The sequence below is a fragment of the Pinus tabuliformis genome, chromosome 1_1 (assembly GCF_031772625.1).
Source record: "Pinus tabuliformis cultivar Carrire ecotype Pingquan chromosome 1_1, CPIR1, whole genome shotgun sequence".
NCBI lineage: Eukaryota > Viridiplantae > Streptophyta > Pinopsida > Pinales > Pinaceae > Pinus > Pinus tabuliformis.
This window is the reverse complement of record NC_142297.1, coordinates 869,212,571-869,284,659: the sequence shown is the minus strand read 5'-3', so window position 1 is coordinate 869,284,659 and position 72,089 is coordinate 869,212,571.

Below are 72,089 nucleotides of genomic sequence, written 5' to 3'. Positions count from 1 at the left end.
TGACTAACCAAATTCACTCTATTAACATAAAAATAATCAAAAAACATGCAATAAACCAATGAGAATGGTGGATTAAGTCAAATTAGAAGGTTGAATGAGCCCAAATAATTGTCCATTTTTGGGGCTCATCATCACCCCCCTACTGAAAGTGTTGCTCATCCTCTGAGCAACCAATCTCTCTCCTCCTCTTTGATGGCCCTGGTGGCTTCTCTTTGATGCCAAGCTTCTGAAGTGATGCCCTCTTCTCTGTCATGAAACCATGCTTCTTTGCTTCTTCCCACTGCCTGTTCCTTTTCCTAGTGAATTCTCAGCCTTGGTATGAGTGTGCAAGTATATTCAATCTGATGGCAGCAATGGTGGCGAAAGGAGATGAAACCAGTGGAGGATGGAAGAAAAGAGTGGTTGCATGTCTCCTCAACAGTCTTCAATCTTCAAATCCCTCTCCATAATTGATTCTAGCCTACCCAAAGGCTTCTACAGGATGTTTCTGGTAAAAATACAGAACTCCCTGTAGAAAGTTGAACCATGACTAAATTGTGTCCGAACCCTGAAAAGAATGAGTGTTCATATAGGGGATGGATGTGCTTAGGGTGGCCAACACAGGTGTTGCCTCCTTAGCTAAAATCTCGGCTGGTTTCTCCTTTTGCTGCCCTTTTTCCAAACTTCCTGTAGTGGCTGTTTTCTGTCTTCCTGTAGAAACAGTCTTCACTGTTTTGGGCTGCTTGGCTGAGGGTGCCTTCTCCTTGACTGTGTTGTGGTTGTCTTGGGTGTGTCCCTACTTGTTTTGACATTTTTAGTCCTCTCTGCCCGTGTTTGAAACCATTTCTCCCTTGGTGTTTGTGCCTTCATTCCTCCCACAGTTTTGGCCTCAGCAGCTTGGCATTTCACTCATTCTTCTTGTTCCTTCTGTGGTGGTCTGTCTTGTGTTCCTTTTCCATGTCCTTCCACTGCTCCTCCTATTCTGCTTGTTTGAATTCTTATGCTTTTCCTGGCCCTAAAATACATGGATGCCTGCCTTTTTCTTTTTTCCTTTTTGTTTTGTAGGTGTGGTTAATGCAGCATGCACAGCTGCTGCCTCCCTTGCCAACATTTCAGGGGATTTCTCTTTTTTTGTAGTTCTTTCCCTTCACTTCCTGTAGAAACCTCTATGCCTTCGTGTTGCTCTAACTGTTTTTTTCGTAGTGCATTTTCCTCCTGTAGCTGGGATTTTTTTAATGCTTCCAATGTGTTTCACCATGGCCAATTGTTCTCTTAATTCCTTTAGCTTGTCCTCCATGTGGTGTTGAGTGTTTTTTTTTTTCTAAATAAAATACTCAGGTGAGAAAGCAGGTAGAACTGAAAACAGAGGGATAGCTGAATTGTCATCTTTTTCTAAAACCAAATAAGGAATTTCCCATATGCTTCTCCTTACGAGATTACCTTGCAATATTTCCCTTTGTTTTAAACTGCTTTTATCCCGAATTTGACTCTCTGCTTTTTGAAAAAACAAATTTTTTTGACAGAACAATGGATAAATAACACAGGTTCTTTTCAGAGAGTAGGCAGGTATGCAAATTCATTTCTTTTCACACAGGCTGGTTTCTATGGTTGCATATATTTTCTTTACAGTGGAATTTGAGAAAGAAGGCGACAAACTTTGAGTGCAGAGAAGGAAACAGAGAACTGTGTAGAACTCAGGGAAAATGTGCATGCATAATTTCAAACTTGACTCTTTTTCAATCCACTGCTGTGTTTTTAATCATTCAAATAAGCCATATGCACATAGATTTCCCCAAGCCTACCTCATTTCAAGCTTGAATTTTGACAAAAATCTCAGGTTTTCATTCTGCAGAGCTGTTCTCTGCGTTTCCTGTAGACGACTTCTTGTAGGCGGCTCTCGTTTCCTGTAGAACGAAACAGTGCTCCCTGTAGAATGCCGATAAGCCGAAGGGTTCTGAAAAATGGCCGAGAAAGATTGGTGGAGGATGAAAAGTTAATAGATTGTGGAAACTTCAGTTGACGATGTGGCAAGTGCAGATGACCAGCAGTTCGTGAGTTTCAGCTGAGCGCTCAGATTTCTGCGTGATTTTTGGAGTGAGGTGGCCAAGATGTGTGCTGGCCCATGCAACTGTTGTCTCCACTGCAGTGTAATTATGAACTGTAGTCCCCTTCTATTTGTTAATCAACTGATGCCCTGTTCACTGGAGTTCAACACATCTACCATTGCCGGTACTTTTCAACTTCCACGTGAATCTCATCCACGCATGCTACGTGATTTTTCAGGAGTGCTAGAGAAGACAATCGGTTGAGCCTTACTAATCCGTGGCTTAATTCCACCATTCCATCAATTCATGCAGTTTTCAAATTAAATCTATGCAATAGAAGAATGAGATCAGTCACATACCTCGAAGTTGAATGGCTGCCGTGAGCTTTTTGCTACTGCCTGCTCTGATTCTGCTGTTGCATGCTTAGTTTTTCTGATTGCATGTGGCTTGGCTGCTAATCCTTGATTGCTTTTCCTTGTGCAGGTGTCCTCTGGCTGGATCTGAGCTGCATGCAATCGTTTCCACGTTCAACTCTGCCCGTTCAAGCTGCTGCTGCTGCATGGTCACAAAACCAGAACTTCTTTTTGCCATTTCTCCCAAACGGTAGATCGGATTGATCTGAAACTTGGTGAGCATGTTCCTACCATCATTATGCATCTCCCATAGCAAATTCGTGATCAATGGATGCACGTATTTCGAGAAAAATGGAAAATGGCTGAAGATTTCAGAGCTTGATTTCTCGGAAACCGTGCATCGGAATCGGCTCAAACTGCTTGGGTAGGCTACTATCACCCATGTGCATCTCCCCATGAAACAGGTTTTAAAACGGATGCACGGATATGGAGAAAATGCAAAAATGGCTGATGGTGATGGAGGCTGATTTCTTGGAAACCGTGCACCGGAATTGCATGAAACTTCTCAGGCATGTTTTCATCAACCTTGTACAATTCCCCATAAAACGGTTTGTCAAATGGATGCATGGTTTTCAAGTTATGGCATAAACAAATTCTGCTCTATGTGTTTTTGCTTCAAGGCACTTTGCATTTTGGTTGCATGGTATGACAAAATGAATTTTGGTTGTGATGCAGGTATGGAGATGATGGAGGAGGAGTTGGAAGATTGCAGGAGGACTTTTGAACCTTTGAGGAAGCTACCATGCTTGCCAAACCACTTTTTGAAATGCATGCCTAGTTTCCCACAATTTCTACAGGAAGTTCCTGTAGAAGCACAACGAGAAGCACAAGGAGGTGAAAAAATGATGGAGAAAGGCAAGGGATGGACACACAAGTGCTTGTAGGCCTAATCAACAGATTCCCACCATCAGATTCACTTTTGAAATTGGATTTGGCTCGTCCAAAGGTTCTACAGGATGTTTCCTGTAGAAATACAGAGCTTCCTGTAGAAGGCAAGAAAATTCCTTTGACCTTGATTTGAGTGCTCCTCCTGTCATGAAACGTCCTTCTTGCAACCTGCAATGTCACTGCTGCAACATGAAATCATTCAATGGAGATTAGCTTTTATTTTTCTTTTCCTTTTCTCTTTTTTTTGAAAAACAACTAGGGCGCCTCATGGAGGTTTTCACCCTAATTGCCTGTCTTGGGCGCCTCCAAGGGAGGTTTTCACCCAAAGATCTTATTCTCTTTTCTCTTTTTTTCCAACCCATTGACCGCCTCATGGAGGTTTTCAATCAATGAGCCAATCTAAGGCGCCTCCGAGGAGGTTTTCACCTTAGATTTCTATTTTCTTCTTTTTTTCATTTTTTTCTTTTTCTTTTTTCTCTTTTTTTTTTTTCTCTTTTCTACCCTACCCTACTTGAAGAACAAAATCATTTTCAAGTATAAGAATACTTCCAATGGAGCCATGTGCACATCAAGATTAGAGACAAGATGATGTGAAGGCTCGAAATACATGCTTTGACAACGATCCATATTTCAAAGACAAAATGATCTGACTTTGAATGGATCAAACATAGCTGAGGAAGAGAGTACTGCTGCAACTTAATGACTGTTTGGAACCATGTCTCAATATAGCTTTGATATCCTTGGTCCCTTTGCTGATCTGGATCATTCTTCATGTCACCTTCTAACATGACTTTCTCATCTTCCTCTTTTTGTTGATCTTTCTCTTGAATACATGGAAGATTTGATGGTAACCATGATGAAGCTTTCTCGATCTCTGATTCTGATCTCTTCTCTTCATCAAGTGCAGCCCATGGTTCTTTGATCTCTTCTTTTGAATCTTCTTTTGCTCGATGTGATCCTTCAATGCTTTCAAGATGATCTCTTCTTTGCAACACTCTTCCTGAGCTTTGGTGAAGATCATTGGGCTCAAGAGGAGTTGTTTGGATATGTTTTGCCTCAGATTTGCAATGGGGTTGAGCTGCTCCATTGTGTGGCTTTGGAAATGGTATGGGTAGTTGAGTGGAGGTGTGAAATTGAGATGGAGATGGATGGCATTGTGGTTGGGTAGGAACTTGGGGTTGCCTTGGTGGAGGAGGAGGTGATGGTTGTGGATGAGCAGGTGGTGGAGGGAAATAAGCGGGATGAGAGTTGTACTGGGGCCTCCACTCCTGATAAGGTGCATTCCACTGAGGCTGTGGCTGAGCATAAGAGTGAAATGAATGAGCAACTGGTTGGGTATAATATGGATCTGTGAAGGAACAAGGAGGAGGTGTGAACCAGGAAGGATGAGTAGGGGGACCCCAAGAAGGCATGAAAGTGGCTTGGTAGGGGTCATAATAGGTCTCAGGTGTCCCTTGCAGTTCCTGCTGATAAGATCTAGGTTCATGCGGCCAACTTTGGTTCATATAATAGAGTGATTCAGTGGCTCCCTTGGCTCTTTGATATGCAGCTTTGATTATGGGCAAGGAAGGGCACTGATCTGTAGGATGGTATTCTTCACAGATGAAACACACTTCTAGGGAGTGCATTGGACATTCGTTCCTAGGATGCTTTCTAGTGCACCTAGGACAAAAGATGACCAAAGCCCTCTTGGCTTCCTCTTGCTTCTTTTGGATCCGCAAGGTATCCAGTTGCATGGCAAGAAACTGCCTCATATCACTCTTGAAATCTTTGATCTGATTTTCAAATTCATCTTTGGACAAGATGTTGCTCCCAACATCTCTACTTGTAGCCATTTGCTCCAGAGGAATGTTTCTTCTTCTTCTCCCCTAGAGGTTCTTCAGATATGTCTTGATGTCCACCCAGGGTTCTTTCATCACAGCCATCGAATAAGAACATTGGCTTTGTGAAGCAGTGGGGGTGTTCTGCAATCATTTTTCTAACTTATCTCTACTCCTACAAAGCATGAAATGAAATCTTTTTGGTTGATTTTTTTGTTTTTTCTACTTCTACCTGCAAAACTAAAATAGATTGAACTGCAACTAACTATCTTGCTGAAATGAAAATGTGGAACTGAAATGAAAGCAGGAAAGGACTAATCTATTTTGCTCAAATGAAATTGCAGGAAAGAAATGCTAGGCTACGCTTGCGAAATTGAAATGCTAATCTACGCTTGCAGAAATGAAATTGCGGAATTGAAATGCTAATATATGAAAGCAGAAAATGCTAATCTATGAAAGCAGGAAATGCTAATCTATGAAAGCAGGAAATGTCTATGCTACTTTTGCAGAATGGAAATGAAATAAACTACTTAGCAGAAAGTTGTAGTAGAAAATAGAAGAATAGAAACAATCACCAATACTCTGTCGCTTCCTCGGCAACGACGCCAAAAATATGGTGGGCTCCAGTATTGTAGCAATAATGCTACAACTCCTGGAGCTTCCTATCTCTAATTTTATCAACCCGGTAGTTCGTACAAACTTGGAAGCGACGGTGTTGTATGCACAAGTACTAGCTCTTGTCGCAGCTATCACTTGGTCAGCTGGTATAAGTCCGCTAGGGCTCAAGCCAACTTCTATATGCTCTCAGAAGAAGCTTGCTAAATGATGGACGAAGGCTATCTTAAAGGAAATTAATCTACTTTGCAAAAATGAACTGGAAGCCAACCAAAACATGGAAACCCTAGTAAACCCTAATCTGACTAGCTTAACCTCTAGGATGCAATGGGTGGAGTGCAAGTGTCTGGAAATGATGCCATTACTTCTAATGATGTAAAATGCATGAAATTAAACTACTTTTATTGAAAAGAACATGTTTTTGTATTTTTGCTTAAATGGTTGGAGTGATGATGATTTTGTTTCTTATTAGGGTTTGGTTGTGCAGAGGTGGTGCGAAAGGAAGGAAAGCTTGGGAAAGGTCAGGGGGGGCTAGGAGAGGTTCCAGGGGATATCTAACATCATCCCACAGAAGTTCCACACGTTCAGATGCTCAGCAACCGAGTTTGCAGGCTTCTACAGGATGTCTGCAGGGGATCCTACAGGAAGTCTCGGGATTTCTACAGGAAGGTCTGTGGTTGGAGTTTTGGGTGATGGAGGAGTGGAGGAAGTGTATGGGTGAATAGGTAGGATGGAAATGAGGCTTGTGATGGCTCAAGAACAGAGAACTAAAGTGGAGAAAGAGTGCATGCATGGATCTATAATTAAAATAACTATGTGGCAGCTTGCATGAAAGCATAAGACTGCGTTTTTTGGTGTTTGGTACAGCCCACACCCCCAATCTCTAACCAGAGATGGCAGCGAGTGCACTATCAACCTTTTCTTGACTCTAATGAATTGCAATCCTCCTCCTCTAATCTAAACAACTAAAAGCACTTAAACCATAAGCTAATCCTACTTCAATCACACAAAACAAATCAAATCAGCAGACTGGAAATTCTAAATGCATGTCAAAACAAAGGAAATAAAGTGCTGCAAGGAAACAAGTAACGATACAAGGAAGAGGAGGTCTATTGCTCTCAGGTTGGGCCCTAACCTGAGAGCTATAGCTCCCTTAAAAACTCAGAATTGAATCCAAAGCTGCCTACCTTTATTAAATAATCATGAGTCTAACATCATGCCAAAATTGGCTTACAAAGAGCAAAAACAGAGATACAACATGACTAACCAAATTGACTAACTACTAGCTACAAAAATGACTACCAACTACCTAACCAAAATGAGGCCCTAAGCCTTCTTATTTATACAATTTGAGGACCCAACAGTCCTCCTAAAATTTAGGGACTTGGCTGCCCAAGACTTGTAGTTAACAGCAGTCCTACTTGACTTGCTTGGCTGCCCTTGTGCTCATTGATTTGGTGGCCTTTGAACTCCGAGCTGATGGTGGAGAATTCGAGGTAAGGGCCCATAAATGAGGGGGACACCTTCCTACAAATCCTCTAGCTTGTTCTCCCACGAATTTGGCTGCCAAGTGCTCATTAAGACTTTCAATTTTGTCTCCAAGTTGACCAAAAAGGCTACACAAAGCACCCATTAGACTTGTTGGCATAATGACTAACCAAATTCACTCTATTAACATAAAAATAATCAAAAACATGCAATAAACCAATGAGAATGGTGGATTAAGTCAAATTAGAAGGTTGAATGAGCCCAAATAATTGTCCATTTTTGGGGCTCATCAGAGAACTCAAGCATGGTGGCAAAAATTGATAACTATCACCATAGAAAATTTGGAGAAGCCATAGAAATAAACAAACACCCGAACAACCTCAATTGTGATGAAGGATGGAAAAAAGTGACAATTGGATTCCTACATTAACCTCCGAAATCACCCTCTCCTAACATATTCCCTCCCTCTTTTCAGTGGACCTTTCACCCTCATCTCTAACCTTACCCCTCTCTCTACACCTCACACTTAATTAATCACAACCCTAATTTTAATTTTTAATTATTTCAATCTCTAATTTTTAATTAAAAATAAAAAAAGTAAGATATTTATATATTCTTAAAAATTTCTATTTTTTTTAAGAATTAAAAAAATAAAATAACACTATTCTTAATAAAAATTCTATATTAAAATTAATCATAATTATTTTGTTTATTTTAATCTTAAATCCAAAATATATTTAATAATTTTAAGTAACATTAATATTAACATTAGCATTATTAAATTAATTTTTTTAATAATATTCATAATAAAATTATAATTTAATAAAATTAAATTTATATATATATATATATATATTTAATATATATATATATATATATATATATATATATATATATATATATATATATATATATATATATATATATCTTAAATTCTATTAATTCCATCGAAAAATGGATTAAATACTAATATGGTATGAATTTTAATAATATTCTTAATAAAACTCTTAATTATAATTAAATAAAATTAAAATTAATTATAATTATAACTAAAATCATTTCAATATGAAATTAAAAATTCGATTATTCTAATAAAATTATTAATTATTAAACTAATGCCAAAATTATTAATAATATTCCTAATAAAAATATTATAATTGAATAAAACCAATTATAATTATAATTAATTTTTTTTTTCAATCCTAAATTCAATTAATTCTATTAGAATTATATTTAAAAAAAAATTAAGAATTTTATATATTTATGAGAATTTTAATTATATTGTAAAATTAATAAAAAAATGGAACAAAAATTTTGGATTAAATATTAATATTATAAATTTTTTAATAAAATTCTATATTATAATTAAATAAAATTAAAATTAAAATTAATTATAATTAAAATCATTTCAATCTTAATTTAAAACTCGATTATTCTTATAAAATTACTAACTGTAATACTTATTAAGTTTTATTAATTATTAATTGACCTGACCTAAGACATGTTGGCTAACATCATTCCTATTCCATCACTATCTCACACCTCTATTTATCCATTCCGTCGAGATCTAGTTGATATACTTTTTTATCTATTCTAATGATGAGCCACGGTGGATGGCTCAAAATGTCGATACAAATAATTATGGATACGATAATCCCGGAAGAAAACTCTACACACTATGATATACTTGTGATTTCCTGTCGAAGGCAAATTATGAGTAGTACAATCAATGCCCCACTTCATGAAAGGACCGACAATGATAACAGGGAAAAGTGGAGCTAGATGTGTGCGCATTTTCCGAGTATAGACTTGAAAATGATGGCATCTTTTGACTGTTTCAATAAAATCTTTGAAGATCGAAGGCCAAAAGTAGCCTACTCGCAAAAATTTTTGGGCTGTTGCAAACCCAGATAGATGACCACCAAAAGCTCCACTGTGGAAATCATTAAGAACTGTCTCGACTTCTTCCAAGGTTAAACAATGTCTAAGGATTGAATCAATCCCGCGATAATACAATGTGTTACCTATAATAACATAATTCTTAGCGAGGTGACGCACCTTTCTACGCTCATCTTTGGAAAAAGCGAGCGGGACCTTCGAAGTCTGGAGATATATAATGATATCCCCATACCAAGGATCTTGTGAAGAAATAAGAAATAAGTGTTCATCACGAAAAATTTCCTAGTGAATAATTTCTTCCTCACAAGGCAACTCTGATATCAACTCTTCAAATACTAAAGATTTCTTAGATTTAGCTGACATTAATTCGAGATCAAATTCTTGCAAAATGAAAATTCATATATTATATTTGCCCCCAATCACTCGCCTACTGAGAAAAAACTGAAATGGATTGACGATTTCTAAGACGAACATTTTTCGAAGTAGAATGTAATGCCGAAGCTGCTGGGCAGCATGGACAGCTTCCAAAGCTAATTTCTTGATGGGAGAATAGCTTAGTTCAAGACCTACCAAGCCTTAACTTAGATAGTAGATTACATGCTCACATAAGGCATCATATTCCTGAACCAGAACCATACCAATGGTTGATTCTATTGCAGCAAGATACAAGAGGAGATCTTTTCTATAATCTGGTGGAATCAACAATGGAGCAAAGGTTTATGCTTTTTTCAAAGCATCAAAATATTGTTGGTGAAATCACCCCATAAAAATGGGACTCCGTTCTTAAGCAAATGCAGAAATCCTTTTGTGATCTTAGCGTAATTGGCTATAAATCTCCTCAAGAAATTTTCTTTTCCTTGGAGACATTGAAGTTGACATATGGAGGAAAGGGAGGCAACCGAAGTATTTCCTCAACCTTGAAGGGATCAACATGAATCCCCTCTATTGACACGATGAATCCTAACAATCGACCGGATGTGACTTCGAACATGTAGTTATTCGAATTCAACCGGATTTTATAAAAAGGACATTGCTCAAAGATCAATTGAAGGTGCTTAGGATGATAAATTCTCTTTCGAGAACGAGAAGTTAGATCATCCAGATATGCTTCGATAACGTGCTTGATGTCGTGAAAAGCATAAGACATGGCCCGCTGAAAAGTGGCTCCAACATTTTTTAGGCCAAAAGGCATATTTTTTTACGCAAACGTACCCCAAGGATAAATAAAGGTTGTCTTGTGTTGATCTTTTGGATGGATAGTAATTTGATTGTAACCAGAGAATCCATCCATGAACGAAAAAAATTTATTACCCACACATTCATCAATAATTTGACAATAAAAGGCACGGGGTAATTGTCTTTTGGACAAGCCTTATTTAGGTCCCTAAAGTCAATACATACTCGAATCGTTCCTTGCTTTTTGTCTACGAGGACTGGATTAGAGACCTACTCAGTTAGAGGAACGAGGTATATGAAACCTGCCTTTAGCAACTTTTCGACTTCAGCTTTGATAGCTGCTGCTTTTCTAGGGTTAACCGGTCGAAGTTTTTGACGAACAGGTTTAGAATTTTCATATGTCTTGATCTCATGTTGTACAATATATGGATCTATTATAGGCATTTCCTCATAAGACCAAGTGAACACATCACGAAACTATTTGAAGAGATCGGTATAAATTTGAATTTCTTCAGGGGAATAGTAAGCTCTGATGAAGACATTTTCAATTATGTCAGGATTCCTAGAGATGTTCACCAATACAGTTTGTGAGATAACAGACATGTTACCTTCGGCAAAAAACTGTGCTGGGGCCAAAGGGTTTAAAATTGTATGAACATCACTAGTAGAAGGACTGGAAAAAATTGACTCAATTTCTCACAAATGAGGGAGGAAATATGAACGATGATGTAAATCATCCCATGATCTATCAACACCCATCATTGATTCTAGGATTGCTGCCTCAGATGGTAAGATTGTATCTAAGAAATCCTGAGCTGAAGTTGAATAAAGGGTCCAGACCAGAGTCACATCTCCATCTAACTCCTCTAGCAAGAAAGGAGTAGGATGGGAGTCTACAAAGTTAACAATAGACTGATAAGCTCTTCTGTAGACATAGGACATGCCATTCCACCTACTTGACCTCCATCTAATGTGGTGTTAGATGAAGGTAAAGGCCAAGGGTCCTAAAAATAATGAGTTCGAAAGAACTCTCTTCGAGAAGGCCCCTTGGAGGATGAAATAGCATTGATTCTAGCTAGAGGAGAAGGAAGATAAAAAATACCCATTAAATAAGAGTACATCCCAACTCCTAAATTCTCAATAGGTTGCCTGGGATTGTCCACTAATGGAACCGTAGAATCAAAAGATGCATGGGAGTCACCCGGAGAATAGTCCATCTGATCAACTTTTACAATCCCCCCTCATGAGGAAAACAAAGGATGTGAAATAATGATGAAACTATAGCATCCATCTCGTAAATCCAATTTCTGCCTAAGAGGAGGTTGTAATCCATATTTGCATCAACTATTTCTACCTCAATATTTACCACCTTTCCGCCAACACAGATGGCAAAGGTTGGAATAATCCCGTGTGGCCTATGAGAATGTCCATCAAATGTCGTCAATAGAGTCGGAAAAGGAATAACTTGAGGCCATCCAATGGCATTCCAACATGACATGGACATCACACTTGTGAAAGGTCCCTCATCGATAATGGTTTGAAATATGTTGGTCTTTCGATATGTAGACATTATTTGGAAACCCATATGATGGGGGAGTCTCTTTCTGACGTTTGAAATATCAAAAGTGAGCATAAAAGAATTTTTTGGATCTACTGCTCCAATTGCCGAGAGTAATGCACTCCTCTGAGTGGGGCATGACTAGAGTACCTCTAACACTAACATAACACAAGGACTTTGAGCCAGATCTTCTATAATCGAGTAGTTCTGGGCTGCCCTAGCATTAGGGTTAATGGTCGAGCGCTTTGCAGAGCCTTTTGTCATCGTAGGTATAGACTCAACAGAGGGCCTATCAATATGGAGTAGCTCTGAGGCATCAGCAACAAAATTAGCCTTAGATGATTTTGATTCATCGCAATCATGCGATCGCGTAGCGACATCGATATGCGAGCTCATCATGAGACACTTGACGAATTATCCCCTTACTGGTTGCCCCCTGTGGGGGTAACAACATTAGAGTTTGCGTCAGCAAGTAATTGTTGCCCTTGGGGAAAAGGGTTAGTGAGGACAGCCTAGGAGCTAGAGGACCCGTACTGAACTAACAAGCGTTGAGCGTCTTGGATCCTAGGGAAAATATGAGTCAAATGATCCCCATTGCATAACTTGCATGGAAATTTTACCATTTTCTAGGGCTCTTTCCTACCCCCTCCAACATCATTTCTGGGTTTGTTTGCATTACCCCTCCCATCCTAGCCCTTTTTCCTACCTCGTCCTTTCTTCTTCCCATCAGATTGTTGGTTTCCTTTGGGAGTAGAAGTTTGGATGGCGTTTATAGATTTCAGTTGGGAAGGTGTAGATACAGACGATGATGCATGCATAGAAGAAGCAACTTGTAAAGATAACTACCGAAATTGACTCAGCAGGTTAGCCGTGTTGGCATCAATTGATCCGAATAGCCCATCGGCATGGGGACCTAGCTTCGGTTTGGATATATCCACCTTGGATCTGGGAGTGCCAGGTAGAATTTTTTGAAGAACCCTAGATTGATAATATATAAGTTCTAACTGTTGGGCTCTGAAAATAGCTTGCTCTTTGGTGAAAACACTGGAGAGGGACACGTCCTTAGAGATCTCAGGCTGTAATGATTTAAGAAACCATTCAAGAAGGAATTCTTGTGGAATATCGGCTTTAATGAGACTCTTCCTTCTGCTTCATTCCTAGATATGTTCCAAAGTGTGAATCGCCTGATCCTGTTGGAAATTAGCCAGAAGCTCAGTTCCAACATCATATCGAATAGGCAATTGAAAATGGTTCAAAAAGATAGTGACCAAATTGACAAAAGAAGTGAAGGTGCCCCTTGGAAATTCTATGTACCACTTAGCCGCATTTCCAGTTAGGGTACGTTGAAATAATCTCAACTTGATTGAATTGTCTATCAGGGAGTTGGACGAACACCATAAGTGGAAAGTGGTTACGTGGTCACCTAGATCTTCACCAGTCTTCCCCTTAAATTTTGGTATATCTGAGGGAAGTCTGGTTGGGACTAGATGCCAAAATGGGTTATACCTAATCGAATCATTAGTCAATTTAGAGAGATCTGACAAGTTGAACATTGCCAAAAAAGGGAGTTATGGCGGACCCTGAAGATTTCAACCTGTGTGGGCGAAACTCCCAACATTATGAAAAGAATGGCCTAGATTTGTGAAGGCACCAGGTTACCTGAAGTAACTTGTAGACCCAAATGAACCATAAGGACCCCCTTGTGGTCCAGAAAAGCCTAGAGTTTGACCAAGTCCTGTCGAAAAACCTCTGTAACTGTTAAATTTAGCCCATAGAGAAGTGTTAAAAGGAGTAGAGAGCCCTTGATAAGGGTTCCATGCATTAGCATATAGAGAAAAGTTCTAGAAATAATTGACATAAGAATACGGCATACTCCATTTTTAACCAAAATAAAATTGATTCCTGGCTCCTAACCCACTAACCAGAGGGGTTGTCCAACTTTGAAATGGATTATAACTTTGACCCATAGAGGAAAAAGGCATCGATCCCAAAGTTGGATTGGAATGTGGTATATGACCACCCCTAAACGGGAAACCCTGAAAAGAAGTTGATCCACTTGCCATGGATGTGGAGGCAACTGATTGGATACTTAAAGGAACCAAAGGAATTGTGCTAGTCGCTATTCCAAAAGGGAAAAAGCCAATGCTAGAGGCAACAGCTTGAGAACTTCCACTCGAAGATGGAATGGAAGTAGAACCAAATATAGTAGTGCTATGGGTAATAGAAGGTATAGAAATAGTTCCTCCTCCTTGTACGGATATAAGAGTTTTCATACTCGTAGCACTTATTATGGATGCCATGCTTCCAACAGTGGTCATCGAAGGAAAATATTGATATAGACCTGGGCTTGAAGGCCTGTTGGTTGGATTCCTGACGTATAATAAAACGTCTGGATAATCAAGAGGAAGAGGAGAATTAGGAGCCGCAATAGACTCAGAAAGCTCTTCAACCTCAATATTGTCTTTCGAATGGAAGAGGACTTGAGAAAGAACTGGAGTGTTCCTCTCTAACTCTCTACTTGTACCAAGTCTATCTTGCGGATCAATAACTCCAACCAGAGGATCAATCTTTGATGCACCTGTTGCCACCAGTTGAAAACCACTAGTAGGATTTCTCCTATGCCTTTAAGGAGAAGGCTCATGACTCATGGGTGATAGCCCATGAAGTCTCCTGGACCGACAAGTTGTTGATTAGCCACTTTGAATTATTTTAAAGAGATATACTTAAAGACTCAAAAAATTGTAAAGCTAAACCAACTAGGAGCAAAGAGCACCCTCTAAAAAGTCCCTAAAGGTACAAGCAATCAAACAACTTTCAAGTATTTCCGCTCCGAGTGATTAGGACCAGACACCAAAATACAAGGAAGTAAAAATCAAGGGCCTTCCAAAAATAGTCTAGGGTAATTATGCCCCAGGCCTACTAGCAAAGGTATCAGAAGTAGTTACCTTATGTTGGGCGCAGGATCCCCCAAGGAAAGTTTTAGGGGCTTAAAGCCCAGATTTTGGCTAAAAAGTGTAAATCCAATATAAATACTCTGCATTTTATGGGCGCGGAGTGCGTAGTTGTAAATGAGTCACAGGGTTGTACACCCTCAATTTTGTAATGTAATGTCAGCTTTAGAGATCTACCCATGGTCTGCGGACCATGGGATTGTATAAGTAGAGTGAGGCTCTAAGTAGTTGAGAGAAGAGAAGACAATAGAATAGAATTTAAGTGATCATGGAATAGAAGATAGCGAAAGATATAAGTGTAGAGTTGAGTCTTTGGGTTGCAGAGTAGGAGAAGGCTTTGAAATTGAGTGCATAGAGGCTTAGTAGTCCACAGCTGAGTGTGCGGACCCCTGCAGCTGAGTGCACAGGGTGAGTCGAGTCTATAACTTTTGAAGCATTAATAAAGAGAAGTTTTACAACAATTCGGTGTATTTATTTCCTGTTTCTTGTATCGAATATATTGGGTATAAATTGCATTTCTGTTGTCTATATGGTGCATGAACATATATATCTGTGTTGATTAAGTAAAGGTGAGATAAGGTATTTGTTTACATGAAGTTAACTAACAATTGTAAGAATATAATTAAGATACACGGTGTAACTTGGGGAAATAGCACAGATCGTTGCCCTAACAGTGCGAAATCATCTTAGCCCCTAGTTAGGGCTACGCAAAAGGCGATCCTAACAGATCGCGAAGGTCTCATAGGTCAGGATAGTGCACGAAGTGACCTCACGAAGGCAGGCATAGTTAGACTAAATCAACCCCTTAGACATCTCCAGGTTGTGGAAACTTGGTTCCAACATCCCCCCATACTGCTTCGGGTGAGACTTTAGTCCACGCACCGTGGGCTGATGTCGTATCATTGGAATCCAACTAAGAAGGAAATTAAAGGTTGGTTGGATAGGAGGATTTATGAGTTCGCGGCTTAAGAGAACCGGAACCCAGGACTGATAAAAGAAGAGTGGTTAGACTACTACTTGTACGTAGAGATCCATGAAATCTTCTTCACGTCTTTTGCTACTGAGTTGTACGAGTGGATCGTGAAGCTAGCAGATAGCCAAGGAAGGTGGAAACTCGACAATCCTATTGTGTGGACCCCAAAGTTAGTGTGAAGGTTGGAAGCATCAGAGGATAAGATCGTGTGGGGCGTTGATCACTCGCTCAATCAAATTATAGGAGGATTCATTACTGAGTTCGCGGTTAACACTTTAGTGAGCTATAGCGAGGCAGAGTGATGCTTTCTCAAGGGACCGCAAGGTAAGTACGTAAAGTCCCTGAATGCTTGGATTAAAATGTTATTGTGTGAAAAGAGGGTTATGTAATTACCTTGATGTTCGAGGCTATGCAAAGCGGAAAAATGTATAGGAATGAAGAAAATAAGGGACTAGAAACTAGCCCCTTGATTTCACCTCCATGAGGGGATCAGGAAGAACTTGCGAAGGTCTCACCATGAAGTGCGATCCATCTGATAAGGCAAAGAATTATGTGAATACCACCCCCACCTACACCACCACCAACATCACCGCCTTCACCTCCATCTTCACCCATCAATATAGCAAGAACGATAAAGTTGTATGTGTTCAAGGGATTGGGAAATGAGGATCCATACCAATTTTGGTTCGTGGTAAGAGCCGTATGGGAAGCACAGGAAGTTACAAATGACAATATAAAGAAAGTGACACTAGTCAGCACCCTGCAGGACGACGCTCTGACCTAGTATACTAAGCACTCCAATGATAATCCAAATGCAGGAATCATGGATATCTAAGTAGCGCTAAACAGAGAATTTAATAGGGTGAAGTTTGAAGCACAGTTGATCATTGGATTCAAAGAAATCATGATGCTACCAGGTGAGACTCCTTGGGAGTTGGATCAAAGGTTGAAGTGTACGATTTGTGAAGGTAATATGGATATGATGGATAGAAAACATCGCGACTGTTTTGTAGCATCACTAATGCCACATTTAAGGAGCGCGCTATCGCAACAGAAGTTAACAACTCAGGCAAAGGCCTTAGAGATCGTGATGAGGCTACATGAGACCCCGATGTAGGATCCTAACTTGGGAGTTCAGCAGATCCACGCGCAGTTGAAAAAATTATGCCTTGAGATGCAGAGTCTGAAACAGGACAGGACAGCTCGACCAGAAGTGCGCAAAGAGGTGTGGTGCGTAAAATGCAAGGGTCAGGGTCATGATAAGGACCACTGCCCAGTGTTCACAAATTACCTTCCAGGAGGAGGACCAATGCCGCTAAGACTATAAGTGCAAGCAGGACCTAGTGCAACACTTGCTTTGTGGTGCATGATTTTCAAATAGGTGGAAAACACACTATGGACAACTGTCATTTGTTACAAAAGTATACACAAAATTCGCAGCAATTGTTCTATAACTTTTGTAGGTCAGTGCGACATGATGAGTGCACTTGTAGGAGCTATGAGTTGATGATGGATAGAACTCCCACCTATAGAGTTCAGGCTGAATCACGGCCCCTAGACTAGAATGCAGGAGTGGTGCGAACGAGGGTGAGGTGGAGGAGGACTTGGAAGAGGTCGTGGTCAGTTGATTTTCTACAATTGTGAAGGGCAAGGATATTATGCCCGCGATTGTATGAATCTGATACAACCGTCATGTTTATATTGCACCTTGTTTGATCATGAGACAGAATATTTTCCTACATTGATAGCTAGGATATGTGACAAAGGAGTGCTACTGCCTCCCCCTACTCAAAACCTGCAAATGATGAGGTTTGAGTTGCTTCGAAGTGGAATTACGATGGGAGATGATAAAGGTAAACAACTAGAAGACAATACTTGGGTTTGCAAAGCTCCGGCGAAAGAATCAAAGTTTGATTTGGAGCGCACTCGGGAAACCTTCATGGAAGCTAAGAAGAGCTTCGCTAAAGCCTCCACTTCAGAAAGCAAGGATAAACCAAAGCCGGAGATGGACCCATCTATGATCATGACGTTCCTGGAAGCATGCATGAATTTATTGCGCGATAGTAAAGCTATAAAAGGATTACATGAACTCATTAACATATGTGTTGGGACCGCACCAGGGGAAACACGTGTAGTATGGAAGATTGGAAAGCATAATACAAGGACGAGAAGAGAAATGAGGTTGACCACGTAAATTGGAGAATATGAAATGTACCAAGTAATGCTAGATTTAGGGTTGGATGCAAATGTTTTGCCGAAGCAGACATGGGAGCGAATGGGGAGTCCTATGCTACAATGGTCTCCTATTTAGCTGTGAATGGTGAACCAGCAAAAGATAATACCCATGGGGAAATTGCAGGGACTCACTGTGGATATTGAGGGAGTGAGTTCGCTAGCAGACTTTAAAGTGATAGAGATTTTTGATGACAATAATCCCTATCCCATGTTCTTAGGAATTGGTTGGGCCACTGACATGAATGGGGTGATTAATCTAAAGAAGCACAAGATGATTTTTGAGAAGAAGTCACTACATGTAGTTATACCTCTGGACCCTACTAAAGGATCACACTATACAGAGCCAGTGCATGACTATGAAAGCCATGATGATTTGGACTACATCTATAAGATAATAGTGTGAAACTACGACTGGGTGAATCCCACTGCGGATGGATGGCTTACATGGGAGCACGAGAGCTCCTGTACTTCATATTTGGATGAGGAGACGGAGCAATAGTAGAACCGGTTACATGAGGCAACTACACTTAATTGTAATATGATGACAAGGTCGTTGTGTTGTGTATCGACATAAGTAAGGGACCTGCCTACTTACGATGGGTTAAGTGAGGTAAATAAATTCTTGGATATATTTGAAAGAAAAGTGCAAGAAAAGCAACGCTTCCAGGCCTTGGACTAGGTACTGTGCACTACTCCCGCGAGATGGTTGGGTATGCACAAAGGGAGCTTTGAGGACTGGCGCGAATGCAGGAGAATGATGCGCACATAGTTTGGGAAGCCTAAGATGCGACTAACTAAAAAGTATGATGGACAAGATGATCTGCGCACACACCTAGCCAAGGGGATGAAGGTCTATGGAGAAAAACCACAACCTGAGTGGGTGCACCTATTCTGTCATACCCTAGATGTTATACCCATGAGTTGGTATATAGAGACTGAGCTCTGCCACGGGACATGTGAATGGGATATCCTGCGCGAAGGGTGCATGATGACCTTCAGTTTTGAGGATGGATGGGGGGACAATATTGATGAAGCATTAAAATTTATAAGAGCAGCCATATTTAGGATACCGCAGGAGCCTTTAGACCTAAGTCATCTTGAATGGGTTACTCAGTTGAGTTGCACACTAGGATGTTATAATGTAATTTCTAAAGAGGAGAATGAGGATTCGAGGAATATTAACATTCCAGAAACAGAAGGCCATTGCGAGGTTCAAGGACCACAGATTGCGAACCCTGACATAACTGCGCCGGTAAAAACGAAGTAGGTGAACATTGGTATGGAGGCCGAACGTAAGTTTACAAATCTCGGTGACTACTGGGACGACGCGATGGTGGATAAGGTCGCTAAGTTACTCTGTGAGTACTAGGACTTATTCCCGATGAAGTTTATGGAGTTAAAGGGAATCATCAGGGATTTAGGAATGATGAAGATCATGTTAAAGCCCAATGCGAAGCCAGTTAAGCAGAGGCCTTACCGCTTAAATCCAAAATACAAGGAGAAGGTGAAACCTGGACGATTGAACCGGGACCAGATCACTTGTCGCGCATTGAGACAAGCGAGGAACCTACGAGTCTGGAGGAAGGATTACCCGAAATGTAGCTCTTTGTTGTGTGCATAGTAGATGAACATTTTGAAGATATAATTCACTTTCTCATGACTAGAACTACGCTGAAAGGATACTCTGTCCAGCAGAAGAAGAAAATAGTGGTGCGTGCGACAGATTTATCTGTCATTGCGGGGCACTTATATAAGATGGGGAATGATGAGATACTGCGAAGGTATGTACCTGAGTTTGAATGAAGAAACCTCCTCGCGGATGCTCATGGGGGCGGTGCGGGAGGACATTATGCGGGGGAGCGACCGCACATAATATTCTCTGCGTAGGTTTATGGTGTCCAACCCTTCATCAGGATTCAAAAGCGCATTGCAAGGCCTGTGATGTATGTCAAAGAACAGGTAAACCATCGCAGAGGGACGAGATGCCTTTGAATCTGCAAATGACGTTGTAACCCTTTGAAAAGTGGGCGATTGACTTTGTAGGACCAATCAAACCTCAAGGAAAGACGGGTGCGAGATATATTATCACTGTAACAGAGTACCTGACTCATTGGGTAGAAGCACAACTAGTAAAAGATTGCACGGCCACAAAGTTTCTATTTGAACACATCTTGACGAGATTCGAGTGTCTAAAGATCTTGATGAGAGATCATGGTTCGCATTTCCTGAACGAGACGATCAACGCATTAACGGAAGAATTTCAGGTGCATCATCAGAAAAACACACTGTATGACCCACATGCTAACGGGACAGTAGAAGCATTTAACAAAGTACTAGAGACTGCGGTGACCAAAGTATGCAACGCGCAATGAAGTGATTAGGACCTGCGCGTACATGCGGTATTATGGGCTTATCAGGCGACATGCAAGAAGCTGACAAGACAAATGCCTTTTAGGCTTGTCTATGGTGTGGAAGCTGTAATGCCAATGGAATACATCATGCCTAGTCTATGCATAGCAGCGATCACAGGTATGATGGACGTGGAGCTCTAGAGGAGAGGCTCGCGTAGTTGGATCAAACGAGGAAGAATGATTTTTGGCTGGCTTTCACCAAAAGGTACAAAAGCATCGCGAAAAGGCTTGACATGATCGACATATTAAGTTGCACACCTTCAAGGTGAACGATTTGGTGTTACTGTGTGATAGTAAGTTTGATAAATTCCTAGAAAAGCTCAAAATGCATTGGCTAGGATTGTATGTTATTAAGGAGTTCACAGACGGAGGCAAGGTGCAGTTGGTAAAGTTAAATGGAGAACCTTTCCCAAGAAAAGTGAATGGCATTCAGTTGAAACCATACACTGGTGCTCCGACTATCTGACTAGCCGACATAAGCACAATCTTAGTGCTCCAGGTTGCTGAAAGATGGTGCGGGACTATAAACAGGTTTAGGGAAGTAGTTTAGCTACAACGGTCTTTGAATAACGCGTCTAGGGAGTGCAGCAGATAGCTACTCAGTGCACTGCTAATCTTGCAGCAGTCCTGGCAGAGTTGGGAGGTCTTTGCATGAAGCTATCTGCATCGATAGAGTGACTCGAGGGTGAGTCACGATGTTTATGTTGGGGGCCTATTGGGCGTGGGATCCCCCAAGGAGATTTTTGGGGCTTAAAGCCAAGATTTTGGCTAAAAAGTGTAAATATGATACAAATACTGCATTTTGTGGGCGCGGAGTGCAGATTTGTAAATGCGTCATAGGGTTGTACTGTTATGCTCTTAACCTGTAAATAACACCCAAATACAGAATATGCGAATAAAAAGATACCTAGAACACAGAATAGCAATGATTTTAATATTTAGAGAGAAATGTTCACACGCCTCTGTAGAGCCTCTAACTTGCACTTGATTATCCATCATTACCTACAGTTTTCCCTCACTCATCTCTCTCTTTTGCCTTATTTTCCTTGTAAACCTACCCAGATCATTACATTTGATGTATTTAAGCATGATTAAGTGAACTTTGCTAATGTGTGACTGTTTTGTTTAGATTTTGACATATTTACAGAGATTCCGCAGCTGTCTGGCAATTCCGCAGCCATTCAGCGATTCCGCATCCATCTGATGATTCCGCAGCCTTTTTGTTAATCTCAAGGTTCCACGTGTCATTTTGAAAAACGAACCACATGGGCACGTAGCAATAAAGGTGCTCAAGGTTCCTGTGCTATTGGTTCGGTCAGCCACATCATCTACACCTCCGGTCAACGAGGGTCAAGCCACGGTCAACAAAGGTAGCTTAAACGGTGTTGCGTAAGCTGTTGGGTCACGTCAATGCAACTGGTGATTTGTCCGTGTTACGCAGGTTGTGGGAAACATAATCCAACCCTGGATTCAATTCCCATAACGACCAGAACCTCCAGCTCATCCACGAGGCTCATGACGTGTTGCTGAACCTTTATTACGCATGACAGATTAGTTAATTTTCAGTTTCTAGCTTTACGCATTAGGCAATCGTTTAGATGCCTATAAAAACTAGCGTCTGTGTATGCTTAATGTTACTTTTTAGTTGTTGTGTTTTATGAACTTCTTATAATTTTAGTGCATTTCAAGACTCTGTTTTGATAGTGTTGTTCTAGCACTCTTGACTGTAATTTTCTGCATATAGAGTAATAGAAGACAGTGCTGTTCTGACGTTTTCAAATCCTTGAGTCTTCTTTGGGTTTTATGAATGGAGGGCCCCCGTTCATGACAGCCCTTGTATAGTATTTTATGTTTATATTCTTGCTATTTCCTTATTTTCCATTCAGCATTTCCTTTTCTTTGAAACATGTACAACTTAATTCACTTTCATTGTCATTTCATTTGCAGCATTCACTTTGACTGATCAGATTTGTTTTTCTGCAGGTTTTTAAACCCGGGATTGTGTGTGTGTTTGTGTATTTGCTTTATATCTAGTGGTAGTTTCAGTTGTCTTATTCATAGTGCTGCCTTTTACTCTGTTTTCTAGTTTAGCTTTTAGTTTAGTTTCTCAAGTTGTATGCTAACTGATTAATGGTCTCTTTATCATAAACTGTTTATCTTTAAGAGAGCAGAATACTAATGAATTACAGCTTGTTTTGAAGTAGTCTTGGCTTATATCACTGACTCTCTTTTTCCACTTGTTACACATAACCATGTATGTTGGAAGCAGAATGATGGAGAAAGGCATAGTGGTGTTATAATTTGTCATTTAGAGCTTTATCATTTCTTAGACTTATCTTTAGCTACTTCCTAATCGTGTTTTACACAGTACTATGTGTTAGAAGCAGAGAGTTAGGAAGAGATAAACATTATCATTGGTATTTGAAGTGATTTTCTTATCTTTTTATTTGCAGCAACATGAGTAGTGACTAATGCCATTAGAAAGTGGTTCTTTGCTTTCAGCTCATTTCAAGTTATTTATTTCTTTCAAGTTTTTCCTTTTCAGCAAGTAGTTAGAAACCACCAATCACACACCCTCACTCATCTAGAATTCACCTTACACACACTATCACTCATCTGTTTATAGAATTATCACTCCATCTTAGGAAGATAAATTAACCACAAACAACACCCCAAACGACAAAAAGCTCTAAGAGGTTGCTTAAGTACATATAGTACACCTTCACTTCATCAACTTACGAGCCCCGGGTTGACAATTAATGACATCAATTTACAAACACTAAATTGACTAAACATTTTGGCGTCGTTGCCGGGGAAGTGAAATTAAGTAGCCATATTCTTAGAAAAAAAAAACATAAAAATTTCAAGGAAAGAAGTTGATAACCTATCAAAGTATGCTCTCCTCTTGCACTTCAAGGTGATCTGGAGGATCAGAAAAGAGAAAGTTATTGATTTGGTAGTTTCTTGAGTATGCTCTCTTCTTGCACCTAGAGTGAACTGGAAGATCAGAAAAAGAACTATTAACTTGACTTGAAGAAAATAATAAAAAAATGACATGCATAGAGCTAGAGATTCTAGAGGAAGGTTTTTAGCTAGAGCTCGAAGTTCAATTTTTACAAGTCCATCTGCTTCAAGGGATAGATAAGAGACACCTCCCTTATCCCCAACCGACACTCCTAGTCCTAGAATTCCTGGAATTCAAGAGCCAAGAGTTGACTCTCCTACACCTTCTATTGATTTTGAACCAGGAAGAGAATCTTCTCTTTCTCCTACAGAAAGACCAATTGTAATTGAGGAAGTTGAATCATCTGAAGAAGAAGGAGAAATATCTTCTAATTCACCTTTTGTAGAGGAACCAGAAGATTTTGAAATCCCTAGGAGAACCATCATGGCAGAGGAAGAAGGAGGTGGTAGGGGTAGAGGTAGAGGTAGAGGAGGAGGAGGAAACAACAACAATAATGGAGGTAGAGGTCCCCTTGGAGGAGGAAATAGAGATGGGGATAACTCATTTGGGTTTCCCATTGTTAATGAGGATTCCCGAGCTACTATGAAAAACATATCACCATCTGTCCTCCCAAATTTCCATGGGTTAAGGACTGAGGACCCTGAAACATTCTTATTTGAGTTTGAAGTGGTGTGTCGAACTTATGACTACCTGGATGACTCTCAGAAACTCAAATTGTTCCCTTCAACACTGAAGGATCAAGCCTTGAAATGGTTCATGGGGTTACTCACTCAATCCATTAGGCCTTGGGATGAAATGAAACAGACATTTTTGGATAGGTATTTGGACTATTGTATGCCTACTAATCACAAGGACGAGGTTTTTAAAATGATACAAAGAGAAGATGAGAGCTTAGAAGATTTACTTGAAAGATTTCAATATAACTTGAAAAGAGAAAAAATGAGTACCTTGGATGAAGAGACCTTAAAAGCCCTCTTATTAAAAGCCATTAGGGATGAATGGATAGATATCCTAAACATGATGGGGAAAGGGGATATTTCTCAACTTTCTCTCAATGATATAGCAGAACTTTGTATCCATCTCTCAAGAGGCAAATCAAAAACTCAAAAAGGGCCTAGAGATCCTTCTCTCCTAAGAGAAAATAAATCTGCAACAGGATCAGTGAGTAGGGCTGAAATCAACAATATGCTTGATGAATTTAAAACTGACATCTTAGGGAGTCTTAGTGAACAACTAGATACCCTTAAGATTCACAATAAACAAAAAGCAGAAGCTGAGGCTTTGGCTATTTTTTGCCCGAAATGTAGAAAGAAACATGCTTTAAGGGAATGTCCCTTAGATGCACACGTTGTAGAAACATGTGTAATTTGCTCAGAAACTCATGAGACCAAGGATTGTCCTTCAATTCCTGGCCTCAAAGCAGTCTTTCAAGAGGATCCAAACACACTTGAATCTCTCTGTTTTATTGCAAGGAGACCTTGGCAAGGGCAACAGAATCAAGGGTTTAACAACTCTATGAATTCTCAATCCCAACCAAATTGGAATCCTTGGCAACAACCTTGGCCTCAACCTCAAAATGCTTTTCAAGCATGGATGCAAAGCATGCAAAATCCTTATGGGAGATTTGCTCAATTCTATCAATATCCTCCATCATTTCAGAATCAGCAGGCTCCACAACTTCCAAATCAAGGTCAACAACTATCATTGCCATACCCTCAACAACAACAACCTCCTCCACAAAATCAAAATTCTCAACTATCGCTTCAATCCCAGCAGAAATCAAATCAACTTCCCTCTCAACCATTACCAAATCCAAATAATAGGAACCCTCAAAATGCTTACATGATGGAAGGTCAACCATTTCCTACCTATGGAAGTACAACTCAGATCAGGTAGAATCTTAGATCAACCTTCTACAAGTGTTCAACAACCAAGCATTTCTGAGGAAGAATCTCTCAAAGTCAATAAGGGTTCTGAAGTATCACTTCAAAACCAAAATATACAAAAACAAAAAGAAAAAGAATCAACCTCTACAACTCCCATAGTTGAGCAACCTACACCTTTAGCTACACCTCCTTTTCCTGAAAGATTACAAATCGACAAAGGAGTAGAAAAGCAGATATGGGTGCCTGACTATAGTTTTCTAGATGAATTGAAGAATGTCTGTATCAAGATCCCCTTGTTACAAGCCATTAAGGAAATTCCCATTCTAGCAAAGACAATAAAGGAGTTGAGTTTGAAGAAAACAAGAAAGAGGACCAGAGATACCAAAAGGATACATCTAGTTGGAAAAATTGCAGACATTATGATGGGTAAGATTACCATGCAAAAATATGTGGATCTCGGTAGCCCTATTGTCAAAACTCATATTAATGGGGTTGAAATCCCAAATACTTTGATTGACTTAGGAGCCGCTATCAACATCATGAGTAGACAGACCATGGATCAGTTAAAGCTTCCTAACCTTCTCTTTACACCTACTTTACTGCAACTTGCAGATAGATCAATCATTAAACCTGATGGTGTATTGGAAGATATTCCAGTCTCTCTAGATTCTTGGGAATATCCAGTTGATTTTATGATTTTAACTCCCAAGAATAATCTAGGAGGACATCCTCTTATTTTAGGAAGACCTTGGCTGGCCACAGCTGATGCTTTCATAAGTTGTAGGTCTGGGGACATGTATATATCAGATGGTAATTCCACCAAGAAATTCAACTTGTATCCTCCAGCAAAGGAAATAACAGAAATAGGAGAAGATGAGTGGGTTGATGATGAGGATACTATTCAACCTGTTCTAACCATCTCTGAAATCAGTGAGGATAGTCAAATTCTAAATACATTAGAAAATTTTGAAATACCTTTAGAATATGACTCTACACAGTTTCAGTTAGATGCAGACATTGAATATCTCTCCTCTAGACAGATGTCTCTCTTCTCAATGGAAGAGTTTGGTAGTTCTACAGTTGAAATCCTTCCAGGAAAAACATTGAACATTAACAAAAACTTGGAAAGACCACAACAAGAAGAATTAACCAAACTGTTGCAAAAACATTCCACTGCCTTTGCATGGGAATACACTGACCTGAAAGGAATCGATCCTAAGACTTGTATTCATCACATCTATATTGAAGAAAACAGCAGACCTATTAGGCAACCACAAAGAAGGATGAATCCAAACCTTAGGGAAATCGTGAAAGAAGAACTCCAGAAATTGCTCAAGGTAAACTTCATTTACCCCATTTCAGATAGCCAATGGGTTTCTCCCTTGGTTATAGTGCCCAAAAAGAATGGCAAATGGAGAGTTTGCATTGATTATCGAGAATTGAACAAGGCAACCTTAAAGGATCATTTCCCTCTACCTTTTATTGATCAGGTACTAGACACTTTAGCAGGTAAAAAGTATTTCTCATTCTTGGATGGTTTTAGTGGGTATAATCAAATTCAGGTAGCACCTGAAGATCAAGACAAAACCACATTCACTTGTCCTTGGGGAACTTTTTCCTACCGAGTACTCCCTTTTGGATTGTGCAATGCACCCGCTACATTTCAAAGGGCTGTACTAGGAATCTTTTCAGATCTGATTCATGATTGTGTAGAGGTATACATGGACGATTTCACAGTTTATGGTAATACATTTGAAGAAGCTTTGGAAAATTTGGAAAAAGTACTGGTAAGATGTAAGGAAACAAACCTTTCTTTAAGACATGAAAAGTGTTTTATGATGTTTACTGAAGGGATTGTTTTAGGACATCATATTTCAGGAGATGGGATTAAGGTTGATGGATCCAAAGTTGAAGTCATCTCTAAGTTACCTGTTCCAAATTGCCAGAAAGATGTTAGAAGTTTTCTTGGGTTTACTGGGTATTACAGAAGATTTATTGAAAACTTCACTAAGATAGCATCCCCTCTTTTCAAATTGCTTACCAAGGACTGTGAGTTCAAATGGGATCCTGAGTGTCAATCTGCTTTTGAAGCTTTAAAGACTAGAATATCTGAAGCACCCATCTTAAGGGGGCCAAATTGGAAACTCCCTTTCCACATTTCTACTGATGCTTCAGATACAGCTCTAGGAGCTGTTTTGGGACAAAAGGATTTGATCCCTTATGCCATTTATTACACAAGTAAGAATTTGACTCCCACTGAGTTAAATTATACTGTTACAGAAAAAGAGTTCTTAGCTGTGGTACATGCGATCAATAAGTTTAGACACTACATAACCGGTTATGAAACCTTTGTCCATACTGATCACTCTGCCATAAGATATTTAATGAACAAACCTGTCACTAATGGTAGAGTTACAAGATGGCTTTTACTTTTACAAGAATTCAACATTACTGTGTTAGATAGACCTGGAAAAAAAAACACAGTAGCTGATTTCTTGTCTAGAATCCAAAACACTAATGAAGATTCTCCAGTAGAAGATAAGTTTCCAGATGAATACTTGTTTGCAGTGACTACCAAGACTCCTTGGTATGCAGATATGGCTAATTATCTAGTTACAGGGAAGCTACCTCTACATTTATTTCCTAATGAGAAAAGGAAAATCATTCAGGAGAGTTCACATTTTTCTTGGATTTCTAATGAATTGTTCAAAACAGGGCCAGATTGTATAATCAGAAGGTGTGTTCGGGAAGATGAAATGCCTGACATCCTTAAGGCATGTCATGATGAACCATGCGGCGGGCACTTTGCTGACAAGAGGACAGCTTATAAAATCCTTTCTCTAGGATATTATTGGCCTTCTCTCTTCAAAGATGCAAATCAGTATGTTAGAAGGTGTGACAGCTGCCAAAGAGTTGGGAAACCAACTCCTTCAAATGAAATGCCTCTACAGCCTCACGTATGCATCGAACCCTTTGAGAAATGGGCTCTAGATTTCGTTGGACCAATTAATCCTCCATCAAAGCAAAAGAAGTATATACTGGTTTGTACTGATTATGTTACTAAATGGGTAGAAGCGAAAGCATTGCCTTCTGCCACTGAAAATTCAGTTGTTCAATTTCTTTTTGAGGATATTTTCACTCGTTTTGGTGTCCCAAGGGAAATTGTGACAGATCAGGGCAGCCAGTTTACATCTAAATTGATGGAGAAGCTGATGGAGGAATATAAGATCAAGCACAGAACATCTACTCCCTACCATCCGCAATCCAATGGCCAAGTGGAATCTACCAATAAAGTTCTTGAAGGCATTATCACCAAGACTGTTCATCTTCATAGAAGAGATTGGGCGGAAAGGCTCCCTGAAGCCTTATGGGCCTATAGAACTACATGGAAGAACACAACAGGACATTCTCCCTATGAACTTGTTTATGGGAAGGAAGTCCTGCTCCCCATTGAGTTCCAAATCAAGACCTTCAAGATGGCAGTCCAATTGGGAATGAGCCTCACAGAAGCCCAAAGACACAGAATGGACCAGCTAAATGAGCTAGATGAAATAAGACAAGATGAAATTCTAAGGACCGATCTAGTTCAGCACCAAAGATCTAAATGGCATGATCATCATATCAAAGAAAGAAAGTTTCAGAAAGGAGATTGGGCTCTATTGTTTGATTCAAAGTTCAAAGACTTCAAAGGAAAGTTTCAAACTCATTGGCTTGGGCCATATGAGATTGATGAAGTCTTTAGCAATGGAGCAGTTCGAGTGAAAACTATTGATGAATTTCATACTCCTCTTATTGTGAATGGCCATAGATTGAAAGTCTACCAGAGGCCACTCTCAAAAGAGGAATTTGTCAAGTTGTTTAAAGAAGATTCTGCAATCAGGTTGGTGGAGAAGGATTCTTCTCCTCCATCAGCCTAATCTTTGGTTTTTGAAAAAAAAAAAAAAAAAAAAAAAAAAAAAAATGTATAAGCCTGAAAACCAATCTCTTATTGGCAGTCTTATGCAGAAAACCTGAGGTGAAAATCAGGGTCACCTGACACCTCATGTTTTCCAAAAAAAAAAATCTCTCTCTTCCATCTCATTTCATCATTACAACCATTTCATTCACCATCTCATTCATTTAATCACTCTCACTCCACCTCATTTCTTTCCATCCATCCATCCATTCATTACATTTCATTCCATCAATAAAGTTTTTTTTAGATAACTAAAGTTGTTTTGTGCAGCCGGAGGGTACCACTGTAGTTTCCGTAGCTGTCTGGCAATTCTGCAGCCATTCAGCAATTCCGCAGCCCTCTGCACCTGCATAAAAGAAACACAGTCTGTTTGAAAAGAAATTTACAGTTCAGAAGTCATCAACAATAAGTGGAAAAGAGTCATGCAACAGCAATAAAACAATGAAGGGTTAGTGGCAAATGATCAAAGGCAATCCAAGCGCGGATATGAGGTATGATCTAAATCCTAAACTTACGGTTATCTCATTTTGCAAAGTTTCCGGGCTATGTTTTTTGCCATTTAATGTAATGATTACCAGTTTTTCCCATCATGCGACCAAAAATCCACGTATCCCCCACACTTATCGGTCTTGTTCATCACGATTTTGAAAATCAATTGCGGCTGCTCCTCCATTAAGGTTTTCGTACCTAAGTGACGTAGACTACTGTACTACGTCTCTCTACATCATAATCCCGCAGCCAAGTGTAAACCTATGACCGAAGCCTAAGGACCTAACCGTTTCTACCCATCATTTCATAACCCTCCTACGCTCGAATCATTCCATTCACGCTGTTTCATTTCCACAGTTCCCTTATTCCGTTGTGCTCACTACGCTGCTACCTTAGCCATACTCTGTTTTACTTCTTCCTCTCTGCTAATTCTGATTATCAGTGAAAGTATGTTACGACTGTTACATTAGAGCCGTAAATTTACTGTGTTAAGGCCACTGTTGAAGCCGTGTAACCTTTTTTCCAAAAGTTTTAGAACAGAGCCGTAGAGCCAATGGGTAAACTCTTAAGAGCAGAACCAGAGGGTTCAAAATTTCTGGAGGGATATCCTCAAGTTAAAGAGGCTTTGCAGAAAGCAAACTGGCTCCAATGCATCCAGAAATTCAGAGGTTACCACAAAGAGGTTACGAAGGCCTTTTCACGTTCCTTTAGAGACAAAGACAATCAAGTGGAGATAGGGGACCTAAAGTTTACAGTCACTGAGAGCAGTATAGCACAGGCCACTTCACTCCCACAAACTGGAGAAAGATGGTTTAAAAACAGATCAGTACAAGACCAACAGTGGAAGCAAATCTTAAAGAATCCAGGTATGGATACCAACATTTTTACAAAAGGGATTCCTGTTACTTATGTCAAGGAAGAATGGACAACTTTACTTTTATTAGTGAAAAAATTATTTACTTATGAGGGAAGGTTTGGAGTTTTATATGTTTACCATGCCAAAGTCATGATGCATTTCTTAGGAGATGATATTAACCTTCCATATTTTCTACTCTCAAGTCTTAGAAAAATGTGTTCAACTGTCCAAAGGAACCCAAGAAACATTGAACCACATCTGTATCATCATGGTCTTGTTAAGATGCTAATTGAGGAACAGTTGAAAGCAAAAAGAGATACCTGGGAGAGATTTCTTGTGAGAAACCATTTCGAAGAGGCAGGAGAAGCCTCTGTGCCTAGAAAGAGTAGAAGAAAAAGAGAAGAGGCTACCCCTGAAACTGTTGTCCAAGAAAAAATCGTCCAAGACCCTGTTGAAGAAGAAAATGTTGCCCATCATTCTGAACATGAAATTAACCCTGAACCTGCTGAAGACATTAATCAAACAGCTCAAGAAATCATTGAAGAAAGCCTGCAAGAAATTGTACAAGAAGCTGCTCAAAAGAAAAAGGAGAGTAGGAAGAAACAAAAGAAAGATAAAGGAAAATCCATAGCTCAAGAAACCTACCTTACTCCTGAAAATTCCAGTGAAGAAGACACTCAGCCCTTAGCACAAAGAATGGCCAAACTCCATGAGACCCTTTCCAAGAAGCTGGAAAAACAAAAGCAAAAGGCACAAAAAGAAAAACAGAACATCACCACCGTGAGAAGGAGCGGAAGGATACAAGACAAAGTGGGGGCCACAAAGGGTAAAAAATCACTCATCATTGACTTGAGCACACCTGAAAAGGTTGCTACAAGACTTGACTTTGAGAAAAGCCCTCCACACGCTGAGTATGTTGAGACTAGTCCTCCACGTGAGGAAAGTCCTTTTGAGCATGAACCTGAATATGAACATGGATCCGAATTTGAGTATGAGCCTAGTCCAAAGAAGTCACCAGAGATTGACCCAGATCAGCAGAAAGTTTATAATTACCTAGAGACGTTAGAACAAGCAGCTGCTGGTCCAAGCACTATTCAACCTTTGGAGCAGCAAGTTCAATCACTGAAGCAAGAAGTATTTGAGATGGAGGTACTAAATCGCCACATCAAACAAGAAAATGAAAGACTGAAGGAACAGAGCAATGTGGACAAGATGGTCCAAGATAATACCATGCTTCATATGGGCCTTTGGCAAAAGGAAAACAAAAAGCTCAAGAAGAGATGCAGGAAGTTAAACAGAGCTTTGATCAATTTAAAATTCAGATGTTTGATGAAAAGACCAAGAGTCAATGTGGCCACACAGAGGAAGAAGAGAAGACTAGATGTCTTAGCAGAGGCATCTCAGCAGGTGGATTGAACAATGTTTTCGTTGCATGAGGACATGCAACACCCTCGTAGTGGGGGTATGTAGAGCCTCTAACTTGCACTTGATTATCCATCATTACCTACAGTTTTCCCTCACTCATCTCTCTTTTTTGCCTTATTTTCCTTGTAAACCTACCCAGATCATTACATTTGATGTCTTTAAGCATGATTAAGTGAACTTTGCTAATGTGTGACTGTTTTGTTTAGATTTTGACATATTTACAGAGATTCTGCAGCTGTCTGGCAATTCCGCAGCCATTCAGCGATTCCGCAGCCATCTGATGATTCCACAGCCTTTTTGTTAATCTCAAGGTTCCACGTGTCATTTTGCAAAACGAACCACATGGGCACGTAGCAATAAAGGTGCTCAAGGTTCCTGTGCTATTGGTTCGGTCAGCCACATCATCTACACCTCCGGTCAACGAGGGTCAAGCCACGGTCAACAAAGGCAGCTTAAACGGTGTTGCGTAAGCTGTTGGGTCACGTCAATGCAACTGGTGATTTTTCCGTGTTACACAGGTTGTGGGAAACATAATCCAACCCTGGATTCAATTCCCATAACGACCAGAACCTCCAGCTCATCCACGAGGCTCATGACGTGTTGCTGAACCTTTATTACGCATGACAGATTAGTTAATTTTCAGTTTCTAGCTTTACGCATTAGGCAATCGTTTAGATGCCTATAAAAACTAGCGTCTGTGTACGCTTAATGTTACTTTTTAGTTGTTGTGTTTTATGAACTTGTTATAATTTTAGTGCATTTCAAGACTCTGTTTTGATAGTGCTGTTCTAGCACTCTTGACTGTAATTTTCTGCATATGGAGTAATAGAAGACAGTGTTGTTCTGACGTTTTCAAATCCTTGAGTCTTCTTTGGGTTTTATGAATGGAGGGCCCCCGTTCATGACAGCCCTTGTATAGTATTTTATGTTTATATTCTTGCTATTTCCTTATTTTCCATTCAGCATTTCCTTTTCTTTGAAACATGTACAGCTTAATTCACTTTCATTGTCATTTCATTTGCAGCATTCACTTTGACTGATCAGATTTGTTTTTCTGCAGGTTTTTAAACCCGGGATTGTGTGTGTGTTTGTGTATTTGCTTTATATCTAGTGGTAGTTTCAGTTGTCTTATTCATAGTGCTGCCTTTTACTCTGTTTTCTAGTTTAGCTTCTAGTTTAGTTTCTCAAGTTGTATGCTAACTGATTAATGGTCTCTTTATCATAAACTGTTTATCTTTAAGAGAGCATAATACTAATGAATTACAACTTGTTTTGAAGTAGCCTTGGCTTATATCACTGACTCTCTTTTTCCACTTGTTACACATAACCATGTATGTTGGAAGCAGAATGATGGAGAAAGGCATAGTGGTGTTATAATTTGTCATTTAGAGCTTTATCATTTCTTAGACTTATCTTTAGCTACTTCCTAATCGTGTTTTACACAGTACTATGTGTTAGAAGCAGAGAGTTAGGAAGAGATAAACATTATCATTGGTCTTTGAAGTGATTTTCTTATCTTTTTATTTGCAGCAACATGAGTAGTGACTAATGCCATTAGAAAGTGGTTCTTTGCTTTCAGCTCATTTCAAGTTATTTATTTCTTTCAAGTTTTTCCTTTTCAGCAAGTAGTTAGAAACCACCAATCACACACCCTCACTCATCTAGAATTCACCTTACACACACTATCACTCATCTGTTTATAGAATTATCACTCCATCTTAGGAAGATAAATTAACCACAAACAACACCCCAAATGACAAAAAGCTCTAAGAGGTTGCTTAAGTACATATAGTACACCTTCACTTCATCAGCTTACGAGCCCCGGGTTGAAAATTAATGACATCAATTTACAAACACTAAATTGACTAAACAGCCTCTTCGAGGGGGCAACCTCCAATAGAGCAGAGCTTGATTACAGAAATAAGACACAATGCTCCTCGCAGGGAGTCTCTATCCTTTATGTATGACTCATACATGTAATACCACAGGCCAATACCGTGGGTTTTATTAATACCATCTATCTAATACTACGGCCCATTTGCAACTAACTGTGGTCCCATCATTAATTGCGAGTTAACCACTTACAAATATTAATATGGGCTTTATTGACTCTTGACTATGACGTGATCCCATGACATAAATAAGGGGCTTAGGGTGGGACCCTAACATGCCTTCCCCCTTAAGACTAGCCTTGTCCTCAAGGCTGAAGCTGCGGAAACTGCTGAAGAATAGTGGCTGGTTCCCAAGTTGCATCTTCCGGAGAGGTGTCTTTCCATTTGACGAGGACTTCCTTAATCATGCAGCCGCGTAGGTGCTTGTCTCGTGTATCTAGAACCTATTCGGGTTGAAGCCAGATTGACCCTTCTTCGTCCAATTCAGGTAGACTGGTTTGAACTCGGCAATTGTTCCCAATCACTTTCTTGAGGCACGATACATGGAAAACTGGATGGATTTTTGCCGTAGGTGGCAAAGCCAACTTGTAAGCCACTTCTCCAATGCGCTGAATTACTTGGAATGGTCCGTAGAATTTTGGAGAGAGCTTTTGACAACCCTTATCTTTGAGTGATGTTTGCTTATATGGTTGCAGCCTTAAAAAGACCTGATCCCCTTCTTGAAATTGGCGCTCTGAGCGATGTTGGTCAGCCTATTGCTTCATGCGGTTCTGAGCTTGATGAAGATTCTCTTAAGATGGGCGAGCATGGTGGCACGGTGTTGTAGGAGTTGATCCACTGCTTGTACTTTGGAGAACCCCTTGAGATAAGAAGTAGGGGAAGGCGGAAGTTGACCATAGACTACTTCATAGGGAGTCATTTTGGTGGTGGCATGATAGTTGGTGTTATACCACCATTCAGCTAGAGGTAACCACTATACCCAAAGGTGTTGCTTTTCTGAAGTGAAACACCTAAGGTAGGTTTCTAGACATTTGTTGACAGCTTCAGTTTGACCATCTGTTTTTGGATGATATGAAGTACTGAGTTTGAGTTGAGTGCCTTGTATTCTGAAGAGTTCCTGCCAAAAATTACTGGTGAAGATCGGGTCGCGGTCGGACACAATAGAAGTGGGCATGCCATGCAATTTGAAGATCTAATCCATGAAAGATTGAGCAACCAAAGTTGGTGTAAACGGGTGGGTTAGTGCGCAGAAATGAGCATACTTCGACAGTCGATCCACAACCACCATGATGACTGACTTGTTCCCTGACTTTGGAAGACCTGTAATGAAATCCATAAAAACCTCCGTCCAAATTGATGCCGGAATGGGCAATGGTTGTAATGAGCCTGGTGTGTTGACTGTTTCCCCTTTGTGGCGTTGACAGACATCACTTTCTGCTATGAAAGTAAGGATGTCCTGTTTCATTCCTGTCCAAAAAAATGATCTTCTGGTGTGAGCATACGTCTTCTGAAAGCCCGAATGTCCTGCAATGGGAGATGAGTGCAATTCTGGCAAAATGCGACTTCTGAGGGTGGATGTTGGTGATATTACAACTATGTCCTTGTAGCGAAGAATATCATTCTGCCACGAGTAGCCCTTGCTGGAATTAGGATCTACCTGCAATTGAGAAATGAGTTGGGAGAGCCCGGGGTGTGAAAACCATTCCTTGCGAGCCTCTTCAATCCAGTCTGGAATGGGGAGGGAAATTGCGAGCAGAGTACTTTCCTCCTCAAATTGGCGAGATAATGCCTTTGCTACACTGTTGTATTTCCCTTTCTTGTAAATGATCTCATAATCATATCCCAACATTTTGGCTAACCATTTATTTTGTTGTGGGGAGGATAGGCGTTGCTCCAAAAAATATTTAAGACTATGATGATCTGTGCGGATTTGGAAACGTCGCCCCAATAAGTAAGGTCGCCAGGTCTCGACTACATGTAAGATGGCCATCATTTCCTTCTCGTAGGTAGATTGGCCCAGATTCCTCCCACTGAGTTGTTGGCTTGTGAAGGCCAATGGTCGCCCTTCCTGCATTAAGACCGCCCCAATACCTATACCCGAAGCATCACATTCAATGAAAAAGGATTTGGTGAAGTCAGGTAGTGCTAAGACTGGAGTGGAACACATGGCGTTTTTGAGAGCGGTAAATGCCTGTTGTGCTTCCTCATTCCAGAAGAAGGAATTTTTCTTTAGGAGTTGAGTGAGGGGCTTCGCTATGCGGCCATAGTTGCGGACAAATTTATGATAATAGCCTGTGAGACCCAAAAAGCCTCTCAAGCTCTTCAAGGTCTTAGGTTGAGGCCATTCTTGCATTGCCTGGATATTTTTGGGGTCCACCTTGACACCTTCACGCCCCACAATGTGCCCCAAATACTCAACTTCTTCCATGCCAAACGAACACTTAGACATCTTGACAAATAATTTATGCTTGCAGAACAGTTGCAAGAGTAGATCTACATGCTGAAGATGTGCCGCCCAAGTGCCACTATAGATGAGGATGTCATCGAAGAAGACAAGGACAAATTTTCTGAGATATGGTTTGAGAATGTGATTCATAAGGCTTTGAAAAGTAGAGGGGGTATTACAGAGACCAAATGGCATGACCAGAAACTCATAATGGCCTTCATGAGTTCTGAAAGCCGTCTTGGGAATGTCGACTTCCTTCATGCGAATTTGGTGGTAGCATGAGCGAAGATCCAACTTAGTGAAGAATTGAGCCCCATTGAGTTCGTCCAGCATGAGCTGATGATAGAGGGGGCTCCCGCCTGGAGTCCACGGAGGGTATGTGTGGATTTGTTCTGCTTAAAACTCATATATAACTCCTGGAAATTCATTGTGATTGGCCCAAGAGTGCGGAGCCATTCAGCGCCTAGGACAATGTCGCAACCCCCCATGTGTATGGCAAACATGTGGGTTTTCAACTGATAATCCCCCATTTGAAGTTTGACATTTTCACAGCGGCCTTCACATTTCATTGTGCCCCCATCTGCGATTTGGACTTGGAAGTTAGAGACTGCCCGTACAAAACAATGCACTGCTTCTGCGATTTTTTGATGGATGAAATTATGGGTACTTCCACTATCAATCAAGACGACTACTGGGCGATGTTTAAGAAAACCCCTGATTTTGAGAGTTTGAGGGGAAGAAATTCCTGCCAACGCATTTAGCGAAATAACTGGTTCGTCAGATACAACCTCCTTTTGGTTGTCTTCTTTGATCGCCTCTGGTTCCTCAAGTGGTGGATCTTCCTCGGTGGAGCTGTAGTCAGTGGCATCTATTTGAAAAAACTTGGGCTCCTTGCATTTATGACCCGGGGAATATTTTTCATCACAGTAGTAACATAGTCCTTGCTTCCTTCTTTCGGCTATTTCCGCAGGTGACACCTTTTGAATCTTAAGTGTCTGAGTCGTGTTGGGAGCCTGTGGGGGACGACCTTTAGCGGGGAAATTGGAGCGGCTGTATTGGGCTGCTAATGCTCGTTCCACCTTACGAGCTACCTGCCAAGCCTCTGTCCACGTGGGAGGGTGGTGGAGTAGAACTTGAGCTTTGATGGCTTCTTTAAGACCGCTGATAAAACATTCCGTGTAGAACTCATCTGTGAGACCCTTAGTGCGGAAGGCTAAGGCTTCAAAAGTGGTAATATATTCATCCACTGTACCCGTCTGTCGGAGCTTAGTGAGACGCCCCAAAAAAGAGTCTTCCTGTTCAAAGCGATTTCGAAGAGATTTGGTAAATTGGTCCCAATTCTGAAAAGGTCCATTGCAACGCTGATGCCATTCCCCTCATTGCCATCGTTCATTGTCCAAGTACATGGTCCCCACCATAAGCTTAGTCCAATCATCTAGGATATGATTCAATTTGAAATACTGATCCATTTGTGCTAGCCATGCGGACGTGTGAGAACCGTCAAATTTAGGCATATCCAACTTGGGAGGTCACTGACTGGGTGGTGGATGGGTGTGCCAGACGTGAGGAGAGTGGCTCGACTCACCCTCATGGTATTCATGGCCCTTATACGCCTCCTCATGGGCTGGTTCCTTGCCCTTCGAGAGTGCTTCCTGTACCTGGAGACTTAGTCCGTTAATCTCACGTTGGAGGGAGCTCATGTTTGCTTTAAGTTTGTCCAACCTTTCATTGGCCATTGCTTGAGCTCTAGTTTCTACCATACACCAACTTGATGAAAAAACTGGGACCGCCTAAAATTTTTTTACTAATAAATTGAATGGTACCACCTTGCTCAGCTCGTCGTCCTGATGTTGATGGGCTAGATCACCAATAAGCGCCTCGGAAGATCTCAGACTTTTTTTTTTTTTTTTTGGAAAACTCCTAACAGAGTTTTAATCCTTCTTGATCAATACTGCAGTTGCCAAATCATGAAAATGTCAATGCTGCCAAAATTCCTGTGAAAATTATACCCCGGTATAGGAACCCTTCACAACAAATCCGATCTGGTGGATCTGAGAGATCTGAATGGTGGAACAACTGCTGTTGCGGATCTGATGGAGCTGCGCGACTGATGTCTGCTGCTGCGACACGTCTTTGCACACACGGATCTGGAATAGATGATGTGTGATCCCCCTATAGAAAAGGGAACTATGGTCTAGAGGAGTGTCAGGTGCTATAGATCGCAATATACATAAGGGTCTGACAGTAGTACTCGGCCCAATGTTTCAGGGCTCTAACTAAGGAGGATAGACCGTACCCTTATCCGTACAACCCGACTACCCTATCGTACGGGCGAGTAATCTCTCCGAGTGCTGTTCTCGGTGTATTTTAGCCACAAGACGGCCGAAGGTTTATCTATGGCGAGGTTTCAAGGGAGCCTAGGGGGCTTCCTATATACCCAGAGGGTACGTGGAAGACAGTCCGTGCGCGGTTCTGCCTAATGCGCTACTACTCGAAGGGGTACCCACAGGGGTTACAAGGGAGTCCAACAGACGTGACCACCTCTTGTATTTCCTGCGTGCATGCCTCCCCAAATCCGCAGGTTTATGCGCTTAATGACAAATCCCGTGGTTTAAAGACGCCGGAACACGTCTCTAGCCAAAAAATTTTGCTAAAAATTGGAGATCCCACCGAGCCCTGGAAAGTGCTCTAATACCACTTGTTATGCTCTTAACCTGCAAATAATACCCAAATACAGAATATGCGAAGAAAAAGATACCCAGAACACAGAATAGCAATGTTCACATGCCTCTTCGAGGGGGCAACCTCCAATAGAGCAGAGCTTGATTACAGAAATAAGACACAATGCTCCTCGCAGGGAGTCTCTATCCTTTATATATGACTCATAGATGCAATACCACGGGCCAATACCGTGGGTTGTATTAATACCATCTATCTAATACTATGACCCATTTTCAACTAATTGTGGTCCCGTCATTAATTGCGGGGTAACCACTTACAAATATTAATATGGGCTTTATTGACTCTTGACTATGACGTGATCCCATGACATAAATAAGGGGGTTAGGGTGGGACCCTAACATGTACGCCCTCAATCTTTTAATGTAATGTCAGCTTTAGAGATCTAACCATGGTTCGCGGACCATGGGATTATATAAATAGAGCGGGGCTCTAAGTAGTTAAGAGAAGAGAAAACAATAGAATAGAATAGAAGTGATCATGGAATAGAAGATATAGAAATATAGAAAGATAGTGAAATAGAGAAATATTGTTTCCTACTATGTAATAGCCCATTCATTCAGCTTTATTCCTGTGTATTTTTTCTCGCCTTCTGGTCTACACTTGTTCTGATCTCGATCTTCAGCTCCGTTCTTCATTTCTTCACACCTTTATGCTTCCTTCGTAAATCCTTAGGTTTTAAGAAAACTTACAGCTCTACATTCGCTGTAACCATTAAGGATTTTCTCCTCTCTGCACTTCATCTCTGGTTCCACACACCTGCAAACCTATGTTACGTAGAATTACTAAAATCCACACACAATTCATTCAATTACTCCATTCACACCATACAAACTCAGAAATCGAGTTATCTGTATTAATAACAAATAATTACAAAAAGATTCCTTTCTGGTATGATCTTCACTATCAGTGGCCTTTTCCTTTCCTGCCTGTAGGCTTACAATCAACCCTACTAACTAACTGACTCTATAACTCCTAGACAGCTAACCCTTGAACTAACTCTGAGTAACTAACTCTCTATATGCCTTTTAGGCTTACGTTTATACAAAAGGTTCTAGTTCACTTTTGACTCCTCTAAGTACACTTTTGACTCAACTAATCCCTAAGAATCCTCTCTAGTTCCACAAAATCATTAAACCAATACCTAATCTAGGATTTAGAATATTTCAAAATCTCTCAATCTCTCAACTATCCTAATTCTTTCATGTTCTCTAACATTTGAGAACATTTACAATTATGCCTCACAATACTTAGTTAATCCCTATTCTAAATATCTCTCATTAAAATCACTCAAAACCTTAATAATTACATTAATTTTATTCTTTTCGAAACCAACTCCCTCAAAACACAAGACCCCATAAGTTAACTAGAATACAATGAAATTTTTGAGCTGAATGCTCCTCCATCAGAACTTCCACTTGACAAGACATTACAATACAATGCACATGTGCTTATGTGAGACAAAATGGCTTGAGAAAGCCATGCAAGACATCACTGACACTCGGACCATTGTGGTGAGACCAAATCTTTGACATGCATGTGATGTTCGAAGGTGATGAGCTGATGCCAAGCTTGGTTGTTTGTGATGGTGTCCGCGGGCTCAATGGTGACATCTTGCTGAAGCGAACTCTTGCCTTCGTTGCATTCAGGTGAACTAATATGGCTCCTCTATCCAAATCATCCGATAACATGCGCATGGTCGTCCTAGTCCGACCAGACTAACAACATGTTTATGCATAGTGTCTACGCTACTCTCCAAGCATGTGCTGGTGGCCATGCACATCAACTTGTCGAGGTACATGTTCAGCTCTAGTCAGACTTTCTTCTTGTCTTCACCTCGGTGAGTGTACCAAATGGGTGGGATCGCATGCGTGCACACAATGACATGCATGTTGTTTCATTCCCTTGCATGCGATCAACAACACTGCTCACTTTTTCTGCTCTATGACAGCTTCTAGGATGGATCTGTAACTTGTACGGGCATAGTTTCATCCGTGAGTGCATGTTGCACCCCCTGCTATACCTATTCCTGCTGCAACTCATTCTCTCATCTATGCAACTCCTGTTCTTTCTTGAGTTGCTGCTTTAGCACATGCAACTCCTTCTTTGTTCCGTTCTCTACCTTCGCGCGATCTTCATGTCTCTTTGTCACCTCATAGCCCAAGTCTCCAAAGTTCCTTTCATCATAAGAGGATCTGCTTGAGCTTGCAACTTTGTTCCACCTCTGTGTTGTCAACAACCTTCCTCTTGCGTTCGTTGCATCCGGTATGTTGCCTTCAGCTACTGTTGATGGTGCTGCTTTTTGTGGTGTTGCTACCATCATACCTTGATGTCCTTGTCTACGAACAACTTGATGTCTTCGTGGGTAGGAAAGTTCATAGACATTTGATTGACTGCATCCCCAAGTGTGCTCTGAACGATGCTTTCTACACTACTCTCCTAGAATCCATTGTACCTATGGTGCTGAGAGACATATTAACACCTGTGATACCTGGAGACATGGAAACACTCATGGAAAGCAATCTGCCATTCGTAAACCAAAACGAACTTGAGAACTGACTTGCAACATACTTGTGTGATTGATCATGAAGGTTGCACAATTTCCACCGGGAAGTCAGGAGACTGATTGCCAAAACTATGTAAGGCACAATCAAGGTTGTTTGGAGGCTAATTGGCTTCTGGAGCTATGTAATGCACATTCCAGCCTGGCCTACTAAGGACTGAAACTGCGCAATGCCCAATTTCAGTCAGTAGTGTGCATTGTGCAGTTTCTGGGGCCAACAGGACATTGCCTCCAGGAATTGCGTAATGCAAGACTGGAGGTTAGTGCTTGGCTAGATTTGCGCAATTTCTAGAGGGAAGGCAGAGCCTTCACTTTCAGAAATGTGCAGTGCTAGCTGGGCAACGCATGGTCCGAGCCAAGGCAGTCCAGCCGATGGGCAACTATAAATATGAGAAGTGTGAATGAATGAGGAGATGACTACAAACAAGAGTGAATGATCATTCATGCAAAAAACAAGTACAATATTCAAGAAATGGGAAAGCATGCAAGTGTGTGAAGCGTGTCGCCGCAACGACGACCGTCTGTGAAAAATAGTTCCACGCATGCGATAACAGTGAGATGAAAATGAAAACTAAAAAAATGCTAGTACATGCTAATATGAATGTAAATGACAACAAGAACTCACTGAAATCAAGCATACAACACACACAAAGAGAAACACAAAAAGCGACAGAAACGCAATGCAAGTCATGAACATCGAGCTTACCCCAAAACAACTAATCTGAATGTGTCGATGACTCCTAGATGCAACATGGGATGCCAGAGCTAAAAGGTTGATGTGAGGAATGAGCTCTGCAACATCCAGTTGATGAGTTTATATAAGATCAAGGTTGCGACGCGCATGCCACAAATCTAGGATAAGCGACACTTAGCAGGAGGTTTTTGAGATGATCCTTCCATGTAACATGCAGTTGCTAAAAATAGATCCTTGAATCGAGGGATTCTTTTGCGTGTTTCCTTGGGAGGAGAATACCATGCAAGAAAATTAGTTTTTCTTGGTCCCAAAGGGAACCAGTCAACTCAACTGCATATGAAAGAGTCTGCTCAATTGCTGTGAGAAAATTCGCATTCCTGGGAGGGATTTGCGCTGACTGCCCAGGATATTTGCGCAATTGTTGGTTAGAGAAGCTCACTGTTTCCCAGGATTGCACAATTCCTAGGCTGAGAAGCCCTGCTGGGAAGAATTGCACAATTTTCTCATTGAAGCTTGACTGGTAGATTTGCGTAATTCTGGAGCCCAGTAGGCTGCCAGACAGAATTGTGCAATTTCTGGAGGGAAGGTTGGTTTCCCTCCAGAATTGTGCAATTTCTTGAGGGAGCTACTTAGCTTGCAACTGGACCAAGTCCGGAAGAACAACCTATGAGGGGAATGAAACATGTTATGATGGATAGGCTATCATTCTACAAGAAAATCGTTGAAGCTTGTGTAATTGATGAAGCAAGACATGATGTTGTGAAAGGTTGGTAGGGAGGCTCCAGAACGAAGCAAAGGCAAAATTTTGGAGGGTGGTTGTAGCCATTACAACAGACCTACTAGCAAGAGCATTCTGGAAGGAGGGGTGACCGCCTCCTACCTTTAAATTCATGTTATAGATTTATATTTAACATGTTATTATAATTTTATTTAATTGAATATGTTATAGATTTATATTTATCAAATATCTAATTGAATAGGTTATAAATTTATATTTATTACGTATCTAATTGAATTCTTTATAAATTTATATTTATTGTAAATAAATTAATACACAACATTGCATTAAATAAAAATATTATATATTAACATTTTTTATCTTTTATTTTTAAACATTCAATTAAAAAAAAATCAATTACAGAAAATTAGAAATTATTTGAAAAAACTCGTTTTTAAATTATGTATAAAATAAATACCACATGTGAAAGGCCCATGAGCCAATTATCCCTTTTTGTAATGAAATGAAATGGTTAATAACGTAGTAGCCTTCGTCACGACGACTTCTATAGTTCATGCCAAAAGTGGAAGTATAAATTCCTTTATTTGGAATTAAATATATCATCTTCTAACTGATATTTAGTTAGTGTGATATGGACCCTTACTAACCCAAAGTAATGGCACGACTTATTAAATATCATAAATATTTAATCAAAAACCAAATATGAAATTTAAGAGAAACTAGTAACTATATCACCACCTCATATATCTGCAAATGCTTTAACATTTTAAAAAATCCTTAACACATTAATTTAAAATTATAAATTTTTGAATTTTGAAAAAAAAAATCCTCTTTAAACAATTGACATAGTATTTGGCAAAATAAATCCTTAGACTTGTGTAATGGAAAAAAATTTCAATTCACATAGCTCCAGACTTCATACTTGGGATTTGAATGTGTGACTTGACATTCTCAATAATAATAAAATCATGGATTGTTTTTAACGAAGATGGTGTTTTAATTTATTGGAAGTCGGTAATCGATTTCCACATATTATGTTGAAGTGAAGTGAACACATTCACATATTAGGATTGGAAAATAAGAGGGCGAGCAATATTTCCTGTAAGAGAAACTAGTAACTAGTAACAAAACAAGTAAGAGTAACTAGTAACGAATGTAAGAGAAACTAGTAATAAGATCGTGAACAATTTAATGTAAGAGAAACCAATAATGATTGCTTTTCATTTTTAAGAAATAATTATTTTTTTTTTAAAACACATGAAAGGGTAGTTTTCAAAAATATAATTTAAAAACATGAAAGCACATGAAAGCTCAGTTTAAATGGTAATTAAAAGATTAGTTTAATAAATGTTGATTCAAAGATTCATTTAATAATTTGAACACACCAGTCCAAAAACAAACTTAAAACCAAGGCCGACCTTCCTTTTCACGAATTCTTGAGTGATTATATAGTCACATTTGATGAATGAAGAATGATAGTAATTGGCAATTTAGGAGGTTTTGCATAGGAGGAGGAAATTCAAATGAGAGGGAAAGGCAACAGGCGATCGAGGTGATTTTCTACTTCTTTGATTTGTTTCTCTATTTAATACAGGGAATTTTGAGTAACCTAACAAATTAGGTTTCTCTATTCATTCAACAGGTTAGGTATAGAATATGTTAGCTCTTTCTTTCTCTCTTAAGCACTCTGATGTAAAGTTGTCTGTCTTATGGAGTGCTCCATAAATGTAGTGTTGTATGCATGAATGTACTTTGTAGTATTTTTGTATACTTGCAATGTGTTGTGTCGTGGAAATGTGTCGTGTGTGTGAAATTGTTTGTGTTATGTGTCTGTGGATTTGTGTCAATTGAAAGAGAAATTCATTGCTAAGGAGAATATGCACTAGTGGTTGAAGGGACAACTTGATCAACAAATAGTTCTTTCAGAGTGAGTTTGTATCTATGTCAATATTTTCTTCAATTATTTTTAAATTCATTCCTGCGCCTTTTTTTTGTTTGCTTTTCTGATGAGTTGGAATTTCATATACAGGAGCTAGAGCAGGGTTTCTAATGCTTTTGCAGTAGAGAATGAGGAATTTCTAGTGCTTTTACAACCACAAGTTTCTAGAGTTTCAACAACAAAAGAAAGATGGCTAAGAAGCAAGGTTAGTATTCTTTGTTGATTGTCATGTTCTTCTTATAGGCAAGGGTAAAGCTCTGTAGAGGTTTAGTCATTTGTTTTAGAAAGAGGAAACCATATATACTCTATAAATGGCCTGGCCTATTTATTTTCTAGGGTTTAAACAAATCAAACCCTGACCTATCTATGCCCTTACAAATATGTATTCCTTTCCTTTATTCCACGGTGGGAATGGTGGGCGATCCTTACCTTCCAACTAGGGATGGAGCACTTATCTATTCTTTCCTTAAACAAATAATCAGCTATGGAATGGTTTTGTGTTTTTTATGTAACAATCCTATAATAGGTTGGGAATAGGTTCCTTTACCATAATTTAGTAGGGAGATTGAATTTCTACTGGATATCCTCCCTGTACTATTTTCATGATATTCTACCAAAAAATACCTATGTAATATAGCTGTATATCCTTCCCCAGAGTAGTAGTAGGATATTCTTCAATTGCTTGGTCTTTCCATGACCAGAGAGGTAGGCTTAGGTTACTCGATTACAATTTTTGAATGTGACCTAGAGCAAGACCTAGAACTCAAGGTAACAACATAACTAGGATAGAATAGCTACAAATAGAGAAATACCTAGTTTACAAACAGAATAGATGTAGACATATATTTATTGAGATCCATGTTATGTGGCCTTGAGTTAACTATAAACCCCAAAAGAGTTAGACTCTTGAGAGCGAGATCTCGATACTTATGACATTATGAGTCTTTAGAGGGCTGAATTCTTTAGATGAAGATCGAGTAATTTCTCTGTATGAGAAATAGCTTTTATTTTCCCTGAATTACAACTTAATCTAAAGAAACTACAACCCAATATAATACATGGAATGGAATCAAATTTAGCTGACATCCAACTTATGATGCTTAATGGGTTGGTACTCTAAAGGCCTTCACAACACAAAATCTTAAAAATACCTACAAAACACAAAATCTTGAAAATAGAATGAAAATAACATGTATTGGAATGATAATAACATGCATTGGAAAAGAGGAACTTAGAAGAAGTTTCAACTATAATGCATCCTAAGAATAACCTCGTAATATCCGAACAACATTGTAAAATCCCATCATAATATGAATATATGAGGTTAACCCATAGAAAGAAAAAATGATGACTTTGAAGTTTTGAGTGCTTAAGACCAAAATAATAAAATACTTTCAATAGAGCAGTAGGAAAAGAATATCATGAGTATTTGAATTAACTTTGAAGTCAAATTTGTTTATAGTAGTATAGGATATTGTATAACCCAATGGGTTAGTGACATATTATATAAATCTTATGAATGGGAAACTATTTTTTTTTAACTTAGGTGTTAAGTATTATGTATTATTCTAATGAATTGTTTATTGTCTTTACATATTTGTAACGAGCCAATTATTGACCTCGTGATCAATTTTTTTCATAATTTTAATAACCTCAGACGCAATTCCAACTGCTAATACTATTACATATTAATCTTACATACATGTCAGTCTTACACCTTTTGTGAAACTACAAGCTAAAACCATCGAGCTTTGGTTGATTGGATTTTATAGTTTTTTGAATGACTTTGAACATTATATATATGTGTGTTAATGGGGTTACTTAATTAGATTGTCAGATTTTCCAAAATGTTCATGGATAGGAGCAAGTTGGTTTTTTGGGATAGTTATTTTCCTGCTAAGTCCTTTGTTTTCCAGTGTCCAGCCAATGTCTAGCCTCACATATTATATGTAGAGCACCTTTCCGTCCTTCAATATCTTGTGGTGTTGGAATGCCTTGGCAAATGGGCTTCCAGATAAAATAGGAGCCACTTTGTAAAGCAACAAGATGGCCCTCCCATGCACTTGGGACACGTAGTTGAGGCACTACAGCGAGGATGCATAGTCCGGGGAGAAAATATTGCATTCAATGGCGTGGTTTATAGTACTATTCATATCCTCTCAATTTATTAGTTGATAGGCATCATGGAACACGCAAATTTCTTTGGTAGTTGTGAGGGATCTGTAGAGATGATCTATGAAGTCTTTCCTAGCATTTAGGCCTTTGAAGCTCAGAAACACCTTATGTCTCCATGCTCTCCACATTACCACTACCATTAAGAAGAAACATATTAGTTTTTTTGCTCAGAAACACCTCATATCTCCATGCCCTCTGCATTCCCACTGTCATTCAGAAAGAAATAGATTAATCTGTTAGCTTGAGAAGGTGTGATTTAGGAAACCTTATATGGAGCTACCTAGTTTGGAAGCTAAGACTCAAGCATTATATGGAGAATTTGACTAAGTGCATCATGGAGTGCTTTATGTCAGAACCAAATTCTAAGTGCATCATGAAGTGTTTTACAAGGGAAACCAGACACTTTTGGGTTGGGCATCATTTGAATTAGTAAATCATATAGACAATGTGTAAATCCCTACCTAGCTGCATTCTACCATTGGGTTAGGACCAAGTTGCAAATCCAGGTGGAGAACCAATTGACCAAATCTTAGTTGAACGAATTGAATGAATCCCATAATCGCCAACAATAGGAAGGGCATATTAGGGAAATGACAGACCCAATTCCTGGTGTTGATTGTGCCCATTTTATATCTTTTAATATTTAAAAGTGATTATTAATTAAAATCATTTTATTAAAATATTATTGAATTTAAATAGATTTAAAAAAAAAAGTATAAGATATTTATCGAAATTTAAAATTAACATAAAATAATAATAATAATAAACATTTAAGAAAACTTAAATTTTAACATAAGACATTAATCATAACAATTTAAAAAAATAATATTTTTTTAAAACAAATTCCTGAAATGGTATATAAGATAAGCTTTCCAACATCTTCTCCCAAGTTGGGAAAAACAAACATCCATAAAATATTAAAATGTAACCAAGGGTTTAATTGTTTAAAAACTTTAACAATTCTATGACTCATTATTTGTTTAAAAACTTTAACAACTCTATGACTCATTGTCTATGTAGTTTACACTCAACCAAAAAGGCAAATGTTAGTAGTTATAAAAACATAATGAGCCGTTAAAATTATAAATTTAATACCATAAGTATAGGAAAGAAGTTTAATTTAATACCATAAGTATATATGGAAAGAAGTTTTTATTTTTTATTTTATTTAGAAAAAAATAACAACATTATTTACTCAAACTCTATATATTTTTCATACATCTCCCTTGGCAGTGTGTTTCCCTTTACCGCACAAGAACATCTACAAGCAGAGACCACACTTAGAAGCCCTCATATAATCCCCATTACAAAAAATCATCATAACTGATCGCCCATGCCAGCATAAGGAGCATGTCCCTGCGCCTAATAGGAAACATAGAAACAAAGAACAAAAAAACCAACAGGTCAAAAAAACTATAACAATATCATAAATTATAAAATAGAATACCCAAATATACTCACATAGAAACAGAGTGGTGAACTTATCTTGATTGCAGGTTACCCAATCTAGTTAATGTGGCCAACAGGGCCCATTCATCTATGTTGCCTGTTTCGTTAATGCTTTCAATTTTCTGGCAATTCCACAACCCTCCCGATTTCCATCACGCTAGACAATTGTGGCTCTCACAATCCAATTAAGATGTGAACTTAAGTGCATTCAATGCTACTTCCGCACCAAGGATTTCAAATACCTTCACGCCTGAGATTTTAAATTAAAAAATTGTGCATCGAGTTTTTGCCATAGGTTATTGAATAGGGACATTGGCTCCTTGTTTCATTTTGGTCATGGTATTGATGATCTCCACCTCTATCTCACCGGCATCGGCATTGTCCCCAATTGCAACAACATCAATGGAAACCCAAGTTCAATCCCTCTATATCCCAGGATCGATATCACTGCTCGCAATATTTCTCAATCATCCCTCCAATGGGGTTTTCTTGAAGAGGTAGCTTGAGATTGAGCACTCCTGACATGACACGAAACCCTCAGATTTTGAATGGTTGAAAAATCTTCTTCCCAGCCTCATCGTGTGAAAGTTGGTAGTAAATTCCAGTTCTATCCAAGTTCAGGAGAGTGGACACATAAAAGAAGCCATCGCGGGTGTGCATTGTACCTAACCACATGAAACAAATATTGTAAGTAAGTTTACTGCTCCGAAAATTAATTAAACAAGTTCATTGCTGTATCCAAATGGGCCTATTTAAATGGCCTTTCGCTTGGCCTCTAAACATCAACCTTGGAGTTTGAAGAGAAATTTCTTATAATTTCTCAGATTTATCTTCTTAATCATGGATGTCCTCATCACGAGATCCCTTTTCCATCTGAAGGATATGACTGTCGGTGCCCTTTCTTTATTTGGGGGGCATGGATATGATTTGGGATCAAATCTAGTCATTTAGGATATGTAAGATCCCTTCATAACGCCACTAAAATCCCTTCCAACAATGTTCTCCCCACATTTAAAATCAAATTCTATATCAGAAATAGAAAACTAATTTGTTTGGTTTTGTTCCCTTTTACTTGAAGTTGCCTTGCAGGCGAGGATACAACACAGAAGCATTGATAGCAGAAAGTAGAGGATTAATTAGGCTAGAGCCAAAACAAGCCATTGAAAAGTGTGATGTAGGTTATAAAAAGCGGTCTTGGGTGACGGATCTTGCAACGAGTTACTAGATCCCAGAAGATCACTTTAATGAGGCCGATGTAGCTGAACAGATAGAAAATATGCTTAGGGTCCATTCAAGTAATTCCAACAGAGTACTGAATTAACGTTGCACAATTTAATTTCAAATATAAAGCTTTATGTCCGGGGGATGATCTTGGTAGGAAAATATGTACTCTGGATGAGTTTACATATCAATTGTATCATTGTTTAGCTACAATATTGTTTTACCAACTATCAATCCAGGGAATGTTGTTAGAATTTCTGAGTTGGAAGTTGTTGTTTGACATAAACTACTTTGTCTGTATGACCATATTACATTTCATCTATAAAATTGGCCTTAATTCTAAGAAAAATCATTACATTTTGATTTGCCAATAAGTTGCCAATTAGACTCGTTGACTGTTATAATCCCAAAACATGAGCTTGTCCTGAATACAAGCAGGAAGGACTTTCTATATTCGGTTGTTGGAAGTGAATTTTTGATAATTAAAACTTCTACCCACATCTGGGTATAAAATAATTTTTCTTATATTTAAATTTCTTCCAGTCTTTGGATATAGATTAGTTGGCAATGCTCCTTTTGAAATTATTAGTTCAAATCCTCTGTTAACTCTTTTGATTGGATATAAAGTAGTTGGCAACATTCCTTTTGAAATTGTTAGTTCAAATCCTCTGTTAACTCTTTTGATCGAGAGAGACTAATTTATTATGCTAGATGTTATAGTGATTTTTATCAAAATTGATTAATGAGTCAGAACCCAACCTCGTTGATTCCAAAACTTCAAAATGAAAATATTTTGACAGATTAAATGTGCAGTAAAAAAATATTCTTTTACTAAAATAAATATAACTTTTAATCTGCATGCTCAGATAAGGTTGTCACTTTCATGAAAATGGTAAGATCATTGGGTGTGTAAATAAACAATATTTTCTTGATGAAAATATGGACAAAAACAAGAGAAAATATTTCCTCATAAAGATGTATTAAACATGGTTTTCCATTAAATAAGATAAATGGGAAAACCAATTTTGATTAAAGCAAGGTAAAGTATTTTTGGATTTTTAATATTAATATTCCAAGCCACTTTATAAAATAATCCATCTATGTTTCTCGATTCGACTTTAGTAAGAAGGCATATATTCGAGGAAATATTAAAGGAATATATAAAATATTCGGTTTAATTAGGAGGTCCTTTATTAATACATTGTTTTATGGTAAGGTTTTATGTGGTGATGGAATGAATTTTTTTCATTAATTACTTTACATTTTAATTGTCATTTAAAAAAGTGAATTATTTAAATCAGGTTTATTATATTGTTCAAAAATAAATAAAAAATGGACTGTGTATTATGATTGGATTTAAAATTTGTAAAAAACTTTGTATACTAATTCAAATTAGTATAAAAATTTTGTATGAAAACATATAATATTAAAAATAAAAGAATTAAGAATGAAAGAAAAATATATAAATTTCAAATAATTTAATAAAAGTTTTACAAAATAAAGATAATTTATTAATTAAGTTATAGGAATATAATATTTTATTTTGGCTTTTACGTACTCTTCTATATTTTTGTATGTATGGGGTCCTCGTCGTGAAAACCATTACATACATTATGTTATATTAATGACCCATATGATAGGATGTAGATTTCATCAACTTTGAGTTGTCATGTTGGTTCCTCATTGAGGGTCTTTTTGGTATGCACATCCCTTCCCTTATCAGATAATGGTGTTTCAAAGGAGTTGAATGAGTACTTATCCCTATCACCAGTGGCCTTACTGATTAATGTGTCTGAAAACATAAATGTATTCAAATTATTATCATATACCACTTAAAGGACTGGTTGATATGACATTTCAACCCACTGGTTCATTTTAGGTTTCTTGCCCATGTACAACATTCTTACATAGCTAGTAGAATGAATTGATTGTAACAAGGAGGAAAACTGGAGTTATGGTAGAATTTAGCAGTTTGGGGCTTATTTAGAACTATGAAACGGGACAATTATTGAAACTAAGGCTGGAATGAAGGATATTAACTGTAAAAAAGAAGTGGTTGTATGTAGGACGATACTGACATGGATGATGGATAAACTTAATTTAAGTTGAAATGACCTATATTTACTTATGGAGACGTTGTTATTAAACAAAATATTAAAGTTAAACATTTGATTAATCATTCATTAAGATTAACCCTAATATCATGGGAGTAAGGCCAGGTTTAGGTAATATGTTATAAGAAGACCACGATGAGACAAAGAATTGTCTATCGAGAATTTTAGCTTATATGTACAAAGAATATGGCTATTTGTTATATATTGACGTGGCGTAATGTGATAGATGGTAGCATCTGATAACAGCATGTCTAAAGAATTCCATGTAGAAACAATGGCCATGTCATCCCATGAAGGATTTCTCAAGTGGAAGTTAGGTTTCAACATTTAAAAAGGGCCTAGGTCTAAGAACTAACAGAGTCTAAGAGACAAAATGTTTTAAGAGATTAGTTAGAAAATTTTGTCATCCTACCATGAGGCTCTGTGTAAGGTAAAACACTTGACAAATAAATGGGCTAGAATGAGATTGACATAAACTTTTCTGAGAAAATATCACTAATATGTCGGGAAAATTTGTGTCTCGCCATGGAATGATCAAGAAGTAAATGTGGAAGGGTCAGCTCAAGAAAAAAGAGTCGGGATGAGAACAAATATTGTTAATTAAAAAACAAAGTTTTGTCACACCTCATGGTTTGGCCAAAAGTATTCAAATAAAAGAGAGTGTGTTTCGAGATATTCATGTCTTGGGAGACAAGAAGAATTATTTATTGATGGCACACTTAAGAACTTAGACATTTTTTTTTGAAAACTTTATAAGTATTTTGTCTATGAAATATGTACAAGGTGGAAAGCGATTGAATTATATATATAAGTAGGATATAAAAACTTAAAAAGATCCCCAATTTTTATGGATTAAGTATAAAATGGGGAGTTGTTGTCTTACTACAACAAAACCTTAAACTATTTAAAGTATTAATCTCTTAATCTATCTATGTATTGTGCTTACCCAATGACGACCACCACTAGTATACCAACATAATATGTATTTAATATATATTACTACTACATGAATGTTGGTATGTATACTACGATATATATAAACATAATATGTGAGTATATATTGGTATATATATGATGCAGGAGCAATCAGCTCAACAATATCATTGTATTTTAGTAAGGCATAGGGGGTCTTGTGTTTCCAAGGAGGTTGGTTTCCTAAGTGTGAATTAATGTAATTATTTAGGCTTTTGTGTTATTTTAATGAGAATAGGATTTAATTGAATATTGTGAGACATATTTGTAAATATTCTCGAATGTAGGAGAATATGAGAGATTTAGGATAGTTGAGAGATTGAGGGATTTGAGAATTAATTGTAAAACTCATATGAGGAGTTAGTTCATGATTTTGAGGATTGGAGAGGATCCTTAGGGATGAGGGAGAGATTTTAGGATTTTGTTGAGGAGTTTATGGATCTAAACCAGGAATTGGTTTGAGAATCCCTTTGTATAAATGTAAGCCTAAAAGGCATAATCAGAGGTTAGAGAGGTTGGATATGTTAGCTAGTTAGATAATAAAGCTACTTAGAGTGTGATTGTAAGCCTACCAGAAGATTGTAAAACAGAGGCCATTGACATTAGAAGATCAGGCCAAAGATAAAGAAATTGTATAACTGTGTGTTTATATATGCAAAGGATCAATTCAAAACTGTATAGATGTGTGATTTGAGTATGGCATTATGAATTATGAATGAATCAGAATTCAGTACAATATATGTATGCACACAGAGTTCAACAAAATACACAATGAAGAAGAATTAGAAAAAGGATCGTAATGGAGCGTGAACCGATTACAGGATCAAATTAATATCCAAGAATGACAGTGATTAAATAATATGTAGACTTAAGCTCAGGACGGATTCATGCAGCGGGACAGTGGAAGGACGAAGAACCATTGAAATAACAGAAACCACAGAGAAACGTTGGAGAAATGGCGTAAAAACCAATTGGAAATAAGAATGAAAGAATGAGGTGTTAATGCACAAGCACCGTTGGATCTATCAGATCAACGGATGGGATCAAATCACATGGAAGGATCGTTGTTAAAATCCCGCATCGCAACATTTAAATGGTAGGGAATTAATCTTTGCCCACAAGGATTTGCGACATGCGACATCATTGTGAACCGTTGGATCGTATGCCCTAATCAATAGTTGAGGAGCTTTAATAAATATTGCATCGCAATGTTTCATTGATTAGTGATTTAGCCTCGGCCACAAGAGATTGCGATGTCCGATGTGATGGGAGATTTGCTCGAATTGCAAATATCTATGGGAGATAGACCTTAGCCCTTAACCAATAATAAATGCGATATGTGAAGTGCGATAGAGCAGAACCAATAAGGAATAGACATAATTTTATAGTATTTGAAGTCTGACTGTGTTATTGCATCTCGGATGCGACAAAGAGTCATGTGTTAGTATGACCCATGAAGAATTGTGATTACGATAAAGGGAAATGTGGATAATTGTGCAAAGGCTGTGGAAAGCGCAAAAAAGGTATGGTTATGTATGCTTTGTGAATATTTATATTATAAAAGGATTATAATAGATATAGCACTGATAGAAGGTTGTGAGGTTTAAGTTTGTGAATAACCAAAGAGTAAGAGTGGGGATTGGATATATGTGCGGCATAAGAATTAATGGGAGTTCATGAGGGTTCATTAGATAATAACAAAAAGTTAATGAAAATGATGTGAATGAGTCTAATGAAAGGATGAATGAAGGGCAGATTGTGTTTAGTTAATAAATCGTTCTACAAAGATTGATAAAGGGGGCCTTAAACCATTAAGAATTGATGATTTGACTCAGAAGAGAGTTAAAATTTCTGGGGCAAAACAGATACATGCATTTTACATGGATACTCTGGGTATACGCAGGTTATCCTGTGTCAATATACAACCATAATATGTTGATATATAACAAACGATATCTATATGATATTATTTTGGTGTATATATACCAGTATATACATACTTTTACATATATTGGTATATATATGTTGGCATATATATGAACATAATATTGATATATCTATGTGTATATATACATACACATATCCTTAAATTTGACTATTGACCTAAGATTGCATGAGGACTTGCAAAGTCTCAAGCGTGAGGAAGACACTGGACTTTCATTTTTGAGGCCTTTAATACTATTAAAAGTGTGAGTTTTCCCTTTAGACTCCCTCTTGTAGCCAATGATCATTCCTATTTTTTCACAATTACTATTATGGTCATGACATCCTAATGTGTGATGTTGAATTCAAAGCTCTTCCCTTATTTTTAATTGAGTTATTTGAGCTAGAGCTTGCCTTTTCTAATATGAGTATCAGATCTTATAACCCTAGTAAATGCAGAAGGATTGAACTCGGGTTGCCATCGATGTTGTTGCAATTGGGGACAATGCCGATGCCGGTGGGACAGAGGTGGAGATCATCAATACCATGACCAAAATGAAACACAGAGCCATCGTCCATATTCAATAACCTATGGCAAAAACTCGATGCACAATTTTTTAATTTAAAATCTCAGGCGTGAAGGTATTTGAAATCCTTGGTGCGGAAGTAGCATTGAATGCACTTAAGTTCACATCTTAATTGGATTGTGAGAGTCACAATTGTCTAACGTGATGGAAATTAGGAGGGTTGTGGAATTGTCAGAAAATTGAAAGCATTAACGAAACAGGCAACATAGATGAATGGGCCCTGTTGGCCACATTAACTAGATTGGGCAATCTGCAATCAAGATAAGTTCAACACTCTGTTTCTATGTTTTTGGGTATTCTATTTTATAATTTATGATATTGTTATAGTTTTTTTGACCTGCTACGGTTTTTTGTTCTTTGTTTCTATGTTTACTATTAGGCGTGGGACATGCTCCTTATGCTGGCGTGGGCAATCAGTTATGATGATTTTTTGTAATGGGGATTATATGAGGGCTTCTAAGTGTGGTCTCTGCTTGTAGATGTTCTTGTGTAGTAAAGGGAAACACACTACCGAGGGAGATGTATGAAAAATATATAGAGTTTGAGTAAATAATGTTGTTATTCTTTTCTAAATAAAATAAAAAATAGAAACTTCTTTCCATATATACTTATGATATTAAATTAAACTTCTTTCCTATACTTATGGTATTAAATTTACAATTTTAACGACTCATTATGTTTTTATAACTGCTAACCTTTGCCTTTTTGGTTGAGTGTAAACTACATAGACAATAAGTCATAGAGTTGTTAAAGTTTTTAAACAAATAATGAGTCATAGAATTGTTGAATTTTTTAAACAATTAAACCCTTGGTTACATTTTAATATTTTATGGATGTTTGTTTTTCCCAACTTGGGAGAAGATGTTGGAAAGCTTATCTTATATACCATTTTAGGAATTTGTTTTAAAAAAATATTATTTTTTTAAATTGTTATGATTAATGTCTTATGTTAAAATTTAAGTTTTCTTAAATGTTTATTATTATTATTATTTTATGTTAATTTTAAATTTCGATAAATATCTTATACATTTTTTAAAATCTATTTAAATTCAATAATATTTTAATAAAATGATTTTAATTAATAATCACTTTTAAATATTAAAAGATATAAAATGGGCACAATCAACACCAGGAATTGGGTCTGTCATTTCCGTAATATGCCCTTCCTGTTGTTGGCGATTATGGGATTCATTCAATTGGTTCAACTGAGATTTGGTCAATTGGTTCTCCACTTGGATTTGCAACTTGGTCCTAACCCAATGGTGGAATGTGGCTAGGTATGGATTTACACATTGTCTATCTGGTTTACTAATTCGAATGATGCCCAACCAAAACGTGTCTGGTTTCCCTCGTAAAACACTTCATGATGCACTTACCATCTGGTTCTGACACAAAGCACTTCATGATGCACTTAGCATCTGGTTCTGACACAAAGCACTTCATGATGCACTTAGCATCTAGTTTCCTCATAAAGCACTCCATGATGCACTTAGTCAAATGCTCCATATAATGCTTGAGTCTTAGCCTCCAAAATGGGTAGCTCCATATAAGGTTTCCTAACTCACACCTTCTCAAGCTAACAGATTAATCTGTTTCTTTCTGAATGACAGTGGGAATGTAGAGGGCATGGAGATATGAGGTGTTTCTGAGCAAAAAAATTAATATGTTTCTTCTGAATGGAAGTGGGAATGTGGAGAGCATGGAGACATAAGGTGTTTCTGAGCTTCAAAGGCTCAAATGTTAGGAAAGGCTTCGTAGATCATCTCTACAGATCCCTCACAACTACCAAAGAAATTTGTGTGTTCCATGATGCCCATCAACTAAGAAAATGGGAGGATATGAATACGACCATAAACCACGCCATTGAATGCAATATTTTCTCCCCAGACTATGCATCCTCAGTGTAGTGCCTCAACTAAGTGTCCTAGGTGCAAGGGAGGGCCATCTCATTGTTTTACGAAGTGGCTCCTATTTTATTCAGAAGCCCATTTGCCAAGGCATTCCAACACCACAAGATATTGAAGGATGGAAAGGTGCTCTATGTCTAATCTGTGAGGCTAGACATTGGCTGGACACTGGAAAACAAAGGGCTTAGCAGGAAAACAACTATCCCAAAAAAACAACTTGCTCCTATCCATGAACATTCTGGAAAATCTGACAATCTAATTAAGTAACCCCATTAACACACATATATATAATGTTCAAATTCATTTAGAAAACTATAAAATCCAATCAATCAAAGCTTGATGATTTTAGCTTGTAGTTTCACAAAAGGTGTAAGATTGACATGTATGTAAGATTAATATGTAATAGTATTAGCAGTTGGAATTGCGTCTGAGGTTATTAAAATTACGAAAAAAATTGATCACGAGGTCAAGAATTGGCTCGTTACAAATATGTAAAGACAATAAACAATTCATTAGAATAATACATAATACTTAATACCTAAGTTAAAAAAAAAATAGTTTCCCATTCATAAGATTTATATAATATGTCACTAACCCATTGGGTTATACAATATCATATACTACTATAAATAAATCTGACTTCAAAGTTAATTCAAATACTCATGATATTCTCTTTCTACTGCTCTATTGAAAGTATTTTATTATTTTGGTCTTAAACACTCAGAACTTCAAAGTCATCAATTTTTCTTTCTATGGGTTAACCTCATATATTCATATTATGATGGGATTTTACGATGTCGTTCGGATATTACGAGGTTATTCTTAGGATGCATTATAGTTGAAACTTCTTCTAAGTTCCTCTTTTCCAATGCATGTTATATCATTCCAATACATGTTATTTTCATTCTATTTTCATGATTTTGTGTTTTGAAGGTATTTTTAAGATTTTGTGTTGTGAAGGCCTTTAGAGTACCAACTCATTACGCATCATAAGTTGGATGTCAGCTAAATTTGATTCCATTCCATGTATTATATTGGGTTGTAGTTTCTTTAGATTAAGTTGTAATTCAGGGAAAATAAAATTTATTTCTCATACAGAGAAATTAATCTATCTTCATCTAAAGAATTCAACCCTCTAAAGACTCATAATGTCATAAGTATCGAGATCTTGCTCTCAAGAGTCTAACTCTTTTGGGGTTTATAGATAACTCAAGGCCACATAACATGGATCTCAATAAATAGGTGTCTACAACTATTCTGTTTGTAACCTAGGTATTTCTCTATTTGTAGCTATTCTATCCTAGTTATGTTGTTACCTTGAGTTCTAGGTCTTGCTCTAGGTCACATTCAAAAATTGTAATCGAGTAACCTAAGCCTACCTCTCTAGTCATGGAAAGGCCAAGCAATTGAAGGAGCTCCTGCTACTACTCCGGGAAGGATATACCGCTATATTACATAGGTATTTTTCGGTAGAATATCATGAAAATAGTAGAGGAAGGATATCTAGTTGAAATTCAATCTCCCTGCTAAAGTATGGTAAAGGAACCTATTCCCAACCTATTATAAGATTGCTACATAAACAACACAAAACCATTCCATAGCTGATTATTAGTTTAAGGAAAGAATAGATAAGTGCTCCATCCCGAGTTGAAGGTAAGGATCACCCATCATTCCCACCGTGGAATAAAGGAAAGGAATATATATTTGTAAGGGCATAGATAAGCGAGGGTCTGATTTGTTTAAACCCTATAAAATAAATAGGCCAGACCATTTATAGAGTATATATGGTTTCCTCTTTCTAAAACAAATGAATAAAACTCTACAGAGCTTTACCCTTTCCTATAAGAAGAACATGACAATCAACAAAGGATACTAACCTTGCTTCTTAGCCATATTTCTTTTGTTGTTGAAACTATGGAAACTGGTGGTTGTAAAAGCACTAGAAATTCCTCTTTCTCTGATGCAAAAGAATTAGAAACCATGTTGTAGCTCATGTATATGAAATTCCAACTCATCAGAAAAGCAAACAAAAAAAGGGCACTAGAATGAATTTAAAAATAATTGAAGAAAATATTGACACAAACACAAACTCTGAAAGAACTATTTGTTGATAAAGTTGTCCCTTCAACCACTAGTGCATATTCTCCTTAGCAATGAATTTCTCTTTGAATTGACACAAATCCACAGACACATAACACAAGAATTTTCACACACACGACACATTTCCACAACACAACACATTGCAAGTATACAAAAACACTACATAGTACATTCATGCATACAACACTACATTTATGGAGCACTCCATAAGACAGACAACTTTACATCAGAGTGCTTAAGAGAGAAAGAAAGAGCTAACATATTCCATACTTAACCTGTTGAATGAATAGAGAAACATAATTTGTCAGGTTACTCAAAATTCCCTGTGGAATTAATTAAATAGAGAAACAAATTAAAGAAGTAGAAAATCACCTCGATCGCCTGTTGCCTTTCCCTCTCATTTGAATTTCCTCCTCCTGTGCAGAACCTCCTAAATTGCTAATTACTATCATTCTTCATTCATCAAATGTGACTATATAATCACTTAAGAATTCGTGAAAAGGAAGGTCGGCCTTGGTTTTAAGCTTGTTTTTGGACCGGTGTGTTCAAATTATTAAATGAATCTTTTAATAACCATTTCTTAAACTAATCTTTTAATTACCATTTAAACTGAGCTTTCATGTGCTTTCATGTTTTTAAATTATATTTTTTAAAACTACCCTTTCATGTGTTTAAAAAAATAATTATTTCTTAAAAATGAAAAGCAATCATTATTGGTTTCTCCTACATTAAATTGCTCACGATCTTATTACTAGTTTCTCTTACATTCGTTACTAGTTACTCTTACTTGTTTTGTTTCTAGTTACTAGTTTCTCTTACAGGAAATATTGCTTTCCCTCTTATTTTCCAATCCTAATATGTGAATGTGTTCACTTCAAAATAATATGTGGAAATCGATTACCGACTTCCAATAAATTAAAACACCCTCTTCGCTAAAAACAATCCATGATTTTATTATTATTAAGAATGTCAAGTCACACATTCACATCCCAAGTACGAAGTCTGGAGCTATGTGAATTGAAATTTTTTTCCGTTACACAAGTATAAGGATTTATTTTTCCAAATACCATGTCAATTGTTTAGAGAGGATTTTTTTTTTCAAAATTCAAAATTTTATAATTTTAAATTAATGTGTTAAGGATTTTTTAAAATGTTAAAGCATTTGCAAATATATGAGGTGGTGATATAGTTACTAGTTTCTCATAAATTTCATGTTTGGTTTTTGATTAAATATTTATGATATTTAATAAGTCTTGCCATTACTTTGGGTTAGTAAGGGTCCATATCACAGTAACCAAATATCAGTTAGAAGATGATATATTTAATTCCAAATAAAGGAATTTATACTTCCACTTTTGGCATGAACTATAGAAGTCGTCGTGACGAAGGCTACCACGCTATTAACCATTTCATTTCATTACAAAAAGGGATAATTGGCTCATGGGCCTTTCACATGTGGTATTTATTTATACATAATTTAAAAACGAGTTTTTTCAAATAATTTCTAATTTTCTGTAATTGATTTTTTTTAATTGAATGTTTAAAAATAAAAAATAAAAATGTTAATATATAATATTTTTATTTAATGCAATGTTGTGTATTAATTTATTTTTCAATAAATATAAATTTATAAAGAATTTAATTAGATACGTAATAAATATAAATTTATAACCTATTCAATTAGATATTTGATAAATATAAATCTATAACATATTCAATTAAATAAATTTATAATAACATGTTAAATATAAATCTATAACATGAATTTAAAGGTAGGAGGTGGTCACCCCTCCTTCCAGAATGCTCTTGATAGTAGGTCTGTTGTAATGGCTACAACCACCCTCCAAAATTTTGCCTTCGCTTCGTTTTGGAGCCTCCCTACCAACCTTTCACAACAGCATGTCTTGCTTCATCAAGTACACAAGCTTCAACAATTTTCTTGTAGAATGATAGCCTATCCATCATAACATGTTGCATTCCCCTCATAGGTTGTTCTTCCGGACTTGGTCCAGTTCCAAGCTAAGTAGCTCCCTCAAGAAATTGCGCAATTCTGGAGGGAAACCAACCTTCCCTCTAGAAATTGCAAAATTCTGTCTGGCAGCCTACTAGGCTCTAGAATTACGCAAATCTACCAATCAAGCTTCAATGAGAAAATTGTGCAATTCTTCCTAGCAGAGCTTCTCAGCCTAGGAATTATGAAATCCTGGGAAACAATGAGCTTCTCTAGCCAGCAATTGTGCAAATATCCTAGGTAGTCAGCGCAACTCCCTCCTAGAAATGCGCATTTTCTCACAGCAATTGAGCAAACTCTTGCATATGCAGTTGAGTTGACCGGTTCCCTGCGGGACCTGGGATTCTCCTACCAAGGAAACACGCAAAAGAATCCCTTGATTCAAGGATCTATTTTTAGCAACTACATGTTACATGGAAGGATCATGTCAAAAACCTCCTGCTAAGTGTCGCTTATCCTAGATTTGTGGCATGCGCATCGCAACCTTGATCTTATAAAAACTCATCAACTGGACGTTGCAGAGCTCATTCCTCACATCAACCTTGTAGCTCTGGCATCCCACGTTGCATCTAGGAGTCATCGACACATTTAGATTAGTTGTTTTGGGGTAAGCTCGATGTTCATGACTTGCATTTCGTTTCTATCGCCTTTTGTGTTTCTCTTTGTGTGTGTTGTATGCTTGATTTCAGTGAGTGCTTGTTGTCATTTACATTCATATTAGCATGTACTAGCACCGTTTCAGTTTTCGTTTGCATCTCACTGTTATCGCATGCATGGAACTGTTTTGCACGGACGGTCGTCGTTGCGGTGACACGCTTCACACACTTGCATGCTTTCCCATTTCTTGAATCTTGTACTTGTTGTTTGCATGAATGATCATTCACTCTTGTTTGTAGTCATCTCCTCATGCATTCACGCTTCTCATATTTACAGTTGCCCATTGACTGGACTGCCTTGGCCCAGACTGTGCATTGCCCAGCTAGCACTTCACATTTCCAAAAGTGAAGGCTCTGCCTTCCCTCTAGAAATTGCACAAATCTAGCCAGGCACTGACCTCCAGTCTTGCATTACGCAATTCTTGGAGGCAATGTCCTGTTGGCCCTAGAAACTGCACAATGAAATTTGCTGGTTGCATGTTACTGTTGACTGGAATTGGGCATTGCGCAGTTTCAGTCCTTAGTAGGCCAGGCTGAAATGTGCATTACGTAGTTATAGAAGCCAATCAGCCTCCAAACAACCCGGACTGTGCCTTACATAATTTTGGCAATCAGTCTCCCAACCTCCCGGTGGAAATTTTGCAACCTTCATGATCAATCACACAGGTATGTTGCAAGTCAGTTCTCAAGTTTGCTTTGGTTTACGAATGACAGATTGCTTTCCATGAGTGTTTCCATGTCTCTAGGTATCACAGGTGTTCATCTGTCTCTCAGCAGCATAGGTACAATGGATTCTAGGTGAGTAGTGTAGAAAACACCGTTCAGAGCACACTTGGGGATGCAGTCGATCAAATGTCTATGAACTTGCCTGTACCCACGAAGACATCAAGTTGTTCGTAGACAAGGACATCAAGATATGATGTCAACAACACCACAACAAGCAGCACCATCAACAGTAGCTGAAGGCAACATACCGGATGCAACGAACGCAAGAGGAAGGTTGTTGACAACACAGAGGCAGAACAAAGTTGCAAGCTCAAGCAGATCCTCTTGTGATGAAAAGAACTTTGGAGACTTGGGCTATGAGGTGACAAAGCGACATGAAGATCGTGTGAAGGCAGAGAACGAAACAAAGAAGGAGTTGCATGTGCTGAAGCAGAAACTCAAGAAATAACAAGAGTTGCATAGATGAGAGAATAAGTTGCAGCAGGAATAGGTATATCAGGGGGTGCAACATGCACTCACGGATGAAACTATGCTCGTACAAGTTATAGATCCATCCTAGAAGCTGGCACAGAGTAGATAAGGTGAGTAGTGTTATTGATCACATGCAAGGGAATGTAGAAACATGCATGTCATTGTGCGCACGCATGCGATCGCACTTGGTACACTCACCGAGGTGAAGACAAGAAGAAAGTACGACTGGAGCTAAACATGTACCTTGACAAGTTGATGTGCATGGCCACCAGCACATGCTTGGAGAGCAGCGTAGACACTATGCATAAACATGTTGTTAGTTTGGTCACACTAGGACGACCATGTGCATGCTATCGGACGATTTGGATAGAGGAGCCATATTAGTGCACCCAGATGCAACGAAGGCAAGAGTTTGCTTCAGCAAGATGTCACCATTGAGCACGCAAACACCATCACAAACAACCAATCTTGGCATCAGCTCATCACCTTCGACCATCACATGCATGTCAAAGAGTTGGTCTCACCACAACGGTCCGAGTGTCAATGATGTCTTGCATGGCTTTCTCAAGCCATTTTGTCTCACATAAGCACATGTGCATTGTATTGTAATGTCTTGTCAAGTGGAAGTTCTGATGGAGGAGCATTCAGCTCAAAAATTTCATTGTATTCTAGTTAACTTATGGGGTCTTGTGTATTAAGGGAGTTGGTTTCCAAAAGAATCAAATTAATGTAATTATTAAGGTTTTGAGTGATTTTAATGAGAGATATTTAGAATAGGGATTAACTAAGTATTGTGAGGCATATTTGTAAATGTTCTCAAATGTTAGAGAATATGAAATAATTAGGATAGTTGAGAGATTGAGAGATTTTGAAATATTGTAAATCCTAGATTAGGTATTGGTTTAATGATTTTGTGGAACTAGAGAGGATTCTTAGGGATTAGTTGAGTCAAAAGTGGACTTAGAGGAGTCAAAAGTGAACTAGAGCCTTTTGTATAAATGTAAGCCTAAAAGGCATAGAGAGAGTTAGTTACTCAGAGTTTGTTCGAGGGTTAGCTATCTAGGAGTTAGAGAGTCAGTTAGTTAGTAGGGTTGATTGTAAGCCTACGGGCAGGAAAGGAAAAGGCCACTGATAGTGAAGATCATACCAGAAAGGAATCTTTTTGTAATTATTTGTTTATTAATACAGATAACTCGATTTCTGAGTTTGTATGGTGTGAATGGAGTAATTGAATGAATTGTGTGTGGATTTTAGTAATTCTGCGTAACATAGGTTTGTAGGTGTGTGGAACCCGAGACGAAGTGCAGAGAGGAGAAAATCCTTAATGGTTACAGCGAATGTAGAGCTGTAAGGTTTCTTAAAACCTAAGGATTTATGAAGGAAGCGTAAAGGTGTGAAGAAATGAAGAACGGAGTTGAAGATCGAGATCAGAACAAGTGTAGACCGGAAGGCGAGAACAAATACACAGGAAGAAAGCCGAAGGAATGGGCTATTACATAGTAGGAAACAATCTTTCTCTATTTTGCTATCTTTCGATATTTCGCTATCTTCTATTCCATGATCACTTCTATTCTATTCTATTGTTTTCTCTTCTCTTAACTACTTAGAGCCTCGCTCTATTTATATAATCCCATGGTCCACAGACCATGGGTAGATCTCTAAAGCTGACATTACATTAAAAGATTGAGGGCGTACAACCCTATGACTAATTTACAAATCCGTGCTCCGCGCCCACAAAATGCAGTATTTATATCATATTTACACTTTTTAGCTAAAATCTAGGCTTTAAGCCCCAAAAATCTCCTTGGGTGATCCCGCGCCCAATAGGCCCCCAACACAAACATCGTGACTCACCCTCGAGTCACTCTGTCGATGCAGAGATCTTAACGCAAAGACCTCCCAACTCTGCCAGGACTGCTGCAAGATTAGCAGTGCACTGAGTAGTTGTCTACTGTACTCCCTAAATGCGTTATTCAAAGACCGTTGTAGCTAAACTACTTCCCTAAACCTGTTTATAGTCTCGCGCCTCCTTTCAGCTGCCTGGAGCACTAAGATTGTGCTTCTGTCGGCTAGTCAGATAGCCGGACCACCAGTGTATGGCTTCAACCGAATGCCATTCACTTTTCTTGGGAAAGGTTCTCCATTTAACTTTACCAACTGCATCGTGCCTCCGTCTGTGACCTCCTTAATAACATACAGTCCTAGCCAATGCATTTTGAGCTTTTCTAGGAATTTATCAAACTTACTATCATACAGTAACACCAAATCGTTCACCTTGAAGGTGTGCAACTTAATATGTCGATCATGTCAAGACTTTTCGCGTTGCTTTTGTACATGTTGGTGAAAGCCAGCCAAAAATCGTTCTTCCTCGAGTTGATCCAACTACATGAGCCTCTCCTCTAGGGCTCCACGGTCCATCATACCTATGAGTGTTGTTATGCGTAGACTAGGCATGATGTATTTCATTGGCATTACAACTTCCACACCATAGACAAGCCTAAAAGGCATTTGTCTTGTCAGCTTCTTGCATGTTGCCCGATAATCCCATAATACCACAAGTACGCACAGGTCCCAATCACTTCATTGCGCGTTGCATACTTTGGTCACCGCAGTCTCCAGTACTTTGTTAAGCGCTTCTACTATCCCGTTAGCATGTGGGTCATACAGTGTGCTTTTCTGATGATGCCCCTGAAATTCTTCTGTCAATGTGTTGGTCATCTTGTTTAGGAAATGCGAACCATGATCTCTCATCAAGATCTTTGGACATCCAAATCTCGTCAAGATGTGTTCAAATAGAAATTTGCGGCCGTGCAATATTTTACCAGTTGTGCATCTACCCAACGAGTCAGGTACTCTGTTACAGTGATAATATATCTCGCACCTGTCTTTCCTTGAGGTTTGATTGGTCCTACAAAGTCAATTGCCCACTTTTCAAAGGGTTACAACGTCATTTTCAGATTCAAAGGCATCTCGTCCCTCCGCGATGGTTTACCTATTCTTTGACATACATCATAGGCCTTGCAATGCGCTTTTGAATCTTGATGAAGGGTCGGCCACCACAACCCTGCGTGGAGAATATTCTGTGCGGTCACTCTCCCTGCATAATGTCCTCCTGCAGTGCCCCATGAGCGTCCACGAGGAGGTTTCTTCGTTCAAACTCAGGCACATACCTTCGCAATATCTCATCATTCCCCATCTTATATAAGTGCCCTGCAATGACAGATAAATCTGTTGCGCGCACCACTATTTCCTTCTTCTGTTGGACAGAGTATCCTTTCAGCACAGTTCTAGTTGTGAGAAAGTGAATTATATCTTCAAAATGTTCATCTGCTACGCACACAGCAAAGAGCTACATGTCGGGTAATCCTTCCTCCAGACTCATAGGTTTCTCGCTTGTCTCAATGCGCGACAGGTGATCTGTTCCTGCGTTCAATCGTCCAGGTTTCACAATAACTTCAAAGTCATATTCTTGGAACAATAAAAGCCATATGCATATGCACCCCCACAACATAGGCTTATTGACCAAGTACTTCAGTGCGGAATGATCTGTATACATATTAAAGTGACCTCCTAGCAAGTAGTGTCGATACTTCTGGAGCGCATACACCATATCTAGTCCCTCGCATTCAGTGGTGGAATAGTTCTTTTCTGCTTTAGACAATTTGCGACTCGTGAACGCGATAGGGTGATCCAGGCCCTCTCCACCATCCTGTGTTAGTATCGCTCCCAGCACTATACACGATGCGTCAACATGGACATGAAACTATTTGTTCCAGTTTGGGAAGACAAGAATCAGTGCAATGACCATCTTTTCCTTCAATATATCCAGGTTTTTCTTTCAGTCATCATTCTAGCAGAATGTAACATCCTTCTTCAACAATTTCTCCATCGGCGTGGTGATTTGGGCATAACTTTTGATAAACTTTCTGTAGTACCCTGTATGTCCCAGAGTAGCGCGCAGCTGTTTCACACTTCATGGCACTTCCAAATTCAGAATCACCATAATCTTCGTGGGATCTACCATTAGTCCCTGTCTGCAAACCACATGTCCCAATAGGTTCCCAAAAGGAACAAGAAACACACACTTCTTGAGGTTAAGCACGATTTGGTATCTTCGGCAGGTATCCAGCATCAAGCGTAAGCTCGCTACATGGTGCTTAACCAGCCCAAATATAGTCCAATCATCAAAATAAACCTCCAAGAAATTATGAATATATTCCTTGAATGCTGCAACAATCACACACGAAAAGATGGTCGGCGCGTTCTTCAACACAAACAGCTTGACAGTGTATTGAAAGCAACCCCTCTCAGTCGCGAAGGTTTTCTTGCTCCTATCCTCTGGCGCAATTTTGATTCGGTGGTACCCTGAGAACCCATCAGTGAAAGAATATGCTTCCTGCCCACCGACATTGTCCAACACCTCATCTATGAATGGAGTTGGGAATGGATCATGCACACAAGCATCATTAAATTTTTTGAGATCCACACATATTCTTATCTCGTCCTTCTACTTCTTTTCCTACACTACCATTGGACTTACCTAATCGGATTCTTCCACTGTCTCAATGATTCTTTCTACGAGCATTTTGTCTAGTTCTATGCGGACCTTCTCCTTGTATTTTGGATTTAAGCGGTAAGGCCTCTACTTAACTGGCTTCGCGTCAGGCTTTAACATGATCTTCATCATTCCTAAATCCCTGATGATTCCCTTTAACTTCGTAAACTTCATCAGGAATAAGTCCTAGTACTCACAGAGTAACTCAACGACCGTATCCACCATCGCATCGTCCCAGTAGTCACCGAGATTTGTAAACTTAGGTTCGGCCTCCGTACCAATGTTCACCTGCTTCGTTTTTACCGGTGCAGTTATGTCAGGGTTCGCAATCTCTGGTCCTTGAACCTCGCGATGGCCTTCTATTTCTGGAATGTTAATATTCCTCAGATCCTCATTCTCCTCTTTAGCAATTACATTATAACATCCTAGTGCGCAACTCAGCTGAGTAACCCATTCAAGCTGACTCAGGTCTAAAGGCTCCTGCGGTATCCTAAATATGGCTGCTCTTATCACTTTTAATGCTTCATCAATATTGTCCACCCATCCATCCTCAAAACTGAAGGTCGTCATAAACCCTTCGCGCAGGATATCCCATTCACCTGTCCCATGGCGGAGCTCCGTCTCTATATACCAACTCATGGGTATAACATCTAGGGTATGACAGAACAGGTGCACCCACTCAGGTTGTGGTTTTTCTCCATAGCCCTTCGTCCACTTTGCTAGGTGTGCGCCAGATCATCCTATCCATCATACTTTTCAGTTAGTCACATATTAGGCTTCCCAAACTCTGTGCGCATCATTCTCCTGCATTCGCGCCAGTCCTCAAAGCTCCCTTTGTGCATACTCGACCATCTCGCGGGTGTAGTGCGTAGTACCTAGTCCAAGGCCTTGAAGCATTGCTTTTCTTGCACTTCTCTTTCAAATATATCCAAGAAGGTATTTACCTCACTTGACCCATCGTAAGTAGGCAGGTCCCTTACTTTTGTCGATACACAGCACAACGACCTTGTCGTCATATTACAATTAAGTGTAGTCACCTCATGTAACCGGTTTTGCCATTGCTCCGTCTCCTCATCCAAATATGAAGTACAGGAACTCTCGTGCTCCCAGGTAAGCCATCCATCCGTAGTGGGATTCACCCAGTCCTAGTTTCGCACTGTTATCTTATTGATGTAGTCCAAATCATCATGGATTTCATAGTCATGCACTGGCTCTGTATAGTGTGATCCTTTAGCAGGATCCAAAGGTATAACTACATGTAGTGACTTCTTCTAAAAAATCATCTTGTGCTTCTTTAGATTAATCACCCCATTCATGTCAATGGCCCAATCAATTCCTAAGAGCGTGGGATAGGGATTATTGTCATCAACAATCTCTATCATTTTAAAGTCTGCTAGCGAACTCGCTCCCTCAATATCCACAGTGAGTCCCTGCAATTGCCCCATGGGTATTATCTTCTGCTGGTTCGCCATTCACAGCTGAATAGGAGACCATTGTAGCATAGGTCTCCCCATTGTAGCATAGGATAGGTCCCGCTCGCTTTTTCCAAAGATGAGCGTAGAAAGGTGCGTCACCTCGCTAAGAATTATGTTATTATAGCTAACACATTGTATCATCGTGAGATTGATTCAATCCTTAGACGTTGTTTAACCTTGGAAGAAGTCGAGTCAGTTCTTAATGATTTCCACAGTGGAGCTTGTGGTGGTCATCTATCTGCGTGCACATCTAGCTCCACTTTTCCCTGTTATCACCGTCGGTCCTTTCATGAAGTGGGGCATTGATTGTACTACTCATAATTCGCCTTTGGCAGGAAATCACAAGTATATCATAGTGTGTAGAGTTTTCTTCCAGGATTATCGCATCCATAATTATTGTATCGACATTTTGAGCCATCCATCGTGGCTCATCATCAGAATACATAAAAAAGTATATCAACTAGATCTCGACGGAATGGATAAATAGAGGTGTGAGATAGTGATGGAATAGGAATGATGTTAGCCAACATGTCTTAGGTCAGGTTAATTAATAATTAATAAAACTTAATAATTATTACAGTTAGTAATTTTATAAGAATAATTGAATTTTGAATTAAGATTGAAATGATTTTAATTATAATTAATTTTAATTTTAATTTTATTTAATTATAATATAGAATTTTATTAAAAATTTTATAATATTAATATTTAATCCAAAATTTTTGTTCCATTTTTTATTAATTTTACAATATAATTAAAATTCTTAGAAATATATAAAATTCTTAATTTTTTTTTAAAATATAATTCTAATAGAATTAATTGAATTTAGGATTGAAAAAAAAAATAATTAATTATAATTATGATTGGTTTTATTCAATTATAATATTTTTATTAGTAATATTATTAATAATTTTGGCATTAGTTTAATAATTAATAATTTTATTAGAATAATCGAATTTTTAATTTCAGATTGAAATGATTTTAATTATAATTAATATTAATTTTAATTTTATTTAATTATAATTAAGAGCTTTATTAAGAATATTATTAAAATTCCTACAATATTAGTATTTAATCCAATTTTTCGATGGAATTAATAGAATTTAAGATTAAAAATATATATAAATTTAAATTTAATTCATTCTAATCAAATATAATTAAAATTTAATTTTATTAAATTATAATTTTATTAGGAATATTATTAAAAAAATTAATTTAATAATGCTAATGTTAATATTAATGTTACTTAAAATTATTAAATATATTTTGGATTTAAGAATAAAATAAATAAAATAATTATGATTAATTTTAATATAGAATTTTTATTAAGAATATCGTTATTTTATTTTTTTTAATTCTTAAAAAAAAATTAGAAATTTTTAAGAATATATAAATATCTTAATTTTTTATTTTTATTTTTTTAATTAAATTTAAAATTAAAGATTGAAATAATTAAAAATTAAAATTAGGGTTGTGATTAATTAAGTGTGAGGTGTAGAGAGAGGGGTAAGGTTAGAGATGAGGGTGAAAGGTCCACTGAAAAGAGGCAGGGAATATGTTAGGAGAGGGTGATTTAGGAGGTTAATGTAGGAATCCAATTGTCACTTATTTTCCATCCTTCATCGCAATTGAGGTTGTTCGGGTGTTTGTTTATTTCTATGGCTTCTCTAAATTTTCTATGGTGATAATTATCAATTTTGGCCACCACGCTAGAGTTCTCAATACAAACATGATGATTGGTTTTACTTGAATGTTCAACCAAAGCTAAGGTTTTTGAGTGGTTGTGTTTTATGTCAAGGGCATGTTCTTGAATCCTAGTTAGGATAGGCTGACCGGTTTCCCCCATGTAGGTTTTGCCACATGAACAAGGAACTATGTAAAATCCTGTGGCATTTGGGATCAACGGGGTCTTTGACCGATTTAAGGTATCTGCTAATGGTATTCATGGGTTTAAAGGTGGTTCTAATATTTTTCTTTACGAAGTGGATTGAGGCCATGCCTACTTTTACGAATGATAATGAAATAGCGGCCTTGTTTCTATTCAATCAAGTTATTTCCCGATTTGGCATCCCTAAAGAGATTGTCAGATTGTCACTGATCACGGCAGTCATTTCCAAAATTAACTGATGTCTGAATTGGCTATCAAGTTGGGTTTCTGGAAGGAGCATTCATCTTTTTATTATCCTCAAGCCAATGGGAAGGTTGAAGCTGTGAAAAAATCCCTTAAAATCATCCTGCAAAGGATGATTAACAAAGCTAGATCAAATCGACACATCATGTTGTATCCGGCACTTTGGGCATACCAAACATCGGTTAAGACTGCCACTAGCTTTACTCCTTTTCAACTGGTTTACGGGTTGGAATCTATCTTTCTTATTGAATGTGAAATTCCTTCCCTTAAACTAGTCGTTGAGCTTCTGCCAAAGACTTCTACTCTTGAGGAGCACCTCATTCATTTGGAGCATCTTGATGAGCAGTGTCGAGATGTAGCCACAATAAACGAAGCCCATAAAAAGACGACAAAAAATCAATGCAATAAAGTTGTCCATCCTAGAAGTTTTTCTGAAGGTGACCTTGTCCTAGTCTACGATCAAGACAAAGACGCCTTGGGGTAGGCAAGTTTAAGTCTATGTGGTATGGTCCCTTTATAGTCAAGCGAGTTTTGAAAAAGGGAGCTTATGAATTAATTGACTTTGAAGGAAACAAGT